We start from the raw sequence: 72,089 nt of genomic DNA, 5'->3' as shown, positions 1-72,089 counted from the left end.
CAAAGAAGACCAGCACGTTTCGTTACAGGTCCATTTAGAAAGCGCGAAAGCGTCACCAAGATGCTGAGCTAACTCCAATGGCAAACGCTGCAAGAAAGCCTTTCTCCATCACGATATGGTATACTATCAAAGTTCCGAAAGCGTACATTCCTAGGTCAGCCAACCAATATATTGCTTCCTGCTGTGTTTATTTCGGTAAAAGGTCATGAAGATAAAATTAGAGAGATTCGAGCCGTCATGGAGGCTTTTCAGCAATTGTTCTTCCCGCGAACCATACGCGACTGGAATCGGAAAAGAAGGAAGAGACAATGGCACACTAACTACCCTCCGCCACACACCGTGAGGTGGCTCTCTGAGTATAGATATAGATGTTGATGCTGAGAGGTGAGCGAACGTAATGAAACTTCAAACCCATCGTCACACAGACACAGCACCTGGGGTGTTCGTGTGAGGCGACATTTGGTATACAATACGATCACCTGTCGTTCGCATAGCCGGTAATTTGGAATGCTGTTGGTACATTCTGACGGTTAAACCTGATGGCTACATCTAATCTTCGAAATATTCAAACAGATAATGCAAGACAACATCCTGCCAATGCTGTCCTGATCTAGCTCGATACGAAGAGTGTTCGTTAGTCCTGGCCAACACATTCTCCAGATCGCTATTACACTGAACACGTGTGGGCTTGGACTGCCGAGGGAATAGATACCGCCCCCCCCCCCCTCCCCCAGCCACTATGACTGATAAATTCCGGCGCAGGGTCGCAGGGTTGAAGGAGCAAGGAAGGACGCACCCATGTGCCACCAACGCTCAATTCGATTCGATGCGCAGCACAGTTAGAGCCATTGTTGCCGCCAGCTGTGTCAGAACTGTGTACTAAATTTAGCACCCTGTACACCGCAAAGTTTCTCGTAGCGTCTCGTACTTGAATTGGATGAGCACCTCCATGTCGAATTTGCCATTACTAAACCAACCCGTGAAGAGGCGCACTGTTCTTCACTGCATCATCTGTGTTTGTGCTATCAGTCATCCCAGATATGACCCAACTTGTTTAGTAGAAGATGGAAAGAGATTTGAGATCTTTAACGGAAAATATGTGTTAAGTCTGCACATGCGTTTTGTCAGTTCAGGCAACCCTAGAAAAAGATGCAGGTGGTAGAACGCAGCATGTTACCTCACTCTTCGTGTTTGGAGTGAATAATGCGGTGGAGAGGAGCTTCTAAACGAGAATTTATTGGCTAACGGAAGAAATCTTACCTCAGAGCATATTCACAAGCTGTGATGAGCTCTAGATCGGTGAAGAAGACAAGGAAAAGCTGTGTGTTACCAGTGGTGCACAGAAATATTATGCATAATTAATATAGTCGACATTAACCGCACCAGTAAAGAGCTTTGCAAGAAGATGTTGTATTAATTTACAAAGAATTATAGCATATTTATTTTGAAATCAAGAATAATTACAGGCAATGAAAGAACAGTGCACTGAACATTCTAAGGGTAAAATTTAATTACACAATGTTCAAGTAACTTACGGGTTTGCTGCCGGATGACGTCGTCGACCACCGCTGATATTTCGACAGGAACACAGCCTGCCATTCTCAAGGCACAACTGCAAGGAGGAAGCAATGTGCAAGGGAATTTAATACCTCGGTTCACAGAGGAGAAACAACTAAGATACCATACACAGAACAACTAACCGCAGAGTCAACACACAACCAAAGATAACTAACATCAGAAATATCAATAGTGACTATTAATCAACATATGAGGTAGCACTAATTCTGTCCCTCTGTTTTTTGATGAGAGCCGGAGCCGGATTCCAAGCAGCATTTGAACAAAATCCATCATCTGTGTTTATAAGGTTACTTGATAGTTTGATTTCAACAGCTTCCTTAATAACACTATCCCAATAGCTGGACGTGCAAACCAGAATCTCCATGTTGTTGTATTCCATAGGATGACCGGTGTCGAGGCAATGTTCTGCAATAGCGGATTTGCTTGGCTGTTTTAAGCATGTGTGACGCTTATGTTCAATACACCGGTCTTCCGCAGTCCTGGTGGTCTGACCAATATATGACATGCCACAACTGCTCAAATGGCTCTGAGCACTATGGGACTTAACATCTGTGGTCATCAGTCCCCTAGAACTTAGAACTACTTAAACCTAACTAACCTAATGACATCACACACACCCATGCCCGAGGCAGGATTCGAACCTGCGACCGTAGCAGTCCGGACTGAGCGCCTAGAACCGCTAGACCACCGTGGCCGGCGCCACAACTGCAAGGAATACGATAGACACCAGCCTTACGCAAACCGAGATTATCTTTTACGGACGCCAACAGGGCCTTAATCTTAGAAGGTGGTCGAAAAACACGTTTCACATCTAATTTCCACAAAATACGGCCAGTCCTGTTGGAAATGGTTCCTGTGTAAGGCAAAAAGGCCGTAGACTTAGGTGCCACTTCGTTACTATCGTCACTTACCCGTTGCACAGAAGGCTCATAGCACAACGCACTTTTGATCTGCCTCTCACTGTAACCATTCTGACGAATGTTGACTTCGAGATGTGATAGCTCAGTTGCCAAACTTTCAGGGTCTCAGATAACGTGGGCCCTGTGAACCAAGGTACGAAGTACTCCTTCACGCTGAGCTGGATGGTGACAACTATCAGCTCGCAGATATAAGTCAGTGTGAGTAGGCTTCCTATAAACAGAATGTCCCAACGTACCATCAGTCTTCCTTCTGACCAACACATCAAGGAAGGGAAGGCATCCATTCTTTTCCACCTCCATAGTGAACTGAATATAACAGAGGGACGGAATTAGTGCTACCTCACCTGTTCATTAATAGTCACTATCGATATTTCTGATGTTAGTTATCTTTGGTTGTGTGTTGACTCTGCAGTTACGTGTTCTGTGTGTGGTATCTTACTTGTTTCTCGTCTGTGAACCGAGGTATTAAATTCCCTTGCACATTGCCTTCTCCTTGCAGTTGTGCCTTGAGAATGGCAGGGTGTGCTCCTGTCGAAATATCGGCGGCAGGAAACCCGTAAGTTATTTAAACATTCAATTCGCCGGAAAAAGTTAAGGTCTCACATAATTAAACAATAATTGCGTTCTTAGATGTTAACGTTACGCTACATATATATCTTTTAATGCATTTATGATGAACCACTTACCTTGGTATTTGGCTGAAAGGAAGCAAGTCTCAATAACAGCTCGTACTACCCATTGAGCAAAGATTTGGTACGCCACAGAATGGAAAACGGGAAAAATTTAAAATGTTTCGTAATTTCACACTAGCAAAGCCACAGGCGACATTACACAGAGGTGATGATATAGCTATGTGGCAGAAAGAAGCAATCAACACTGCAAACAATCAACACAGTAAGTCGTCACGAATGTGAGGACGTGTTGCTACATCAGCACCAATCACCAGGCACAAGTTACACATTCAGCAAAATGTCCACTGAGAAAGAGAGAGACAGAGACACATTTGTTAAATCTTGTCACACGAGGCAATAATCTTTAACTAGGCCACAAAAGCATCGTTCAGAGACTTGACAATGCAGTTACGAGCCTATAACAACTTGTTAATCAAAAAAGCAGCACAAGGACCGCTGCACACAAATAAGTGGGTCACATTCGGTCATAATGAACAGCGCCTCATGTCATTAACTCTGGCCCATCACTATAAACGCCACCGTTCTCCAGCTGTGAATCGGTTGGTCATTCAGGTAGACGGCGTTTGTGCATCCAAGTATTAGATATGCCAGCACTTCTCATGAATCACTCCATGCTGTTCCCCAAACGGAAACATCCTAGTAACCGTGACTTGTGCGACTCTACATTGGCTGCTGCCTACAACACTGCTGCTCGGTCGCTTACAGTCATCCAATCCCAGTGCATCTCGTGATGCTTATTGCATTAACGTCATAGTCATTGCTGTGAGAGAGGGCCATCTGGCTGCAGGCACTTCTGGGTCCCAAGACGTGCCTCTTCAATGAGGCCAGGCTCAGCCAGCTACATGACTTCTGGCAGCACGGTACATCCTGAGGGCTCACTGCGGGTCATCGCCATGTTCCAGATCAGGACGAAGGGTATTGTCACACAGTGTCGCCCACATACTCAAGCTGCAGCTTCGCTTGCAGATTGACAACAGAACTTCAGCCAAATTGCTGGTGTAGGGGCCTCTATCACCAGCCAACCAAGCTAACAGGAGTCAATGGAATTCCACTATGTCATGAGGAGTCAGCCAAACCTGAACAGACTACGCAGACTGCAAATCTAAATGAATGAATGTTATCATGCTAATAAGGTCTTATTAGCGCCAAAGGACGCAGTACAGTTTCATAACACCTTCCTGACAGTGTAGAGGTGTCTGCAGCACCCGTACAGAATAATAAACACAGGAAAAGTATATCTGCTATGAGACTATGTTATAAATGGCCAAAAGTTTCATTGCAGGTAATACTGCCGTTTTAGTTCTGTTTAATTTGGTGAGACACACTATGTTAAGAACATCTTTACTAACTGAAACTTCCTGGAAGATTAAAACTGTGTGCCATACCGAGACTCGAATTCGGGACCTTTGCCTTTCGTGGGCAAGTGCTCTACCACCTGATCTACCCAAGCACTACTCACGCCCCGTCCTTACAGCTAGAGCACTTGCCCACGAAAGGCAAAGGTCCCGAGTTCGAGTCTCGGTTGGGCACACAGCTCTAATCTGCCAGGTAGTTTCATATCAGCGCACACTCCGCTGCAGAGTAAAAATCTCATTCTGGATCTTTACTAAATGTTTAAGAATTTTTGGGTGTGAGTAGCTGTCACAACTAACTGATGTAGTGTGAGTTTGCGAACAATAGGAAAGGGAGTTTCCTCTGCTGCAGTGTATACTTAGCTCCTGGTACTTTCAAAGCTTCTCTATATACTAATTACAGGATGGAGGAGTGCAACCCAGTAACAAGGTCACTGAATGACTGTTGGTTTTGGCTGCAGGAGATCTGCATTTCTTGCCTGTGGTTACCTGCACAATTTTGCTCGCTTCGACGTCTGGTATCCTTCTCTGTTCTTATTATTAGTTTTTTTTATTCTCCAGCCTCTATTCGTAGTAGTCACTTATTGAAGAAGCTGGAAGCCAAAGATAGCTAAAAACTACATTTCTGACGATTCTGATGCATGAACCAGTCACATTAATGTAACCACCTATCAAAAACCGCATTAACTACCTGTTGCATCGCAGATGTGCATGAAGAGCGACAATACGGTTCTGGAACGTGCCGGCAGGGACGTGGAGCAGTGCATCTAAAGTGCTGTGGCCAGATACACTAGGTTCCATGGTTGAGTATCCATGTCATGATCAGTGACTGAAGTGGTCCCATAGGACTGGGATTAAAGCCAGAGAGTTTGGTGGCTACAGGAATATGGGAAACTGATCCTGGTGTTTCTTAACCACAAACGTTCAATGATAACTGTGTGACATGTTGCATTGTCCTGCTGGTAGAGTCCATTGTGTTAAGGAAGGAACAAACTGTATGTAGGAGTGGATATGGTCCCCTGTGATGATCAGTTTTGCCTTCCAGAATAACGAGATCATTCAGGGAATGGCATGAAAACATTCCCTAGACCAAAACGCTCCTTTCTTTGGCCTGTCCTCATCTGGCGATTGTTACAGGGGCCTGCACACCAACGGCCATGTGTCTGATGGACCATGAAACCTGATTCATCTGAAAAGACCACCTGTCGCCACTCAGTGGCAGAACTAGCACTCCTGAAAGAAAGGGTATTGCGGAGACATGTCTTAGCCACAGCCTAGGGGTTGTTTCTAGAATGAAATTTTCACTCTACAGCGGAGTGAGCGCTGATATGAAACTTCCTGTTAGATTAAAACTTTGTGCCGGACCGAGACTCGAACTCGGGACCTTCGCCTTTCGCGGGAAAGTGCTCTACCAACTGAGCTATCCAAGCACGACTCACGCCCCGTCCTCATAGCCATGTCTCCGCAATATCCTTTCTTCAAGGAGAGCTAGTGCTGCTAGGTTCGCAGGAGAGCTTCTGTGAAGTTTGGAAGGTAGGAGACGAGGTACTGCCGGAATTAAAGCTGTGAGGACGGGGCGTTATTCGTGCTTGCGTAGCTCAGTTGGTAGAGCACTTGCCCGCGAAAGGCAAAGGTCCGGAGCTCGAGTCTCGGTCCTGCACACAGTTTTAATCTGCCAGGGAGTTTCATGTCAGCGCACCCTCCGCTGTAGAGTGAAAATTTCATTCTAGCAACGACTGTACTATTTCCGTATCCCTTCCAACCCCCCCCCCCCCTCCCCCACTCCTCCCCTGAGACATCTTATACAAGGTGAGTCACTGACTATTGCCAGGGGAATGTATGACAGTACCCGAAAAGTATGACAGCACCTGAAAAGTATGACAGTACCTGAAAAGTATGACAGTACCTGGAAAGTATGACAGTATATGAAAAGTTTATGGGGCAAATGTTACATGGGACAATGGGGGCCATAATATGACGTTGGTTTTTTGTTGCTAGGTGGGGTCGCATCATAGATATGGTCAACTTAGTTCTTTTAAATGGGATGCTATGGTTTGGAACCTATTTTCTGATAGTGGCTATCGAGACGAATCCAATGACGTGTAACAGTAAGGTCTTTGAATGTCAACGAAGGTCAAAAAGGTGGCATGAACGTCCATTTACAGAAGGTGTTCGAAGTGATGACTGAACCATGGCGTTTTACTGGCGGACCAGCATATTTGCAAGTATCTCGCCTTTGCGCACTTATCTTTGCTTGTGACGCTTACTGAGTCTCGGCTGCCTTATCTTTGCCAGAGGAGTTAACTGGAGGCTCTCCCGAAGAACGTGGACAGTTGGCGTTCGATGTTACCTGATGCTGGAGTGCGCTTGTAGTAGAGCGGGAACTGACCACATGTATGATGCAGCTTGATGGAGAGCCTTTCCTGTCGCCTGTGAGGAGGCTTGTGGCTGCCTTGGGTTGCGTGCTGCTGGTTCCGGATACGGCTCTCTACGGTCGTCCGCTGCCTTTTTGCCACTTGCTGTACCCGACGCCAGCTATATCGGACGTTCAGCGAAAAGTTAAGTGAATTTGTCCGTGATATGTGACTGCAGATTTGTCAGCATTGCTGTGGTGCAATGTATCCATTATTGGCTGTATTGCTGAAACCTTGGGTATATAGGTTCTGAAGATGTTCAGAGTGATATGCTATGTGATAAGCCTTGTACATAGAAATCATTTATTTAGTGAACTGTGTAATTCTTCATTTAACATCAAATGTGTATGCTTCATTGTATTGTCACAATTAATCCCAGATTCAGCATTTTTCATTGAAAATAGATGCACATATTTGTTAAAACTGATTTTGTGCCTTCATCTGTCAGTTAAGTGACAAGACCTTTGTACAGTGTAATTATATTTGCAAGTTGATTAGCTCTGTCCGCATGGTCGTCATTCCGGAGGTGAAATGTTTATAAATGTTAATCGAAACATACGGTACTTGATCTTGAAGACAGTGTGCCATTTTGTTAGTGAATAATTTAACCTGTTATTTAATATCTTTTGGTGGTTGTTTCATTTGCCCTTGCAGGCCTGTTCTGTGCGCTTGTTAAATGTTACAGCTGGCTGGCTGGTGGTTTGGAGTGAGCGCTACCTTTCCACCTATGGTTACCGGGGCTGTGAAATCCTGAGTAATGGGAGGTGACTCCGTTTCGAAGCTCGAGAAGTGGGTCTTGTACGAACTGCCGGCTTCCGCCTTGTCTTCTCCAAGTTAAGTCTTCGTTCCGCCTTCGAGCGACCTGGTGTCACTCCTTGCTAATTAATTCTGGTGCTCTTTATGTTTACTCGGGTATTTATGATATTTATTAAATTTCTTAAGCTTTGTCTGAAGAGCAACATAAAGTTGTGAATTAATTTCAAGCCATCAAGCGCATTATTGTTAGTGGTTTTAAAATTTTCTCATATATGAGTTAGACCTCGTTTCATAAAAGACATTGGTAGCAGATTAAGATATTGTTGTTTTAAAGGAATTTGTTTATGTGATTGTTAAATAAAAAGAGTGATTACAAAAGGAGTCCAGTCCTTCCTATTTGTTTCCCTACTCCCAATTAGACCAATGTACCAATGTACCAATGTACTGCCGGCCGAAGTGGCCGTGCGGTTCTAGGCGCTGCAGTCTGGAGCCGCGAGACCGCTGCGGTCGCAGGTCCGAATCCTGCCTCGGGCATGGATGTGTGTGATGTCCTTAGGTTAGTTAGGTTTAACTAGTTCTAAGTTCTAGGGGACTAATGACCGCAGAAGTTGAATCCCTTGGTGCTCAGAGCCATTTGAACCATTTGAACCAATGTACCAATGTACTAATGTTAGCAGAGCGCGGTTTCGTTCAGTTGGCAGGGGGGACAGAATTGTCTTCCATTCCGTTTTTTTTATCACTCATTCAATTTTGGATTTGAGATTGAAATATTGTTATTGTTAGTTCTCACTTAACATTTGGTTTCTTATCAGGTGCTTGTCGTCAGACATGGCTTTAAGGGAGTGTTCAGGCACCGATTATTTGAAGAAAGAATCGTTACAGTTGGACCTTCGTATCAGAGAGCAAGCGGCAGCCGGAAGTGTTCCGGAACTCGCCGCTAGTTTGCGTGCGGGGTTAGACCGCCCGATTTCCATCTCCCCCGACGCCATTGGCAAGGTAGGTGACGTCTTACAATTTCTTGACGGTTCCGTAGAGGAGATGGATTAGAAAATTGCCTTTTTGAGTGATAGTCATCCCACGTATAGACAAGTATGTCGGGTTCAAGCACAGTTAAAATTATTTTGTGAATCGTTTAAAAGACTTGGACAGTATAGAGCTTAAAGACATGGAATGATAAGAATGTTATGGATCGTGTACGTGCGTTAAAATTAGATCCGTATCGTTAAATTTCGAAGTTGAGGGAACGAATTCAGAACAAGGCGTCAGCCGAGATCAGCAGACCAGTAATATTGCAGTTTCACAAGTAGGACATTCTAAAGATATGACTGTGGATTGTTTCGGTAAATTACCTAACCCTATTATTATGAACCTGTTCTCCGGATAATCAGAAGTATCAATGAATGACATAATTGTTGTTGTTGTGGTCTTCAGTCCTGAGACTGGTTTGATGCAGCTCTCCATGCTACTCTATCCTGTGCAAGCTTTTTCATCTCCCAGTACCTACAGCAACCTACATCCTTCTGAATCTGTTTAGTGTATTCAGCTCTTGGTCTCCCTCTACTATTTTTACCCTCCACGCTGCCCTCCAATACTAAAGTGGTGATCCCTTGATGCCTCAGACCATGTCCTACCAACCGATCCCTTCTTCTAGTCAAGTTGTGCCACAAACTTCTCTTCTCGCCAATCCTATTCAATACCTCCTCATTAGTTATGTGATCAACCCATGTAATCTTCAGCATTTTTCTGTAGCACCACATTTCGAAAGCTTCTATTCTCTTCTTGTCTAAACTATTTATCGTCCATGTTTCACTTCCATACATGGCTACACTCCATACAAATGCTTTTAGAAAAGACTTCCTGACACTTAAATCAATACTCGATGTTAACAAATTTCTCTTCTTGAGAAACGCTGTTTGCCATTGCCAGTCTACATTTGATATCCTCTCTACTTCGACCATCATCAGTTTTACTTTAAGTGTCTCATTTCCTAATCTAATTCCCTCAGCATCACCCGACTTAACTCGACTGCATTCCATTATCCTCGTTTTGCTTTTGTTGATGTTCATCTTATACCCTCCTTTCAATACACTGTCCATTCCATTCAGCTGCTCTTCCAAGTCCTTTGCTGTCTCTGACAGAATTACAATGTCATCGGCGAACCTCAAAGTTTTTATTTCTTCTCCATGGATTTTAATACCTACTCCGAATTTTTCTTTCGTCTCCTTCACTGCTTGCTCAATATACAGATTCAATAACATCGGGGATAGGCTACAACCCTGTCTAACTCCCATCCGAACCGCTGCTTCCCTTTCATGCCCCTCGACTCTTATAACTGACATCTGGTTTCTGTACAAATCGTGAATAGCCTTTCGCTCCCTGTATTTTACCCCTGCCACCTTCAGAATTCGAAAGAGAGTATTCTAGTCAACATTGTCAAAAGCTTTCTCTGAGTCCACAAATGCTAGAAACGTAGGTTTGCTTTTCCTTAATCTAGCTTCTAAGATAAGTCGTAGGGTCAGTATTGCCTCACGTGTTCCAATATTTCTACGGAATCCAAACTGATCTTCCCCAAGGTCGGCTTCTACCAATTTTTTCCATTCGTCTTTAAAGTATTCGCGTTAGTATTTTGCATCCGTGACTTATTAAACTGATTGTTCGGTAATTTTCACATCTGTCAACACCTGCTTTCTTTGGGATTGGAATTATTATATTCTGCTTGAAGTCTGAGGGTATTTCGCCTGTCTCATACATCTTGCTCACCAGATGGTAAGGCTTTGTAATGCGTTCACTATGCTATTTGTAGTAGCTTACCCGCACTCCTATTTTTTTTATTCATTATTAAACCGACTCCTGCATTACCCTTATCTGATTTTGTATTTATAACGCTGTATTCGCCTGACGAAAAGTCTTGTTCCTCCTGCCACCGAACTTCACTAATTCCCACTATATCTAACTTTAACCTATCCATTTCCCTTTTTAAATTTTCTAACCTACCTGCCCGATTAAGGGATCTGACATTCCACGCTCCGATCCGTAGAACGCTACTTTTCTTTCTCCTGATAACGACGTCCTTTCGAGTAGTCCCCGCCCGGAGATCCGAATGGGGGACTATTTTACCTCCGGCATATTTTACCCAAGCGGACGCCATCATCATTTAACCATACAGTAAAGCTGCATGCCCTCGGGAAAAATTTCGGCTGTATTTTCCCCTTGCTTTCAGCCGTTCGCAGTACCAGCACAGCAAGGCCGTTTTGGTCAGTGTTACAGGGCCAGATCAGTCAATCATCCAGACTGTTGCCCCTGCAACTACTGAAAAGGCTGCTGCTCCTCTTCAGTAACCACAAGTTTGTCTGGCCTCTCAACAGATACCCCTCCGTTGTGGTTGAACCTACGGTACGGCTATCTGTATCGCTGAGGCATGCAAGCCTCCCCACCAACGGTAAGGTCCATGTTTCTTTGGGGTGGTTGGCGGATGACTTAATTAAGAAACAGAAATTATGATGGCTGTTAGTTAAATCTGAGATTCATAATGAGACGTTAGGTGTTCCCCACAGAGCTATTCTCTCATTGCTTTACCCATTAACCCAGGGGTCGTTGAACCAATTAGTGTAAGGTATTTTGAGGTGAGGAGGCTCAATCAAAGATCTGAGATTGCAAGTTATTTTTCGGAGGTTATCGGCACGTATGAGAAATGATCTAGAATTTTCATTTTATTGGCGAGTGCAAGAGTCGGTAGAAATATTAGAACAATATGTATAAAGAATCCGAACTGATGTGTTGGCTTTGAACACGTTGGTTTCTTAAGCAGATAGAATGACGAATATTTTGGAGGGCATGCGCCCCGAAATTCGGTCTCTGCTCATATTTTCTAATCGACCAACTAGTTTCTCGGATTTAGACACCTTGATTCAGTCTGTCCAAGCTCTTGTGTTCGTCGATTCCCTGCGGGGATTGATCTGATTTCAGTTACGGTGCCTGTGGTTGCGCAGAATGGTAAGCAACGTGTTGAATCTGTATTTGCATCCAGAAGGCATTGCTTTAGGTGTGCTGATGCAGGAAATGTAGTGCGTGACTGTTCTGTTACGAAACCATCTAAATCAGGTGGCTGACGCGTAGCCAGTGGCAGAAACAGGAAGCGTAAGCCCTGGCTTCGGTGTTCTCACATTTGCGCTGTCACCAGGCCCCAGCTACCCTATATTTGCGCCCCTATAGGAAGGGCAACTTTGTGCCGTCTAATTGATTCAGGGGTCATTAACTGAATTTGATTGGTACCTCGAGTTCCGGCGTTTAAGTAACTTGTCTGTTGTTAAACCGAGCGTTCTGAGTTGTTATGCCGTCAATGGCCAGGCTTTATCTGTGCTGGGTCAGGTCCAGGGAAGTATTTAAGTTTGTAATTTCACTTGGCTTATTACTGTTTTGGTCGTTACTGATTTGACTATGCTTCTATTCAGCTGTGACATTAGTCAAGGTACCGGACTGCTACCTGACTATGCGAGAAAAACTTTGAGCTTTAGCTTTAGACCTCAGCAAAAGATTGCGCTTTGTGCGTGTCATCAGTTTGCTTCGGTGAATGTGGTTTAAAGGGGGATAGCAAATTTGAGATTAGCCGCCTCTCACGTGATCAGGGTACTCATCTCCTTGGGTTGTTAGACGATTTTCCCGACGTTCTTTCGGATAAACTTGGAGTCAAAAAACTCATTGAGTATCAAATTAAATTATCCGATAATATCTCGGTTCGGCAGTCTCCGTATCGTTTTTCACCCCCCAAGATAAAAATATAAAGGCATAAGTTAGAGAGCATGTTAAAAGACGACATTATTAGTCCGTCATCCTCTGCTTGTACTTCCCCCATGTTCCTTGTCCCTAAGGCTAATGCCAAGGATTTTCGACCAGTGGTAGACTACCGTGTGTTAACTAAAAAGGTTGTTCTGGAATCTGTACCTCTACTAGATATTCACAATTGTTTTACCTGGTTCTCGGGTGCTAGGTGGTTAACTGCTCTACATCTGAACCAGGCTTATTTTCAAATTCCTCTGAGTGAAGAGTCTAAGCGGGTCACTGATTTCTGTACTGATTGGACTCTCTATGAGTGCAAAAGAGTTCCTTTTGGTTTGGCCACTTGTGCCGCGGTGTTGTCGCGCTTGTTAGACCACGTTTTCGGAGACCTGAAGTTTAAATTCATGTACAATTATTTGGACGGCGTGGTCGTGTATAGTCGAGCCTTTGAGGACTACCTTCTTCATCTTAGGCAGGTGCTCGATAGGTTTCGTGCTGCTGGATTAACTGTCAAACCAACAAAGATTACTCTGGCTAAGCAGTAAGCCTCATTCTTGGGTCATCTTATTTCTGGGGACGGAGTTCGAATCGACCAAGAGCGCACAAGTGCCCTCCAGAAGTACTCTCCACCGAAAACCAAAGAGGAGGTGGCACGTTTTATCGGCATGGCCAATTATTTTCGAAGACATGTGCCCAATTTCGCGCAGTTGGCCGGTCCTTTGAATGATCTACATAAGAAGGGACAGGGCTTTAAATGGGGAGATAGTCAGCAGGCTGCATTTGAAGCGATTAAGACTGCTACCTCGAATCCCCCGGTATTGGGAGTTCCGGATTTGGAGGAACGCCTTATTGTCCAGATGGATGCGCCTAATGCAGGAATTGCAGATGTACTACTTCAGGAGGATCAGGGCGTCAAACGGCCCTTGGCGTATGCTTGAAGGAAGCTAAATTATGCTGTCTGTAAAAGTGAAGTATTACCCGTACTCTTTGCGTTAGAAAAATTTAGTTTCTACTTAGAGCATAGAGAATTTGATCTGGAGACCGATAATCAGGCCTTAAGTTGGATTCTGGCTTGTCCTCGCAAAACAGGGAAGATCGCTAGGTGGGCAGTCCGCATTTCTGCCTTTCCATTCGAGGTGCGCCACATCAAAGGAACGGGTAATCAGGTGGCGGACGCACTTAGTCAAATGTTTGGTGAAGGTCGCGACTCTAAATTGAGTGCACAATCTGAGTCGCAGTGTCCTTTGGTGTTCTCACGGATATTCCTGAGCTCTTCACCAACCTCCGCATGATCACGATCCGCATTGGAGTCCCCTAAGGAAAGACTTAAGACCGAGAAGAGGTGTCTTGTGTAAGGAGGTTGTGAAGCCCAGCGGGTTTAGGATTTGCTTACCTCCAGATATGATTGATCCGCTTTTCAGACATTTCCATCATTCTGTGGTAGGAGGGCACCTCGGACTTTACAAGACTTTGGCCAAGGTGCGGTCACATGTTGTCTGCTGGCCGTCGGTATACCGCGATGTGCGTCGCCTGTCTGGTGAATGACAGCAATGCAAGAAGGGTAAGGTGGTTTGAACACCTCCTTGGGATTATTGAAGTCTCGTCGGGAGCAGCGACCCATGGACAAGACGTTTGTAGATTTTGTGGGTCCCTTGCCCCGAACGAAAGGAGGGCACCGTTACGTGTTTGTGGCGGTCGATGACTTTACACGTTTCGTCTGGTTTCTTCCGAGTGGCGGGATTACGGCGGGGATAACCATCCCTCACCTCACGGGTATATTCTCATGATTTGGCCCACCTAAACAGTTAGTTGAATTGGTTTATATGATTGTTAAATAAAACGAGTGATAACAAAAGGAGTCCAGTACTTCCCTGTTCCCTAGTAGACCAATGTACCAATGACCACTGGTATCAATGCAGTGCTGCAATCTTCGTATCATGATTGAGTGGTATTCCTTATCACGTCGGCACTTATCTAAGCACATGCTCTGACAATTCTCTCTCATATATCGTGCAAATAATAAATATTCGTCAAATACGGCGTATCCATCTTTCGTGCCATTGACATGTAAACACCATTCTATGGTGTCGCAATACAACACTAATAGAAACGATAAGACAAGTATCGTCGAATCAAGCGAATGTGAATGATGTATTCCTTCCAAGAACAAGTCGATATGCTTCTCATTTACGGAGAAGGTCTTCGAAATTGAGTGAGAGCTTGAGACTTACACACTGAAACATATCCTCAATGTACTCACCCTACACGTTGTATATTTAAATATGTGTATGATAAACTGAGAACAACTGGATCTGTAATGCGTCGGAAACATATCCGGCAAAGTAAAGGTACTAACAGGGAAACGGAAATTGGTACTCTTGCCACTGTGGTTCGAGATCCTTGTCAGTTCGCGTCAAATCGCAAGGGAATCTGGCATGAGCCAAAGTAGTGTCAGAGTAGTGTTGTTCGTCTTCTGCATCACCATAAATATGATCCTTACCATATCATTCTCCTCCACGAAGTAACTGGCACGGTTTGTATGCGTCGCCTTGAATTCTGCCGATGGGCTCAACTTCAGATTCAGGGGGATGATACATTTATTAATTTTATTTTATTTTGTGACGAGGCTACATACATGAACCACGGAAATGTAAATTTGTGTAACATGAATTATTGGGCAACTGAAAATCTGTGTTCGCTGCGGCAAGTTGCAGACCAAAATCCCGTGGTCGGTGAATGTATGGTGTGGGATTCTGCAGGACAGAATTATAGGCCCCTGTTCCATCGAAGGAAATCTTAATGGGAGGACGTTTCCTGCACGAAACATTAGGTCTGTTATTGGAAGAAATACCTTTAGGAACAAGGGACAGAATGTGGTATCAACACAATGGATGTCCGGCACATTTTTCGCTGATGGCTAGAAATGAGCTGCAGAGACAATTCCCAAATCTTTGGATTGGACGCGGAGATGTTTCGTGGCCGGCTCGTTCGCCAGACTTGACGCCTCTGGATTTTTCTTGTGGGGATTCACAAAAGACATTGTTTATAAAGATGTTCCATCTACACCTGAAGATATGCGAGAGAGAGTTGTCAGAGCATGTGCTTCGATAAGTACATGCCAAATTTAAAAGAACGCAAAATCCCCAAGATTGGCAGTTTTACAGAAGTTCGAAATGTGGGCGTACTCCAATGCGAGATGCTTTTAATAGTTTCCACAACGAAATTCTGTCTCGAAATCTGGCAGAAAACCCAAAGAGATTCTGGTCATATATAAAGCACACCACTGGCAAGACACAATCAATACCTTCACTGCGCGATAACAACGGTGAAGTCACTGATGACAGTGCCACTAAAGCAGAGTTTTTAAACACGGTTTTCCGAAACTCCTTCACCAAAGAAGACGAAGTAAATATTCCCGAATTCCAATCAAGAACAACTCCCAATATGAGGAACATAGTAGTAGATATCCTTGGAGTAACGAAGCAGCTTGAATCACTTAATAAAGATAGGGCCTCTGGTCCAGATTGTATACCAGTCAGGTTCCTCTGAGTATGCTGATAAAATAGCTCCATATTTAGCAATTATATACAACCACTCGCTCACAGAAAGATACGTACCTAAAGACTGGAAAATTGCTCAAGTCACACGAATACCCAAAAAGGGAAGTAGGAGTAATCCGCTGAATTACAGGCCTGTATCACTAGCGTCGATTTGCAGTAGGGTTGTAGAACATATACTGTATTCGAACATTATGAAGTACCTCGAAGAAAACGTTTTATTGACATATAGTCAGCATGGATTCAGGAAATATTGTTCTTGTGAAACACAACTAGCTCTTTATACTCATGAAGTAATAAGTGCTATCGACAGGGGATGTCAAATTGATTCCATATTTTTATATTTCCAGAGGGCTTTCGACGCCGTTTCTCACAAGCGTCTTCTAATCAAACTGCGTGCCTACAGAGTATCGCCTCAGTTGTGCGATTGGATTCGTGATTTCCTGTCAGAAAGGTCACAGTTCGTAGTAATAGACGGAAAGTCATCGAGTAAAACAGAAGTAATATCCGAGGTTCCCAAGGAAGTGCTATAGGCCCTCTATTGTTCCTCATCGATACTAATGATATAGGAGACAATCTAAGTAGCCGTCTCAGATTATTTGCAGATGACGCTGTCATTTACTGTCTTGTAAAGTCATCAGATGATCAAAACGACTTGCAAAATGATTTAGATAAGATATCTGTATGGTGCGAAAAGTGGCAATTGACTCTGAATAAAGAAAAGTGTGAAGTTATTGACATGAGTACTAAAAGAAATCAGCTAAATTTCGATTACGCGATAGGTCCCACAAATCTGAGGACCGTAAATTCAACTAAATACTTTGGGATTACAATTACAAATAAACTAAATTGGAACGATCACATAAATAATATTGTGGGTACAGCAAATCAAAGACTGAGATTTATTGGCAGAACACTTAGAAGGTGCAACAGGTCTACCAAAGAGACTGCTTACACTACGCTTGTCCGCCCTATTCTGGAGTACTGCTGTGCGGTGTGGGATCCGCATCAGATGGGACTGACGGATGACATCGAAAAAGTACAAACAAGGGCAGCTCGTTTTGTATTATCGCGAAATAGGGGAGATAGTGTCACAGACCTGATTCGTGAATTGTAGTGGCAATCATTAAAACAAAGGAGTTTTTCGTTGCTACGGGATCTTCTCGTAAAATTTCACTCACCAGTTTTCTCCTCCGATTGCGAAAACATTCTGTCGGCACCCACCTACATAAGGAGAAATGATCATCACGATAAAATAAGAGAAATCAGGGCTCGCACGGAAAAATTTAAGTGCTCGTTTTTCCCGCGTGCATTTCGAGAGTGGAACGATAGAGAGACAGCATGAAGGTGGTTCATTGAACCCTCTGCCAGCCACTTTACTGTGAATAGCAGAGTAATGACGTAGATGTAGATGTAGATATACAATCCATGATAAGATTGCAGCACTGCATTGATACCAATGGCCATCACTTCGAACACCTGAAAAAGGACGTTCATGCCACCTCTGTTACCCTCGTTGACCTTCGAAGACCTTACTGTTACACATCATTGGACTCGTCTCGGTAACTACTATCAGAAAATGAGTACCAGACTGTAGCATCCCACTTAAAGAAACAAAGGTGATCTTCGTATCTCTGAAGCGACCCGACCTAGTAACACAAAACAAACGTCATATTATGTCCACCGTTATCCTATGCAACATTTGTCCCACAAACGTTTCAACTACTATCATACTTTCAGAGTTATTCTTGGTGGCAATAGTTAGTGACTCACCCTGTATACCACCCCCCCCCCCCCCATTGTTAGTGCTGCCATCTGCCGCTTGTGTGTGCCTATAGCACGTTGACGTCTGTCACAGGCGGTGGTCACATTAATGTGACTCGACGGTGTATAAAAGTTGATTACCCACAAGCTGGAGACAGAACACTGAACTGAGTGTTGCTGGACAGTTATATTTGGAGGAGACGTTTACTCAAGTTATTCGTCAGTACCAAGAGTTATGCGAAACAAAATGTAATCGCTATGTGTATGAGCTCCTTGCATCTGGATGAATTCTGTCTTGCTGTTGGCAGTTGACGGCTTAATTCTGATAAATGTTGAACAGTTTACAGAATTAATTAACGGCACTGGCAAGAGGCAGTCTGCACTGAGATAATTACACAGCAATTTACTTTTAGTTTCTCGCGTGCGTCACTTGCTAATAACGTGGTTGCAAAAACGTAACTCAGATAATCTTGATGCTGCGGACACTAGTTCTGGTCTCCGTTGCATGTTGCCTTCATTTCTGTTCCCGCCAATCCAGTAGCTGCGTTTGCAAAGAGAGTTTCGCTAGAGCTTTTGCTAGCAATGCACATTTTAAAAACAGGTTTGAAGAAAGAGATTCATTTCGCCGGTGTGCGAACGAGAGCAAACGCTTTTGTTTGTTTGAATCGTTGTGGTTGCCTGCGGACATGTTACTAGGTATCTCCTGAACGTGATATTCTCCGGAGGTTACTGTGCAGAATTGATCATTGCCATTACGGTCTATTGTTTGAAGACTGGTTTGATGCAGCTCACCATGCCAATCTATCCTGTACAGACCTCTTCATTTCTGCGTAGCTACTGCAACCAACATCCATTTGAAACTGCTTACTAAATAAAGCCTTGGTCTCCCTCTAAAATCTCCCCCCTTCCCCCCCCCCCCCAGCTCTTCATTATTCATTAGCATTATTGATGCGATGTACCCATCCAGTCTTCAGACCTCTTCAGGTAACACCACTCTTTATAGTAAGATGATATCAGATTGATGTTTTTTGTTCCGAATGAATACTCTCTCTTTGCTCTGCTTATGCCTCATATGCCTTTTCTGTACGGCTGATAAATTAGAGTAAAGTGCCCTTATTTCTGGTGGGTGGATAATTCCGGGTAGCTGAATATCTCCCTTGCTTGGTGCTGCATTCTATGACTGACTCCGATAACCAGTAGTGAAGATCATTCTGATACACCATTGTGGGTTTGGTGCTAGTGCTGTTAAACGTTTCGTTCTCCACAACTATTTTAGCATTGTAGTTAAGACAAACATTTACTACAGTAGTTTGATGTCATTCCTTAAGCCAGGGAAGACAGTAGTTTGAAGCGTGCTCTTTCTTAACTAATTGATAAAAGTGTCGTTCACTATTCAATTAAGGGTTAGGCAGGACCCAAATAGAAGTAAGGGACGATTCCTAACAGCGGGTAGTAATGGGATATTCTGTTTCGGGTAGCCAAAATTTGGCGGCAGTTTATACACACAGATGTTCTGAATGAATTCCAGATATCTCCTTTCCAGTATCTGAGGAACAAAGACGTTGGGAAGTTCTTTGATAAGGCACATTGCCGAGTTGCAACAATAGAAGTGGCTGAAAATGGTTTAAAAAGTGTAGGATCTATCCTTGTGACCACCTGGTTTCTTCATCTACGGGTTTTTTCTTCGGCAATCTGCAGCAAATGCTGATAAAGTCTCAGAAGCTACAGCAGGGACACTGTCTACTGCAGTCCATGGAATGAAGGAAACAGTCCTTTCTACTCTTGGAATTAGCTCACCTCCTGTATTCCACCACCAGGCGCAAGATTGGCCAAAGGGAATAAGAAAGCAAATACCAAGACTATAGGAAAAACACTACCTTGAACAAAATCTACTCCAATTACTTGATGCATCTCATAGACGTTCAACATCTGGAGTTACCAAAAGAAATCTGTACGTTTGAAAGAACCAGAGAGTCACGAAGCAGCAGGATCATGGTGAGGAAGACTCCGATTCAAGGATTGATGGAACCATGTTGAAAGACATTATCACCTGAATATAAAGAGGACGAGGAGTGCATTTACTGCGACCAGCTGTAGTCAGCCGACAGCTCTAAAGAGACCTGGCTTAAGAAAATAGTTCGCCTTTGCTGGTGTCAGGAGCATTGAAAGAAAGATTTTAAACGTGACTTCCTTAACAAAAAGCACAGAGGCTGAACATTTTTCTTCTTACGCCTGGAACATCTGCAGGGTAACCGACAAACATACACCATTCTTCAGTTCTGAAACAAATATTTGGACCGAATAAAGATTATGTAACTAATTAATTAAAAAAACCCGCATTTAGGAAACATATTTTCAGGAGGTAAAAATTTTATGTTTTAATTCTCTGTGGTGCTATTTGCAGATTGAGCTATTATCAAGAAGATTTTTTGCAAGGGTAGTATTTAAGTATTCCCCAGTAACAGTATAGCATATTTTCAATAATTTAAAGACTGCTTGTTTTCTGCCAACCTTAAATTGAGAAACGGTACCCCAGATAATAGGGCATTTTCCTCTAGTATTGAAGATCCAGTCTTATGACCTGGACGGTCCTGAGAAGGATCTGCTCGGGTATTTTCCTCTGTAGACAAACACACCATCACATTTAGAGATCAGAACATTTAGTACCCCCCCCCCCCCCCCCCCCGTCCCACCCATGAACCATGGACCTTGCGGTTGGTGGGGAGGCTTGCGTGCCTCAACGATTCAGATAGCTGTACCGTAGGTGCAACCACAACAGAGGGGTACCTGTTGAGAGGCCAGACAAACGTGTGGTTACTGAAGAGGGGCAGCAGCCTTTTCAGTAATTGCAGGGGCAACAGTCTGGATGATTGACTGACCTGGCCTTGTAACACTAACCAAAACGGCGTTACTGTGCTGGTACTGTGAACGGCTGAAAGCAAGGGGAAAATACAGCCGAAATTTTTCCCTAGGACATGCAGCTTTACTGTATGATTAAATGATGATGGCATCCTCTTGGGTAAAATATTCCGGAGGTAAAATAGTCCCCCATTCGGATCTCCGGGCGGCGACTACGCAAGAGGACGTCGTTATCAGGAGAAAGAAAACTGGCGTTCTACGGATCGGAGCGTGGAATGTCAGATCCCTTAATCAGGCAGGTAGGTTAGAAAATTTAAAAAGGGAAATGGATAGGTTAAAGTTAGATATAGTGGGAATTAGTGAAGCTCGGTGGCAGGAGGAACAAGACTTTTGATCACGTGAATACAGGGTTATAAATTCAAAATCAAATAGGGGTAATGCAGGAGTAGTTTTAATAACGAATAAAAAAATAGGAGTGCGGGTAAGCTACTACAAACAGCATAGTGAACGCATTATTGTGGCCAAGATAGACACGATGCCCACGCCTACTGCAGTAGTACAGGTTTATATGCCAACTAGGTCTGCAGATGAAGAAATTGATGAAATGTATGATGAGACAAAAGAAATTATTCAGATAGTGAAGGGACACGAAAATTTAATAGTCATGGGGGACTGGAATTCAATAATAGGAAAAGGGAGAGAAGAAAACGTAGTTAGTGAATATGTATTGGGGAGAAGAAATGAAAGAGGAAGCCGCCTGGTAGAATTTTGCACAGAGCATAGCTTAATCATAGCTAACACTTGGTTCAAGAATGATGAAAGAAGACTGTATACATGAAAGATCCCTGGAGATACTGGAAGGGATCAGATAGATTATATAATGGTAAGAGAGAGATTGAGGAACCAGGTTTTAAATTGTAAGACATTTATAACATCTAAATCCACATCTACATTTATACTCCGCAAGCCACCCAACGGTGTGTGGCGGAGGGCACTTTACGTGCCACTGTCATTACCTCCATTTTCTGTTCCAGTCGCGTATGGTTCGCGGGAAGAACGACTGTCTGAAAGCCTCCCTGCGCGCTCGAATCTCTCTAATTTTACATTCGTGATCTCCTCGGGAGGTATAAGTAGGGGGAAGCAATATATTCGATACCTCATCCAGAAACGCACCCTCTCGAAACCTGGACAGCAAGCTACACCGTGATGCAGAGCTCCTCTCTTGCAGAGTCTGCCACTTGAGTTTGCTAAACATCTCCGTAACGCTATCACGGTTACCAAATAACCCTGTGACGAAACGCGCCGCTCTTCTTTGGATCTTCTCTATCACCTCCGTCAACCCGATCTGGTACGGATCCCACACTGATGAGCAATACTCAAGTATAGGTCGAACGAGTGTTTTGTAAGCCACCTCCTTTGTTGATGGACTATATTTTCTAAGGACTCTCCCAATGAATCTCAACCTGGTACCCACCTTACCAACAATTAATTTTATATGACCATTCCACTTCAAATCGTTCCGCACGCATACTCCCAGATATTTTACAGAAGTAACTGCTACCAGAGTTTGTTCCGCTATCATTTAATCATACAATAAAGGATCCTTCTTTCTATGTATTCGCAATACATTACATTTGTCTATGTTACGGGTCAGTTGCCAATCCCTGCACCAAGTGCCTATCCGCTGCAGATCTTCCTGCATTTCGCTACAATTTTCTAATGCTGCAACTTCTCTGTATACTACAGCATCATCCGCGAAAAGCCGCATGGAACTTCCGAAACTATCTACTAGGTCATTTATATATATATTGTGAAAAGCAATGGTCCCGTAACACTCCCCTGTGGCACGCCAGAGGTTACTTTAACGCCTGTAGACGTCTCTCCATTGATAACAACATGCTGTGTCCTGTTTGCACAAAGACTCTTCAATGCAGCCACACAGCTGGTCTGATATTCCGTAGGCTCTTACTTTGTTTATCAGGCGACAGTGCGGAACTGTATCGAACGCCTTCTGAAAGTCAAGGAAAATAGCATCTACCTGGGAGCCTGTATCTAATATTTTCTGGGTCTCATGAACAAATAAAGCGAGTCGGGTCTCACACGATCGCTGTTTCCGGAACCCATGTTGATTCCTACTGAGTAGATTCTGGGTTTCCAAAAACGACATGATACGCGAGCAAAAAACATGTTCTAAAATTCTACAACAGATCGACGTCAGAGATATAGGTCTACAGTTTTGCGCATCTGCTCGACGACCCTTCTTGAAGACTGGGACTACCTGTGCTCTTTTCCAATCATTTGGAACCTTCCGTTCCTCTAGAGACTTGCGGCACACGGGTGTTAGAAGGGGGGCGAGTTCTTTCGCGTACTCTGTGTAGAATCGAATTGGTATCCCTTCAGGTCCAGTGGACTTTCCTCTGTTGAGTGATTCCAGTTGCTTTTCTATTCCTTGGACACTTATTTCGATGTCGGCCATTTTTTCGTTTGTGCGAGGATTTAGTGAAGGAACTGCAGTGCGGTCTTCCTCTGTGAAACAGCTTTGGAAAAAGGTGTTTAGTATTTCAGCTTTACGCGTGTCATCCTCTGTTTCAATGCCATCCTCATCCCGGAGTGTCTGGATATGCTGTTTCGAGCCACTTACTGATTTAACGTAAGACCAGAACTTCCTAGGATTTTCTGTCAAGTCGGTACATAGAATTTTACTTTCGAATTCACTGAACGCTTCACGCATAGCCCTCCTTACGCTAACTTCGACATCGTTTAGCTTCTGTTTGTTTGAGAGGTTTTGGCTGCGTTTACACTTCGAGTGAAGCTCTCTTTGCTTTCGCGGTAGTTTCCCAACTTTGTTGTTGAACCACGGTGGGTTTTTCCCGACCCTCACAGTTTTACTCGGCACGTACCTGTCTAAAAAGCATTTTACGATTGCCTTGAACTTTTTCCATAAACACTCAACATTGTCAGTGTCGGAACAGAAATTTTCATTTTGATCTGTTAGGCAGTCTGAAATCTGCCTTCTATTACTCGTGCTAAATAGATAAACCTTCCAAGATTTTAAACATGGCTGCAGCAGCAACTGTTAAAATTCTTCACAATAAAGGATGGCAGCCAAAAACAGTTGCAGGATAGAATTTTTTTATTAAAATTCTTGACCAAGGTTTCGGTACATATAAACATACCTTCATCAGAAGTACATTTCCTGAATAGAAAGACACATTCATTAGAAAAGCCATATCAACGAAAGTGAGAAACAGAAGCTTCAATAACGGTGAAATTGCTAAAGTAATACAGGCACACAATCTTTAGTACTTACTAAAATTACATCATGCACTGAAGAATAATGAAACAATTATGCCAAAAGGCGTCGTCAGTAATTAAAATATCATCTCCATTTGTACGACATGTGTAATGGGTACAGGATCAAAGCGAACAGTTTAACAATGTTACTTCGCCTATGAACTGTTGAGACACGAGTGTGAAGGCACTAAGGTAGATTGTTTCGCCGAGAGAGGGCACTTGCATGTGCCAGACTCGTGCATATTACATTCCATAAATACATACATAAGCGCATTAAATTATTAAAGGTTGTGTTAATTCAAACTTTGTCTTAATAAATAAAGCGTATCACGCCAATTAAAGACATTTATGTAAACTAGAAATATAGAACCAAATTTACCTGTGTCCTAGTGTCAAACGGATAAAGCTTGCGCTTGGAACATCTAACGAGAGAGGGCACTACTGTAATGCGCGAGAGTCTCGCGTAACGTAGGCAGTGAAATCATACTAGCGAAACAACCAAAATGTTATAATAAAACGAAACCATCTGTCTGTACGAATAAAACATATGACTACTATGTTTTATTCATACAGACAGATGGTTTCGTTTTATTATAACAGTTTGGTTGTTTCGCTAGTATGATTTCACTGCCTACGTTACGCGAGACTCTCGCGCATTACAGTAGTGCCCTCTCTCGTTAGATGTTCCAAGCGCAAGCTTTATCCGTTTGACACTAGGACACAGGTAAATTTGGTTCTATATTTCTAGTTTACATAAATGTCTTTAATTGGCGTGATACGCTTTATTTATTAAGACAAAGTTTGAATTAACACAACCTTTAATAATTTAATGCGCTTATGTATGTATTTATGGAATGTAATATGCGCGAGTGTGGCACACGCAAGTGCCCTCTCTCGGCGAAACAATCTACCTTAGTGCCTTCACACTCGTGTCTCAACAGTTCATAGGCGAAGTAACATTGTTAAACTGTTCGCTTTGATCCTGTACCCATTACACATGTCGTACAAATGGAGATGATATTTTAATTACTGACGACGCCTTTTGGCATAATTGTTTCATTATTCTTCAGTGCATGATGTAATTTTAGTAAGTACTAAAGATTGTGTGCCTGTATTACTTTAGCAATTTCACCGTTATTGAAGCTTCTGTTTCTCACTTTCGTTGATATGGCTTTTCTAATGAATGTGTCTTTCTATTCAGGAAATGTACTTCTGATGAAGGTATGTTTATATGTACCGAAACCTTGGTCAAGAATTTTAATAAAAAAATTCTATCCTGCAACTGTTTTTGGCTGCCATCCTTTATTGTAAAGATAAACCTTCCTTCCTTTTTTTATATTCCTATTAAATTCCATATTCAGGGATGCTGCAACGGCCTTATGGTCACTGATTCCCTGTTCTGCGCTTACAGAGTCGAAAAGTTCGGGTCTGTTTGTTATCAGTAGGTCAAAGATGTTATCTCCACGAGTCGGTTCTCTGTTTAATTGCTCGAGGTAATTTTCGGATAGTGCACTCAGTATAATGTCACTCGATGCTCTGTCCCTACCACCCGTCCTAAACATCTGAATGTGCCAGTCTATATCTGGTAAATAGAAATCTCCACCTAAGACTATAACATGCTGAGAAAATTTATGTGAAACGTATTCCAAATTTTCTCTCAGTTGTTCTGCCACTAATGCTGCTGAGTCGGGAGGTCGGTAAAAGGAGCCAACTATTAGCCTAGCTCGGTTGTTGAGTTTAACCTCCACCCATAATATTTCACAGGAACCATGAACTTCTATTTCACTACAGGATAAACTACTACTAACAGCGACAACACCGCCACCGCCGGTTGCATGCAATCTATCCTTTCTAAACACCGACAGTGCCTTTGTAAAAATTTCGTCAGAATTTATCTCTGGCTTCAGCCAGCTTTCTGTACCTATAACGATTTCAGCTTCGGTGCTTTCTGTCAGCGCTTGAAGTTCCGGTACTTTACCAATGCAGCTTCGACAGTTTACAATTACGATACCGATTGATGTTTGGCCCCCGCATGTCCTGACTTTGCCTCGCACCCTTTGAGGCTGCTGCCCTTTCTGTACTTGCCCGAGGCCATCTAACCTAAAAAACCGCCCAGTCCACGCCACACAACCCCTGCTACCCGTGTAGCCGCTTGCTGCGTGTAGTGCACTCCTGACCTATCCAGCGGAACCCGAAACCCCACCACCCTACGGCGCAAGTCGAGGAATCTGCAGCCCACACGGTCGCAGAACCGTCTCAGCCTCTGATTCAGACCCTCCACTCGGCTCTGTACCAAAGGTCCGCAGTCAGTCCTGTCGACGATGCTGCAGATGGTGAGCTCTGCCTTCATCCTGCAAGCAAGACCGGCAGTCTTCACCAAATCAGATAGCCGCCGGAAGCCAGAGAGGATTTCCTCCGATCCATAGCGACACACATCATTGGTGCCGACATGAGCGACCACCTGCAGATGGGTGCACCCAGTACCCTTCATGGCATCCGGAAGGACCCTTTCCACATCTGGAAGGACTCCCCCCCCCCCCCCCTGTATGCACACGGAGTGCACCATGGTTTTCTTCCCCTCTCTTGCCATATCCCTAAGGGGCCCCATTACGCGCCTGACGTTGGAGCTCCCAACTACCAGTAAGCCCACCCTCTGCGACCGCCCGGATCTTGCAGACTGAGGGGCAACCTCTGGAACAGGACAAGCAGCCATGTCTGGCCGAAGATCAGTATCAGCCTGAGACAGAGCCTGAAACCAGTTTGTCAGACAAACTGGAGAGGCCTTCCGTTCAGCCCTCCGGAATGTCTTTCGCCCCCTGCCACACCTCGAGACGACCTCCCACTCTTCCACAGGTGAGGAATCAGCCTCAATGTGGGCAGTATCCCGGGCAGCCACAGTCGTAGTCCGAATGGGGGATGCGTGGGACGAGCCGGCCGTGCCCGACAAACCCCCATCCGGACCCCCACAGTGATGCCCATTGGCAACAGTCTCAAGTTGTGTGACCGAAGCCAACACTGCCTGAAGCTGGGAGCGAAGGGATGCCAACTCAACCCGCATCCGAACACAGCAGTTGCAGTCCCTATCCATGCTAGAAACTGTTGTGGAAAGAACATCTGAACTAATCTACAGAGAGCACAAACAATTCGACACAAAATTTAAACTGTTATTAAAATACAAGTTTGCCTAGTAAATGCAGTAATGCTGCTACTTGCGCACTGCTGACACACTGCTCGGCGGCGGAAGGAGACTACGCGATTTTACACTATTCAAGTACTGAAAAGCGATGCTACAGCTCTCAAATACTATAATACGCCCGAAATTTATGAATTAAACAATGAAAATACCAAAAACACGCAAAGAAATTAAGAATTAAAAGATGTAACAAATAAGTGAGCTAAGAGTATAAGACTTGCTGCTGCAGCTGCTTATCCAACAGCGGCAGAGTCGAGGGACATGAAAGGGAAGCAGCGGTTGGGAAGGAGGTGAGACAGTGTTGTAGCCTCTCCCCGATGTTACTCAATCTGTATATTGAGCAAGCAGTGAAGGTAACAAAAGAACAATTCAGAGTAGGTATAAACATCCATGGAGAAGAAATAAAATCTTTTAGGTTCGCCGATGACATTGTAATTCTGTCAGAGGGAGGAAAGGACTTGGAAGAGCAGTTGAACAGAATGGATAGCGTCTTGAAAGGAGGATATAAGATGAACATCAACAAAAGCAAAACGAGGATAATGGAATGTAGTCGAATTAAGAAGGGTGATGCTGAGGGAAGTAGATTAGTAAATGAGACACTTAAAGTAGTAAAGTTTTGCTATTTGGGGAGCAAAATAACTCATAATGGTCGAAGTAGAGAGGATATAAAATGTGGACTGTCAATGGCAAGGAAACCGTTTTGAAGAAGAGAAATTTGTTAACATCGAGTATAGATTTAAGTGTCAGGAAGTCATTTTTGAAAGTATTTGAATGGAGTGTAGCCATGGACGATAAATAGTTTGGACAAGAAGAGAATAGAAGCTTTCGAAATGTGGTGCTACTGAAGAATGCTCGTGATTAGATGAGTAGATCACATAACTAATGAGGAGGTATTGAATAGAATTGGGGAGAGGAGGAGCTTGTGGCACAACTTGTCTAGAAGAAGGGATCGGTTGGTAGGGCATATTCTGAGGCATCAAGGGATCACCAATTTAGTACTGGAGGGCAGCGTGGAGGGTAAAAATCGTAGAGGGAGACCAAGAGATGACTACACTAAGCAGATTCAGAAGGACGTAGGCTGCAGTAGGTACTTGGGAGATGAAGAAGCTTGCACAGGATAGAGTAGCATGGAGAGCTGCATCAACCAGTCTCAGGACTGAAGACCACAAAAACAACGACAACATTTAGTATTTCAAGACCTCAAAATACTTATGTGTGAGCCTAGAAAGTTCTTTGACGTAGAAAATACATCTCGAGTATGTGGCAACTAAAGTCAGAACTCCGAACAGCATACTCCAGAAGTTAACAGGTGCCACTGCAACAATGTTCAGATCACCAGCTTTAGCTCTTTCACACTCATTGGCAGAATACTGCTGGTCCACTCGACTAAACAGTGCTAACAGTAAAACATTTGACACTTAGCACAATCAAGCATTGCGATTCATCACAGGACACATTCGTCTCACAAACATGCACTGGCTACCGGTCAGGAATATTCCACCACAATCCATAAAAAAATCTGTCGTTGCTCAGCGTATGGTTTAGAATAATTATCTAATAAATTATATAGAATAATAGCCCCGAGGAACGAAAGAATTTTCAAGTAATCTCTGAACGAACGAGGATGCAACACCGCGAACAAAATTTGTCAGGGTATTCAAAGTCCTAAGTCGAAACAAGGCGCTTGAAATGAGCCGCATTCCCTCAGAATTAGTGGGATCCTTGGGAGAATCATTCAGATGAAACTGTCTGCCCTCAGATTGCATAAAGAATCTGGTAATCCCATGCGAAAGACTACGAAAACTTGGACATTAATGAGTCACGGTTGCACAATACTACCTCGAATTATCTGTAGAAGACTGTACCTACTGGTAGAAACCTGACTGCCGGAAGATTAGTTTGGATTCCGGAGGCAGTACTGACCCTACTAATTATCGACTTACTTTAGAAAATAGGCTGAAGAACGACATACACACATTATAGCATTTGCCAGGGTTAAATACGGTAAGTGGAAGGCTACATCTTAGATTCTATAATTTTTGAGAATGATGACAGCAGAGAGACCGGGCTGCCATTTTTCTTTGTTGTCTTTGAGTAGTCGGCGTATGACTTCTGATTGTTCTGCATACTCAGCAAAGTTACCACAGCTGAAACATTCATGTATTACGCTGCTTAAGTGGGATGTAGCCGTGGTCTAGGGGTAGCGTCTTTGATTCATAATCAAACCGTCTCCGGTCCCGGGTTCGATCCCCGCCACTGCCTAAATTTTGATAAATAATCAGCATTGGCTGCCGAAGACTTCCGGCATAAGAAGTCAGCCTCATTCTGCCAACGGCCTTGTCAAAGAGGGCGGAGGAGCGGATAGAGGTTAAGGGCACTCTCTTGTCCTAGGGGTGGGAAATTGCCCCTAAAGGCGGAAGAATCAGCAATGATCAACGACATGAGGATGCAGAAGGCAATGGAAACCACTGCATTAAAGACACGTAACGTGTATCCACAGGACATGTGGCCTGTAATTGAAGAAGTGTCATGATGATCTCTCCACTGGCAAAAGATTCCGGAATAGTCCCCCATTCGGATCTCCAGGAGGGGACTGCCAATGGGGAGGTTACCATGAGAAAAAGATTGAATAATCAACGAAAGGATAACGTTCTACGAGTCGGGGCGTGGAATGTCAGAAGCTTGAACGTGGTAGGGAAACTAGAAAATCTGAAAAGGGAAATGCAAAGGCTCAATCTAGATATAGTAGGGGTCAGTGAAGTGAAGTGGAAGGAAGACAATGATTTCTGGTCAGACGAGTATCGGGTAATATCAACAGCAGCAGAAAATGGTATAACAGGTGTAGGATTCGTTATGAATAGGAAGGCAGGGCAGAGGGTGTGTTACTGTGAACAGTTCAGTGACCAGGTTGTTCTAATCAGAATCGACAGCAGACCAACACCTACAACGATAGTTCAGGTATACATGCCGACGTCGCAAGCTGAAGATGAACAGATAGAGAAAGTGTATGAGGATACTGAAAGGGTAATGCAGTATGTAAAGGGGGACGAATATCTAATAGGCATGGGCGACTGGAATGCAGTTGTAGGGGAAGAAGTAGAAGAAAAGGTTACAGGAGAATATGGGCTTGGGACGAGGAATGAAAGAGGAGAAAGACTAATTGAATTCTGTAACAAGTTTCAGCTAGTAATAGCGAATACCCTGTTCAAGAATCACAAGAGGAGGAGGTATACTTGGAAAAGGCCGGGAGATACGGGAAGATTTCAATTAGAATATATCATGGTCAGACAGAGATTCCGAAATCAGATACTGGATTGTAAGGCGTACCCAGGAGCAGATATAGACTCAGATCACAATATAGTAGTGATGAAGAGTAGGCTGAAGTTCAAGACATTAGCCAGAAACAATCAATACGCAAAGAAGTGGGATACGGAAGTACTAAGGAATGACGAGATACGTTAGAAGTTCTCTAACGCTATAGATACAGCAATAAGGAATAGCGCAGTAGGCAGTACAGTTGAAGAGGAATGGACATCTCTAAAAAGGGCCATCACAGAAGTTGGGAAGGAAAACATAGGTACAAAGAAGGTAGCTGCGAAGAAACCATGGGTAACAGAAGAAATACACTCCTGGAAATTGAAATAAGAACACCGTGAATTCATTGTCCCAGGAACGGGAAACTTTATTGACACATTCCTGGGGTCAGATACATCACATGATCACACTGACAGAACCACAGGCACATAGACACAGGCAACAGAGCATGCACAATGTCGGCACTAGTACAGTGTATATCCACCTTTCGCAGCAATGCAGGCTGCTATTCTCCCATGGAGACGATCGTAGAGATGCTGGATGTAGTCCTGTGGAACGGCTTGCCATGCCATTTCCACCTGGCGCCTCAGTTGGACCAGCGTTCGTGCTGGACGTGCAGACCGCGTGAGACGACGCTTCATCCAGTCCCAAACATGCTCAATGGGGGACAGATCCGAAGATCTTGCTGGCCAGGGTAGTTGACTTACACCTTCTAGAGCACGTTGGGTGGCACGGGATACATGCGGACGTGCATTGTCCTGTTGGAACAGCAAGTTCTCTTGCCGGTCTAGGAATGGTAGAACGATGGGTTCGATGACGGTTTGGATGTACCGTGCACTATTCAGTGTCCACTCGACGATCACCAGTGGTGTACGGCCAGTGTAGGAGATCGCTCCCCACACCATGATGCCGGGTGTTGGCCCTGTGTGCCCCAGTCGTATGCAGTCCTGATTGTGGCGCTCACCTGCACGGCGCCAAACACACATACGACCATCATTGGCACCAAGGCAGAAGCGACTCTCATCGCTGAAGACGACACGTCTCCATTCGTCCCTCCATTCACGCCTGTCGCGACACCACTGGAGGCGGGCTGCACGATGTTGGGGCGTGAGCGGAAGACGGCCTAACGGTGTGCGGGACCGTAGCCCAGCTTCATGGAGACGGTTGCGAATGGTCCTCGCCGATACCCCAGGAGCAACAGTGTCCCTAATTTGCTGGGAAGTGGCGGTGCGGTCCCCTACGGCACTGCGTAGGATCCTACGGTCTTGGCGTGCATCCGTGCGTCGCTGCGGTCCGGTCCCAGGTCGACGGGCACGTGCACCTTCCGCCGACCACTGGCGACAACATCGATGTAGTGTGGAGACCTCACGCCCCACGTGTTGAGCAATTCGGCGGTACGTCCACCCGGCCTCCCGCATGCCCACTATACGCCCTCGCTCAAAGTCCGTCAACTGCACATACGGTTCACGTCCACGCTGTCGCGGCATGCTACCAGTGTTAAAGACTGCGATGGAGCTCCGTATGCCACGGCAAACTGGCTGACACTGACGGCGGCGGTGCACAAATGCTGCGCAGCTAGCGCCATTCGACGGCCAACACCGCGGTTCCTGGTGTGTCCGCTGTGCCGTGCGTGTGATCATTGCTTGTACAGCCCTCTCGCAGTGTCCGGAGCAAGTATGGTGGGTCTGACACACCGGTGTCAATGTGTTCTTTTTTCCATTTCCAGGAGTGTATATACGATTACAAACATCTGATTGACATGTGGTCCTTTTGTTGCGGCTATGAACCCATTACGATCTTGAGACTGTCTGAATCTATGTAGAAATGTATAAATGTGTTGTCAACAGTTGTCTAGCGTTTCTCCTGTCATCATACGATAAATAAATAAATAAATAAATACGTAACAGCACATTTTAAAAGCTTCTATTCTCTTCTTGTATGAACCGTTCATCATCCACGTTTCACTTCCATACAATAGACAAAATCGTGTCAACTGGTGTTAACATGTGCTCAAAAAATTATACGAAGGAAATGCTAAATCCTCACGCATCATTGTAACGGAAGACAAATGTTGGATGTCTTTGTATGAGCTGAAGAACAAGCAGCAATCAACTGTTTTGATGGTCCAAGGTGAACCGGAATGAACAAAAGTGGTTCGTTGGCGAACCACTCTCATAAAAGTGATACAAAGGAAAGGAAGATTACTTGCCTTTTTAGTTACACTAGGCATGTCAAGACCGTTGTTTTAGTGGATCAACGAAGAGCTAATGTTGAACGGTATACAGAGATTTATTTGCTATTAGTGATCGATGTAATGACAAGGCAATGTGTCGCAAAGCACATGAGAAAATTGCTTATTTGACGGAGAAAAACATGGAATTGATGTCTCCTTCTACATCGATATCCATACTCCGCAACTGACGTTATGATGCGTGGCTGATGGTGTCTTCGGCAAGATATCTCTGGCGAGACTAACATTTAGCACAACGCTACCCATAATAGAACACCTGTCCTATAGTATCTGCCACTGGCGTTTGTTAAACATCTCTGTAATTATCTCGCGCTTAGCAAACGATCCAAAGACGAAACGTGCCACCTTTCGTTGGATCTTCCCTGCTTCTTCTGTTACTCCTAGTTGGTAAGAGTCCCAGAATGATGAGTAATAATCACGACTCGTTCGAACAAGTGTTTTATAAGCCACCTCCTTCGCGGATGACTTCCTCAGGATTCTTCAAATATATCTCACACCTCAGCCTGGAGCTCGTTCACCTACAGCTGGTTGTACGTGGCTCATTCCAACTTACGTCGCCCCTGATTGTTACTTATAGATAATTTGTTGATGTTGTTGTTTCCGGTGATTTTTCGGCAATAATATAATCCACAGAGACGGATCTCTTCGTCTATGTATGCGTAATACTTTATATTTATTTCCGTTTAGTGTCAACAGCCAGCCCCTGGACCAATCATAGATTCTCCACAGGCCTTCCTGCATTTTTCTTCAGTATTCTGATGTCGCAACCTTCCTATAGAATATAGCATCGTCTGTAAAAAGCCTCACGGAACTTCCGACGTTGTCCACTAGCCTTTCGTATAAGAGAGTAGTAATGGCCGTACTCTTCGAATTATCTTCACACCGGACGATTTCGTCCCTTGAAGTACAATGTGTGGAGGTCAGTCTCCTAGGAAGGTCAGAATCCTGTTCCGACATTCGGAAATCTCGTAATCTGGTCAATAAACGGCAGCCTGGAACTGTATCGAATGCCCTTCTAGAAATTACCATGATAAAAAAGGGAAATCAGAGCTCGTACGGGAAGATACAAGTGTTCGTTCTTGCCGCCCGCTATACGAGATTCGAATAATAGAGAATAGTGAAGGTGGTTCGATGAACCCCATTGCTAGGCACTTACATGTGATTTGCAGAACATCCATGTAGGTGTAGAAGGAACACAGTATCAATCTGATAGCTCAGGATTTCGTAGATGAACGGAGCGAGTGGGTGTAATAAAAGGTAACAACTACAGGCTATTTACTATACGACTACCAGTTTCGGTGATTTAGTGCACTATCTTCAGACATTAAGTGACGCTGAGGGGGTTAACTCCAATTGTATACCTCAGCGTCGGTTAAGGTCTGAAGATAGGGTACTGAAGCACCGAAATTGATAGTCGTATGATAAATAACATCGTGAGGACTGTCGTAGGTGTTCTATTTTATTACATAAGTGAATGGCCGAAGTCCCTCGAACCTTCAGTCAGAAGAATGGACAAAAAAGAGCGAGCAGAGTTTTGCATGATTTCTGTTTACACAATCTATGTTGATCTTACAGAGGATATGTAGAAGTGTCATTATGAACTCAGAACGTGTTCCATTATTTTACAACAGATTGAAGTCAGCGATGTAGGTCTAAAATTACGTGTGTGAGTTTGACGACCCTTTTGAAAACGGGAATGACCTGCGGTTTTATTTCGTCGTCTGGAACCTTTCCTTGTTGCAGCGACCTACAATAAACTACTGTTAGAAGGCGAGCAAGCTCTTTCGCTTAATCTCACTGCCAATTGTCACTTGATTTATTAAATAACGGTTTATTTTTATTCTCTTACGCCAAACAAAACAAGAAAAAATTCGTGGACAGCAATTTTCAACACCACAAGAAGCAGTTGAATGTTTGAGGTCCCCACATCAAAAGGGGGAAAAAAATTCCATACTTGGTTCAAACGCATAACGTACTGCATAAACATGGCAGATGAGAAACAATAACACGATCTCTACCAAAAATTTCTCTTTTTTTGCCTTGATTTACTAAGTACTTAAGAGGCGGATCTTGTACGAAAATCCGATTGCGCCATCAAGAACTCCAGCGCCAAAGACGCACGTTTTTCTCTCTACAAGTCAATTCGAAAACAGACACCAGAACATCTGAGCTTCCGACTGCCTTGTGAGAAAGCGGTAAAATCATGTAAGTAAGTCCGTAACCAACTCCAATTTTCCAAGCGTCGAAAAGGGACTTACAGTTTAACGTGGAATCCGAACCACGTGCTGCCTTGGCGAGTCATAACACTGCCGAAGGCTAGGCTAAAGACATGTTGAAGATTTCCGTGGTCCCACCGGGAGTCATCCCGCGACCTGTCGGTTTCCAGTTACGCTCCTTACAACCAGTCCAGGGCTTCCTCCGCCGGAACACTTTGAGAATCCTGATACTTTTATGGAACGTCTTGTTTATTTTGGAGGCTAATAAAATTTAAAAGAAATGAGGCACACTTGTGTTTTCAGTGATACCTTCAGTTTTAAGTCATAAGCAATAACACAGAAATCATAATAAAATATAGAACAATAATCAGTAGTGTTAAAATGTGGTACACGTTGTTAATAGCTTTTCGCAGGTCACACAGTTAGGGGAAACCTGCGTTATACCAAACGGTCCCAACGCTCTCTGATGCTAAGTTACAGTCTTTTTAAATTGTCCGTTGTTATAACCACATGCTTTAGAGCGTAGTAAAAAGCCAGGCTCGAACAGTAGATGTCAGAGTTACTGCCTTTCTCTGTACAGATATCTCTTACAAGAGAGAAAATGTGATCCGTATACGACTCCGTGCAGAGATTAAAAAAGCGGCTTGGAACGCTACGAGAGAAATGCGAGGCACGTGGGGCAAAACGAGGCTGGCCTTCAGCAGCACGCAGAGATATACTATATCATACAGAGTCAGCCTCAAGTCTGTCAAACGCTGTCACTCCGGCATTACGTTTCTTGTGGTCGTTAACCGCCCACTCACAAACGGAAACCGCAAGTCCCATCAGTCAGTAACATTTCGTAGAAGACACTGAAAACGACGTAAATAACTGCCAGAAGAAGCAGAGATATTATACCGACACACGCAAAGAATGAAACGCTATCGTTTCGTCATTTGTGCCTGGGCTCAAGTTTGGAAAGGAATTGTTGCTACGATATTCAAGCGTTTCTGGTCGACTTCATACGGGCGAATGTGGATTGAGAAGGATTCGTTTCTTATGATTGAGGCCCGGGGTAACAATTACTGTCAAATAACTGAGTAATGCCGGCCCGAGTGTCCGTGCGGTTCTAGGCGCTACAGTCTGGAACCGCGAGACCGCTGCGGTCACAGGTTCGAATCCTGCCTCGGGCATGGATGTGTGTGGTGTCCTCAGGTTAGTTAGGTTTAAGTAGTTCTAAGTTCTAGGGGACTGATGACCTTAGAAGTTAAGTCCCGTAGTGCTCAGAGCCATTTGAACCACTTTTGAACTGATTAATATTTTTTTTTTGAGTACGATATTTGCTTCTCCAGTAAGCCGTGTACGGATTATAGAAAAGATATGATGCATAGGGTGAGCAGCATTTGGCGTCTATTTGCTGATGACGCTATAGTTCACCGGAAGTGTCGTCAATGGTTGACTGTATAGGGAGGTACGGGATGACTTCGACAGAATTTTATCTACGTTGAGATGTAACTTAATGAGGATAAATAGAAAAACTAAACTGCAATGTTAGATTGCAGCAGTTTGGTGTGCTGCTTGACATAGTTAAATCGATTAAATATCTATCGCTTCTGACACACACACACACACACACACACACACACACACACACACACACACACACACACAGTGGTTATGGTTACTACAAGCCACATCACAAGTTGGGAAACGGGGCCAAATTTCTAGTAGTTGTCGAGTTGAGATTTTCACAAATGTTTTATTCGTATCTTACAGAAACTAGCAGTACTGCAATAAACAGCCTTTTAAACACGCCGCTAACTGCAATCAAGTAATGTATAGCAATACAACAGTTAAAAAAAATTAAAAAACGCAGAAGCTAGCAGTACGGCAATAAACTACCTGTTAAAACACACCGCTAACGCCAGTCAAAGTAATTTATAGCAATACAACAATTTAAAAAAATTTAAAGAACATTAGTAAACAGGCTACTAAAGTAAATACGGAACTTTGTTAATAAAGTATGGTGAGGTAGTGAAGCTGCCAACACAGTCATTAAAAAAAATTAGACAGGTGTCAGCAAACACACGATTAATGGCAATAAAAGAATTTACAAACATGGAAGAATTAAAAAAAATTTTAAACAAAAGTGTCCTGGAATATCATTAGAACGTAACAGATATGACGGATCCATGTAAGGTGGCCACAAATCACCCACTCAGGGATACTCAGGCTAGACAGAATACTGACCAATTTAAATACGCCCGTAAACACAATTGACACTCTCAGGCTGGTCACTGCACCGACTTTTAGCCAGCGAAAACTTGTTATAAGATGGCTTAATTTGCTGACAGTATTAGAGCTAACCTCGTGCAAGGAAACATTACACCACACAGTCCTGAATGAGCGACCACATGATCAACCAACAAGAAGCATGAATTTACTCATAACCCACGACAGAATAGCGGAACAATTAAACTGGCAGAACTACACCTCCCATCGGACAGTAACGAGAGGAGGAGGAAAGATCACTGTGTTTAATTACACCGGTGCCAAGGACAGGAAACCCGGTCGCCGGATGCCACAAGGCAGAAGAGACGCTAGTTACACAAAATTATTACTTAATGATTAAACCTTCCACGAACATAAGTTGCAATTATGCTCGAACAGGCAGTACACGACCTCCGATGGCAAGGATCCACACATCCGACCGCGCACGCGTCGCCCGCGTACCCAACACGCCACGGTCACGCGACAACACGCTCTGACACCGGAGTTCACGTCTTCTCTGCAACGTTGACGGGTAGTAACCGCTCCTTCATGTTAGGTGTCTCCTTTTAAACTCCAGCGTTGAAACGGGGGATTTAAAGAAGTTTGTTTACGTCCCACCAAGGCGAAATGAACAGCAACTACTCGTGGGGCGATTCCGTATACAACCAACACGCATGGAGCTCTTCCGTCAACTCGACCCGCTCGTTACACACAACCGACATACATCACGTGGCGACTCGGTACAACCGACCACGCCTGCTTCTCGCTGGAGAGCCACGCTGCCCTCCCGTCTCCACCATACTCTCTGCGCGCAACCCCCTACTTCCGCACCACCACACGAGGTTACAACCGGTAAAAGATCTCACTTCCTCCATAGCAGTTTCACGGTAGCAAAAACGCAGATATCGATAGCAGAGGGAAAAGACAACCAAGCAGCCACTTAATGACAGCTAACATATCAAACAAACATGTCAGGGCGAGAAAAGGAAAACCAATGCAATCTAAACACAAGGTGTAGCACGAGTCGATACACGGCCCAGCTTCGTTTCAAAGAAATATGAAATGGAACGAGTACAAAAGGTCGTAAGAAGGGGGAGGGTGGAGGGGGCAGGGGGCCGGGGAACGGATGTCCAGTTCAGTTTAAGACTTCTAGTTAATTTTTGGTATTCAAGAAAAAGATGTAAGATCTATTTTCATTCAATGTGTCACATTCAACATGTGTGTACTGGCTATTTTTGAAACAGAGGTGTTCTATATTCGATGTGTTTCACCACAGAGGTTTCGAGTACAACCACTGGTATCTTTCGTTTTGGATTTGTTCCGTCGCAGAGGTTTCAAGTACAAGCGCTGTCATCTTTGGTTGTCGATATGTTCCGCCAAAGAGGTTTTGAGTACAAGCACTGTGATCTTTGATTGTCAGCAATATTGTTGCAGTAAGTGTTACAAGAGAAGCTAGTGAGAGCCGGATGTTGGCTATGCTGCTGAGCAGATGGGAGAAACTTACAGAGCACAGAAATAAAATTACAAAAAAATGAGTAACTGTGTAATATCATTTCGTAAAGATTAATTTCGGAAGTGAAGATGTGCAGGTACAGTTGTTGCTGTATTGCTTGCTAGGGCCTTTTGTGATGTGTGTGAACAATGTAATGTTTTAATGAAATGTTTTTATCACTTAACACTTCCGGGCTGAGATGCCATGGTCCATACATAAGACTCTCCCCTGACGTTTTGCTTTCCGCAGTCGAAGGCGAAACGTCAGGGGAGAATCTTATGTATGGACCACGGCATCTCAGTCCGGAAGTGTTAAGTGATGACAACACCTGCCGTGAAAGCCTTCATTCTATGATGAAATGTTTTTGTTTGTTTGGTTTAGCTAGTTCATTTTTCAAACGAGAACAAGTAAAGCTAACAGTTCATATAGCTTGTTCTCAGAAGTTAGTGTTGACACTCTTTTACCGTATTCAGTAGTTAATTTCATTTCAGTGAAATGTTTGTGAGAAAGAATAATTTTTATAAAGTTCATTGTGAATGTTGAGGAATGCCTACCAGTTTTTATAACACGGTTTTTAAAGGATAAATTACTTTCAGTCATTTAGCAAGTTCAAATTCCATTACCATCCTCTCACACAATAATTTTATATTTTCTAACGCTCTGCACTTTGCAGAACACAGTAAGACTGGAGCATGAGATCTTTTTAGAATAGCTGCGCACCCTTGCACTGCACTGCCCAAGGTTTTCTTTCATATTTAGGTTGCTTGCTGCTTCACTGCATATCTTATGTTCATCACTTAGAGCAGTACCAAAACAAGCTATACAATGGCACTGCCAAAGCTAAAACTTTATATTTCTTCACACTGAACTTTACTTCCCTTTACAAATTTATCTTTGGTTTCTTTCACAGCTGGTTTGATCTACATACTGAATAACATCGGGAGTGGGCTACAACTCTGTCTCAATCCCTCTCATCTACTACTTCTCTTCATCTCTTTCAACTCATAACAGCAGTGTGGTTTCTGTATAACTTGTTGAAAACTTTTCGCCTCCAGTACTTGAATCGTGCTGCCTTCAGAATTCCAAAGTGTGTGTTCCAGTCAAAATTTTAAAAAGCTTTCTCTAAATCTATAAGTGCCATTCTTCAACCTGTCTTGTAAGATAAGTCGTACGGCCAGGAGATCAGTATGGCCTGGCTTGTAATACTGGAAAACAGTTTGGACAGAAAAAAAAAGCTGAGGACGTATGTGGTGACCTAGAAAAGATAGTCTTACTTGTGGCACCAACATGCATACTGCGTAGCTGTTTCACTGTCGCGATAGCCCAGGCCTCTTGCTGCTGGTAAGTGGATAGATAAATGCGGTACCACGCCTGGCAATGATGATGGCTGACTTGGGGCACGTTGCAGTGGTACAATTTTGTATTGTCGATAAATGTTGTTCCACGGGCTAGGGCTTACATCTGAACAGGAGTGAGAAGGGCATTCGGTGTGGGACTTGTGCCATAACATATGGCAATCTTCGTCAAAACATTCGGGCAATAGATAAGTACAGCAACGTGAGGCTGACCTGCAAACTGTACTGTGTAGCGGCAGCCAAAAAATGGCTCTGAGCACTATGGGACTTAACATCTATGGTCATCAGTCCCCTAGAACTTAGAACTACTTAAACCTAACTAACCTAAGGACACCACACAACACCCAGTCATCACGAGGCAGAGAAAATCCCTGACCCCGCCGGGAATCGAACCCGAGAACCCGGGCTAGCGGCAGCCGCCGAGCCGAGAGAACGCGCAGCAGAGCAGCAACAGCACTTGTCTGAGAAACTGTAAATTAATTTAGTCTTTGTTTTTTGTTCACGTGCTTCTGTAAAGAAGTGTAATTTACACTTGTGTAGGGAGGCTTCCTAGCGTAAATTTTCCCGTCTCCAGAAACTCCGTCACGCACCTAAGTTTTAATTTTGTGCTAGTAGACAGCATGCAGTTTAGATCAGTGCATTATAGTTTGATTGTTTATCTCGTGCAGTAACTTTTCGACAAAATGGATTTCTAATAACAGGTATCTGTAAATACATCAACTTCAGTAGAGAAATTATTTTCCGTTTAATTGCTTGCGGTCTCAGTGTACAGTGAGAAATCTGCACACCAACTTTTAGTGGTACTTTATTCTCCTTTGGTATATTTTCAAACTCAGTAGCGTCAGACCTTACATATATTTTATACACAGTACGATATGGCTAGGGACTGTGATCAAAATGGTCTATGGGACTAACATCTGAGGTCATCTGTCCCCTAGAACTTAGACCTACCTAAATCTAACTAACCTAAGGACATCACACACATCCATGCCCGGGGCAGGATTCGAACCTGCGACCGTAGCGGTCGCGCGGTTCCAGACTGAAGCGCCTAGACCCGCTCGGCCAACCGGCCGCGGTGGCCGTGCGGTACTGGCGCTGCAGTCCGGAACCGCGGGACTGCTACGGTCGCAGGTTCGAATGCTGCCTCGGGCATGGGTGTGTGTGATGTCCTTAGGTTAGTTAGGTTTAAGTAGTTCTAAGTTCTAGGGGACTTATGAGCTAAGATGTTGAGTCCCATAGTGCTCAGAGCCATTTCTGAACCGCTCGGCCACACCGGCCGGCCGGGACTGTGCTTGTTGTGAGCGGATACAAGGAGAGTTGTCTGCTGTCCATAAACAGCTGGAAGCTGTGTTGGCTACCGTCGACAAGCTTCTAGTTAATGCTCAAAGTTGCGGAGACGTCGGGGCGCCAGTGATGAGACTTGCGACAGATTTGGTGTCACTGGAATCCCCTGGTGACCCGCACGTCGCTGCGACTTCTGATACTCATCTAGCCAGTTCGTCCTCTCTCGGCTGGCTTCCTCCGTCTTAGCAACAGGTACGAGGTGCTACCCTGTGTTGATGATAACTCTGAGCCAACACGGGTTGCCTCTCCTGTTGGGCCAGCGGCCGAGTTTCCTGCCCAGTCCTGACAAGTACAGAGGGTGAGTGTGCTAGTCATTGGGAGCTCCAATGTTAGCGGGTGACGGGGCCCCTCAGGGAGATACCAGGCAAGGCGGGAAATAATTCCAATGCGCATTCCGTATGTTTGTCGGGAGGTCTCATTCGTAGTGTGAATGAGGCCCTGCCGGCGGCTGTTGTAATGGTATTTGATTTACGTAACCATTACGGCACCTCACTTCAACCTCTCGATACCAGTAATATTCTACTGTGTTTCTGTAGAAGTAGTTAACATATTTCTGAGACAACATTCAGATTTGATTTCATTAATGTAGAGGTATTTTGATACATCGATATGTTTATATTGCAATGATATTATTCGTATGTGTATTCTTTCTTTCGTCACTATGATCTTTGACGTACTTGTAACTTTTTGGGCGCGTAAGCGATTATTAGTTTGTTTGTTAGAGAGTCGGACCTTGAAAAAGTCAAGTCTTGGACGTCATGTTGGAAAGTCGCATATTGTAGTCAGCTTATAAAATGTGAACTTTAACAGTGACTGTGAGGAAGATGTTTTCAAGTATGTTTCGTATTGTGAAGTGTCCGCCCCCGGTAGCTGAGTGCACGTTTTCAGTCTGCTTTCCGCAGCGCTGCGGCGAGGACGGCTTGTTTACCTCTCGTCCCGTCCGCGCGGTCGCGAGTGCCCGTAGTTGTTTACTACTGCGTTGTCGCTAGTTTAGAGTCCATCACTACCGACACAACATGGCACATTCATACAGACAAACCACCATCAAGATCAGTTTTTAACCCGATGATGCACGACCGCGAGCTTTTGAACTGGAACGTTTTCTACGTGATGACGTTAAAATTGACCCGCGAGACATAATTGGTATCCATCTCTCTATCACGAGCAGTGTTGTCTACGTCAAGCTAGTAAGTGACGAGGTGTGCAACAGAATCGTGAGCGCACATGCGAACGATCTTAAATTCAAACATTTTGATGGCCATATTGGGGCGGTCTCTATCGATCACGCGGGGCTTGGCCTCCGTACGATACGCATCTTCGAACTCCCTTTCGAAGTACCACCGAACGTAGTCACCGCGGCTTTCCAGCCCTACGGCAGAGTGATCAGCCATATGGCCGAAAATGGACCACCTTTACAACGTACCCCGTTCTTAACGGGGTGCGACAGATTAAAATTGAACTGACCAAACATGATCCGTCATATCTTGTCATCGGCGGATGTAGGGCGACCATTATGTATGACGGTCAGCCACGCACTTGCTCTGGTTGTGGCCAAGTAGGGCACGTCCGGTCGGATTGTCTCCGGCGACGGCTTACTCAAATCCCGACAGGTGAATCTATGACTCTTTCTACGGTGACGAACCTTCCTCTCAATTACGCCGAAGTTACACGGGCAGCAACCTTTTCCGATGCTAACAACATTAGTCCGATAACCGACCCGATGGCGAGACCATAATGTCTTCTGCAGTACAGGATCCGGCCTCTACAACCGCGCCCCCACCTGAAGATAATCACCGACCGACCTTGCCAGAAGGCGTGGATGCCAGGATGGACATTGACCCAGTGGTTGTGCTGACAGCGGCTTTTCTTCCAGACATCGGAGCAGCTGAAGAAATTCACCCACATTCAGATACTGAAACACACGTCCGTAAGCAGCGTTCCCCGCGAAAACACAAGAGACGGCGGCGTGCTCATCGAACGAGTGTTTGCAGCGATCGTCTGACATGAACTGTGGAAATTCCGAGGACGGTACCGGCGGTGCAGAGGTCGCTGTAACTCAACAGATCGCCGTGGTGACGGCTTCAGCCCCTCCGACCCCACAGAACAGCAGGATCACAAGCAGACAGCCGCTGCCGATTCCCAGCCAGCAGAAACGAGGGAGTCAGCGCCGAGTGCCGCAACAGCCACTAGCAGCCACTAACAGCCACCAACAGCCGATGGTATTTCATGGCGACAGGGCGGACGACTGTGAGGAACACTCCTTGTCCATCGTGTCGGACGACACGGGGGGAAATTTACTCCACCAGTGTTGATCCTTTCCCGCCATCAGTTACAGTGACGCGACAGCCTTACAAGGGTATTGATGGCCAACACGGAAGCTGTGGATAGACCTCAAACTTATCGCGTTGTAACTATAAACATCAACACTATACTGACGCGTGCTAAGTTATCCTTGCTTCAGAATATGTTGAACTCTGCTTCCATCGACATAGCCCTTCTCCAGGAAGTGTACGTCGACGACTTCCCAGGCATGTACGGTTACGATGCTTGCGTCTCTCCAGCTTCCCCAACAGGCAGCGGTGTCGCTGTACTTCTTCGGGAAGGGATAGTGGCGGACGATATCCTGTTTCTACCTGGGGCAAGAGGAATGGCACTCACAGTACTGGGTGTCCGCCTTATCAATATCTACGCACCTTCCGGTACAGACAAACGTCGCGAATGTTCACGATTCTTTGCGGAAGACGTCGCCCCGCTCTTCCAAGGCCGCCACGACCATCTGGTGTTTGGAGGTGACTGCAAATGCGTACTGGCGCCCAGAGACCAACTCCCACGACATAATCCGTGGCCGGAACTCGAGAAGCTAATTCGAGACCTGCAGATGGTGGACACTTGGGAACATCTTCACGGCCACCGACCGGGATTCACGCACTTCACGAGTCACTCTTCTAGTCGTATCGATCGCATTTATGTCTCACGCTCTCTCGCCGCTGGAACACAGGATGCGGAACTGTGGCCTGCAGCATTCTCGGACCACTCAGCTTACATTTGTGCCGTCACCCTGCGGCGGCAAGTGTGGAGAAGCCGTAGCCCGTGGAAATTAAACATCGCTCACCTGTCGTACCCGGATTGCCGCCAAGCCGTTGAGGATACGTGGCATTCGTGTGAAAATCGCCTCCGTGCATATCCCACAACGATCCGCTGGTGGTTGGACTGCGCCACACCGGCACTGAGGCAAACGTTGATACCCTACGGTCGCGACCACGCTACTTGGTGAAGACATACACTCGACTTTTACTTCCGGGTCCTACGCGACTGCGATGCTATGGCGCCGTCTCCGGAACGACAAACGGTGGTCCACCGTGCTAAGGCTCAGATCCTCGCTCATATGCGACGCCACCTAGAGGGGGTAGTCATCCGTTCGAAGACGCAGGATCGGATATCTAGCGAATGCCCGTCAATGTTCCACGTCCTTCGTGAACGTAAACGACGCCAACGAGCGCTGATACACTTCATCGACACGGAGGACGGTCATCGCCTCACCACGCAACAAGACATAAACACAGCGTTCTACAATCATTATTCCCAACTCTATTCCGCTCAGACCCCTGATCCGACAGCACTGGAGGACGTCTCTCAGGCGATTTACGGCACCGTCACCCCGGCAATGGAAGCGGCCTTGATGGAAGAAATTACAGAAGAAGTGACTGACGCCATTAGAAAAGGAGCTGTCAACAAGTCTCCGGGTCCTGATGGCCTCCCCTTGGAATTTTACCGGACTTTTCAATATTTATTAGCCTCCCGATGGACGGACAACTGTCGCGAACTGCTATCCCCGGACGTGCCGCTCCCTGCGGCCCTTGTGGAAGGGATGATTATTCCTATTCACAAACCGTCCGGTGGCTCACGACTGCAGGACTACCGCCCGTTGACGCTATTGAACTGCGACTTTAAGATCTTTTCTCGACTGTTGGCGGCGCGGATACGCCAGGCCCTACGAAATGTTATCTTACCCGATCAAACGTCATTAGGAGGTGACAATAATATTCAAACAGCACTCAGTGAATATCGTGACTTGATCTCACTGGCAAGGGCATGTCGTCTGAAGGGTGCACTGGCGGCAATCGATTTTAGTCAAGCTTTCGGCCGAGTGGACCACCACTATTTGGAAGCGGTCCTCCAACATATGCGGTACCCACAGCCATTCGTCACTGTCGTCATGCGACTACTCCGTGGCGCGACGTCCAAGGCGATCATCAACGGCCGACCTTCGCAGCCCCTCACCATTTCTCGATCGATACGCCAAGGCTGCCCTCTGTCCACTTTACGCTGTGGCCATGGAACCTCTCCTCTGCGGCCTGCGTCAACGACTAACGGGTATGACGTTACGAGGCTACACTTTCCGATGTAAAGCGTACGCTGACGACCTGGTGATTGTCATCCGCAACGTTGACGACACCGCTAGCGCACTAAATTGGATAGCGAAATATGGCATGGCCACTGGTAGTCGTATCAACGTCACAAAATCGGTGGCGATGAACATCGGGGTCGGATTGTCTGAGAACAGTGTCACCCCCTTACAGCTCAGAGATAGTTTGAAATGTCTCGGCATTGATTTTACAGACGATATACGACGGACCGCTGCTCACAACATTCGACGGCTTTTACGAAATGTTCGGACTGGTATTGCCAACAACCGCCTACGAGCCCTGGACATCGTCCAACGGACCCGGTATGTTAACACACATTTAGCGTCACGCATTCCGCACGTTGCCCAGATATTACCTATACCGGTGATGTCAGCTCGCCGTATACTTGCGGTTTTTGGGCCCTTCGTGAGTTCTGGAATGCTTTTCAAGATCAAATATGAGACTCTCACCCTTCCCCCGGATCGGGGAGGGCTTGGCCTTTATCACGTTTATGACAGAGCGGTCGCCCTATTTGTGAGCACATTAGTCAAACTATGGCACCGCCGTCCGGACAGTCTGACCAGTTTGTTAATAGAAGAACTAGCACCGCCCTCCCTGTTGCCGCCTGTGCCGATACACCACGTCCCCTCCTCGCTCTTCTATATCGGTGTCTTTTACCTCTAACTCAGTTACGTTCGACTTGCCTTACCAGCGACTCAACTGGCGACGGCAAAGACGGCTTATAGGGTCCTGCAACATGGACGACCCGATAACGTCGTGGAGAGGAAGCACCCGAACGCCAGCTGGCGAGTAGTGTGGAGGACAATTCACCACGTAACACTGGACACTGACGTCACGGCGATGTGGTATATCACTGTCAACGGTAAGCAGGTGACCAGATCAAGGCTACATGCGATCCACATGGTAGACTCACCCACGTGCACGAGCTGTGGCGTTCAAGTCAACGACGAACACCGTCTTAGCTGTGGCGAGTCTACGGCAGTGTGGCACTTAGTGAGGCAAATGTCAGCATACTTCCTTCGGATAAAGCCGAATCATATCGACCCCAAAACTATCTTATTCCCGGATGAAACGTATTACCCACACACTAAAACTAATGCAATAACGTGGCTTCGTGGACATGCAGTGCATTATTTGTTTCAAGACGGCACTAAGGACACTTTCGACTTTTGGAACTATTTGCAGGAACGACAGTGCAAGATCCTCCGTAACCCAAAGTATCGACAGTATTTTTCCAATTTTTTGTGGAGTGCGTTCCACGACCCTTCTCGTAGCTGGAACATCACGGGTAAGAGAAGCTAAAATTATAATACGATGATAGAACACTACACGGTACAACGTGGGATCTACTTTCATCATTACGAGAAGTCATACCTGGATGATACAGCAGATGGAGAGTTTCGTTGTGAACCCTCACACTCTGTAGCAGTATTTGCCCCATTTCTTCTTTTTGTCCCCGGTGCGAAAAGGTCTTCGCAGTTTTAGTTTTCCCATCCGGTGCAAGATGTAGCACTGGTTAATGGTGGTATGGATTCCACCCTTCAGTTTTGTTTTATGGTTTCCTTCGCCCCGCACTTTGCTCTCTTTCTTTATGCTTTTTTCTACAACTATTAGCATGGTTTTAGTTATGTGCGTCCCCAACTCGCCGCAAGGAGTGCACTTACTAGTTTTCAGTTCCTTACTGTTAAAAAAAATAAAAAGAAAAAAATAAATAAAAAAATAAAAAAATTTAAAAACTAAATTAAAAATAAATAAATGAATAAATAAAAAAAATCACAATAATACACCAACTGCATCCTTTGTACCACATCACATCCCCAGGATGGGAGGGGGGGGACATCGTGGACAGGCCTCGGGTCGCGACCCCTGCCCACCTTGCCTCCGCCAGCCCACTACCTGATCCATCTCCCAATTAAAAAACAAAAGAAAAAAAAAGTGGTCAGCGCGACAGAGTGTCAGTCCTAAGGGCCCGGGTTCGATCCCCGGCTGGCTCGGAGATTTTCTCCGCTCAGTGACTGGGTGTTCTGTTGTCCTAATCATCATCATTTCATCGCCATCGACGTGCAAGACGCCGAAGTGGCGTCAAATCGAAGAAAGACTTGCACCAGACGAGCGGTCTACCCGACGGGAGGCCCTCGTCACGCGCCGTTATTATTATTGTGAAGTGATGTTTTGTGTGTTGCGTGATATTGCAATAAAGGCAATTAAAAGGAGGTGTAACTTAAATTCGGAGTGCTGATTATTTTTTTACATCCCCATTGTGCTAACTTTGAAAGGTTCAATCTTCAAGAATGGTTTGTGAAGCACATCTACAAAACTTTTGAATATAGCTGAATAAAACCTAGGCCTCTTTGCATCAGAGCTTGGAATCACCACCTAGATTTTCGACGATTGAGTCATGATTTTACAACGAGACCAGCGTGGGAAACACGAAAAGATGAGTGCCTAGTTTATTCATTATTACTTTATTAACCGTGCTCTAATGACACCTGCCACATAATAACTTTGTTGTTGCCCGCAAATGCAGTATTTAGCAGCGTGAGCAACACCACAATCATTATTAAATTTTGACCTTTGTTGTGGAAGGGTTGTTAGACTATCGAGCGCTCTGGGTGCAACCGGCAGCATGTAGTGGCACATGTCGGCACGAATGACGCCTGCCGTTCGGGTTCTGAGGCCATCTCTGCTCCTTTCGGCGGCTGGCTGATTTGGTGAAGGCAACTAGCAACGCACGCGGGGTGCAGGCTAAGCTATTTGTAGCACCGTACCCAGGGTAATTGCGGTCCTCTGGTTTGGAGCAGAGTGGAAGGTCCAAACCAGAGGCTCAGACGATTCTGCGACGATATAGGATGCGAATTTCTCGACCTCCACTGTCGGGTGCAGAACTGTAGGGTTCCCCTTAATAGGTCAGGCGTGCACTACACGCAGGAAGTGGCTACTGTGGTAGCGGAGTAGGTGGGGGGTGAAAATGGCTCTTTTTTAGGTTAGAGAACGCCTCCCTTGGGATCAAAGACGATTTGCCTGTTAAATCAGCCACAGCGACCTCAGAGATTCTTGGTCCTCGCAGATCAGAGATAGAAAAGCTTAATATGATTTTAGTAAACTACAGGAGCATCCGAGGAAAGGTCCCAGAATTAGTGTCACTTGCTGAAGGTTATAATGCACAGACAGTATTGCGAACACAAAGCTGGTTGAAACCAAACGTCAATGATAACGAAATCCTAAGTTCAGATTGGAATGTTTATCGTAAGGATAGGGCAGTAACCAATGGTGGCGGCGTGTTTATTGCAGTAAAAAATTCGATAAAATCTAGCGAGGTTATCATGGATTCCTAAAGTGAATTAATCTGGGTGAAGCTGAGTATCAAGGAACGGTCAAAAATGGTGATCGGATGCGTTTATAGACCACCTGGGTCAGGATCTGTAGTTGTAGAGCGCTTCGGACAGAACTTGCAGAATATCGTTAGTAATTTCCCTGATCTTGCCATTGTAACAGGGAGTGACTTCAACTTTCCAGGTATAGATTGGGAGTGTTATGCCATCAGGACTGGTGCCGGAGACAGGGAGTCGTGTGCCATTGTTCTGGCTGTCTTGTCCGAAAATTACCTTACGCAGGTAGTTAGAGAACCAACTCGTGAGGGTAACGTCTTAGACTCCTGACAACAAACAGACCTGAACTTACCGAATTAAGTAACGTAGAGGAAGGTATCAGTGATCATATGGCTGTGATAGCATCCATGACGACGGGTCCTACAAGGAATGTTAAGAAAGGTAGGAAGATATATTTGCTCAGCAAGGGTGACGATACAAATTTCAGAATATCTCAGCAGTCCGCATCAAATATACGGTGATGAGGACGAAGATGTGGAGAACAAATCGAAAAAATTCAAAGGCATCATTCAATATGCCCTAGACAAGTATCTTCCGAGTAAGGTTTTAAGGGATGGATTTAATAGCCGTGTCAGAAAAGCGCTACGTAAACAAAGTGCACTCATGTCAGATTCAAGAGAAGTAGAAACCTAGCTGACAAACAAAAGCTGAACGAAGCGAAAATGAGCATAAGGAGAGCAACGAGAGAAACGTTCTCGAAAGCAAGACGTTGACAATAGACCTGAGTAAAAACCCTAAGAGATTTTAGTCGTATGTAAAATCAGTAAGAGGGTCAAAACCATCTATCCATTCTCTCAGCGACCACAGCGGCACCGAAACGGTGAGAAGGCCGGAATACTGAATTCGGTCTTCCGAAGTTCTTTCACCACGGAACGTCGCAATAGTGTCCCTCCTTTCAATCGTTATACGAACATTATAATGGCAGATATTGAGATAACCGTTCGCGGAACTGAAAAGCAGCTACGATCGCTTAGTAGCGGAAAGACTTCAGGACCAGATGAGATACCTATAAGATTCTATAAAGGTTATGTGAAAGAACTTACTCCCCTTCTAGCAGTACTTTATGGTATATCGCTTGACGAAACGAAAGGTACCTAACGACTGTAAAAAAGCGCAGTTCATTCCCTTTTTAAGAAAGACCATAAGACAGATCCACACAATTATAGACCTATATCGTTGACGTCAAGCTGTTGTAGAATTAGGGAACATGTTTTATGCTCAAGAATTATCACGTTTTTGGAAAATAAATACCTCCTCTATAAAAATCAACATGGATTCCTGCGAAACTCCGCTCGCTCTGTTTCTCCATGAGATCAACAGCGCAGTGGACAACGGCGCTTAGTTTGATGCTGTGTTCCTTGATTTCAGTAAAGCGTTTGACGCAGTCCGGCATTGCTGTTTAATGAAAAAGTACGAGCTTACGGAGTATCGGAGCAGACCTGCAATGGGATTCAAGACTTTCTTACAGAAAGAACTCAACACGTCGGTCGTAACGTTATTAAATCGTCAGATGTAAAAGTAATATCCGGAGTACCACAGGGAAGTGTGATAGGACCGTTGCTGTTTACAATAAATATAAATGATCTGGTAGAAAGGGTCGGAAGCTCTTTAAGGCTATTCGCAGATGATGCAGTTGTCTATAGCAAAGTAGCAACGCCGAAAGATAGTAAGAATATGCAAAACGACCTGCAGAGAATTGATGAATGGTTTAGGCCCTTGCAGTTGACCTTGAACGTAAATAAATGTAACATATTGCGCATACATAGGAAAAATCCATTACTGTACATCTACACTACTGATGACAAACATCTGCAGACAGAGTCTACGCGTAAAATATCTTGGTGTAACTATCCAAAGCGACCTTAAGTGAAATTACCATATAGAACAGATAGTGGGAAAAGCAGACAGCAGACTCAGATTCATCGGAAGAATCTTAGGGAAATGTAACTCATCCACGAAAGAAGTGACTTATAAGGCTCTCTTTCGCCCGTTTCTTGAGTATTGTGCATCTATCTGGGATCCCTCTCAGAGGAGATAGAGAAGATCCAGCGAAGAGCGGCGCGTTTCGTCACGAGGTCGCTTAGCAGCCGAGAGAGCGATACGGAGATACTAGTCAAACTCCAATGGCAGACGTTACAAGAGAGGCGTCGTGCATCACGGAGAGATTTGCTACTGAAATTTCGGGGCAGCACTTTTCAGGAGTTGGAAAACGTATTACTCCTCCCCACATACATCTCGCGTATTGACCACGAGGAGAAAATTTGGAGAAATTAGAGCCAATACAGAGGCTTGGAAAATTCGAGAAATTAGAGCCAATACAGAGGTTTACCGGCAATCATTCTTCCCACTGACTATTCGCGAGTGGAAGAGCGTTGAAGTTATGAGATACTGGTACCGAAAGTTCCCTCTGCCACACGCCATTAGATGGCTTCCGGAGTATGATGTAGATACCCGACATAATTATAGTGGAGAGACACAGAAACTCAACACATAGGGCCGTACGGTTCTAGGCGCTACAGTCTGGAGCCGCGTGACCGCTACGGTCGCAAGTTCGAATCCTGCCTCGGGCATGGATGTGTGTGATGTCCTTAGGTTAGTTAGATTTAAGTAGTTCTAAGTTCTAGGGGACTAATGACCACAGAAGTTAAGTCCCATAGTGCTCAGAGGCATTTGAACCAATCAACACATAGTGGTAACCTCATATGAAAAAGCAAGTTGTTATTTTAGGGCTTCCCTGAAGTCTGGGAGGTCATGCATTATACAAAAACATTAATGTAATTTAAATGAGACGGTACCTTTCAGCAGTCAGTTATGACAATATCTTAGACACTGAAATGATGGATATTGCCGTTTATTTAAAGATTAGTCATTCTTTCTGTATACCGATCACCTATGAGTAGTGTCGATAATTTTTATAATAAGTTGTCTGATAAAATTAACAACTACAAAAGTTAGATGATATGTGGAGACATCAATGTAACAAAAATCTTAGATGAAATCAGTAACACCCTCAAAAAACTCCCTTACAGATTTAGCACGTCACAGTTGATAAACACATGCAACAATTGTAACTAAAAATTCAGCATTAATAATACATCATACCTTGACTTGTCACCATCACAAAACGTCAGCAGAAAAGTCTTGTAATGGCAAAATGACATTTTAAGCTTCAAAGACGAACAGTGTGAGAGGCTGTAAAAGATGAACCTAGAGAAAATAAGCGAACACATAATAACTGACAGATAAATTAGGGAATCGATCAATAAATGATAAACATTAAAAATATTGTGAATTTTTATTTTTTAAATATTGCAGAGAAGTGAGAAAAAAACTCACAGAAATAGGTACAGGTTCTGTGAAATGTTGTCCGGGATGTACTGTGATGTGGACCACTACAGAACTCGAGGTCAGGAAAACTGTACAAAAAATAAAAAATAAAATGTCAGCAGACACAGATGAAGTGCCAGACTGAGGACTGAAAGACGCTACATTTTTTTTTTTTTTTTTTTCTGGTCACCAGTCTACTGACTGGTTTTATGCGGCCCGCCACGAATTCCTTTCCTGTGGTAACCTCTTCATCTCAGAGTAGCACTTGCAACCTACGTCCTCAATTATTTGCTTGACGTATTCCAATCTCTGTCTTCCTCTACAGTTTTTGCCCTCTACAGCTCCCTCTAGTACCATGGAAGTCATTCCCTCATGTCTTAGCAGATGTCCTATCTTCCTGTCCCTTCTCCTTGTCAGTGTTTTCCACATATTACTTTCCTCTCCGATTCTGCGTGGAACCTCCTCATTCCTTACCTCATCAGTCCACCTAATTTTCAATATTCGTCTATAGCACCACATCTCAAATGCTTCGATTCTCTTCTGTTCCGGTTTTCCCACAGTCCATGTTTCACTACCGTACAATGCTGTACTCCAGACGTACATCCTCAGAAATTTGTTCCTCAAATTAAGGCCGGTATTTGATATTAGTAGACTTCTCTTGGCCAGAAATGCCTTTTTTGCCATAGCGAGTCTGTTTTTGATGTCCTCCTTGCTCCGTCCGTCATTGGTTATTTTACTGCCTAGGTAGCAGAATTCCTTAACTTCATTGACATCGTGACCATCAATCCTGATGTTAAGTTTCTCGCTGTTCTCATTTCTACTACTTCTCATTACCTTCGTCTTTCTCCGATTTACTCTCAAACCATACTGTGTACTCATTAGACTGTTCATTCCGTTCAGGAGATCATTTAATTCTTCTTCACTTTCACTCAGGATAGCAATGTCATCAGCGAATCGTATCACTGATATCCTTTCACCTTGTATTTTAATTCCACTCCTGAACCTTTCTTTTATTTCCATCATTGCTTCCTCGATGTACAGATTGAAGAGTAGGAGCGAAAGGCTGCAGCCTTGCCTTACACCCTTTTTAATACGAGCACTTCGTTCTTGATCGACCACTCTTATTATTCCCTCTTGGTTGTTGTACATATTGTATATGACCCGTCTCTCCCTATAGCTTACCTCTACTTTTTTCAGAATGTCGAACAGCTTGCACTATTTTATATTGTCGAACGCTTTTTCCAGGTCGACAAATCCTATGAAAGTGTCTTGATTTTTCTTTAGCCTTGCTTCCATTATTAGCCGTAACGTCAGAATTGCCTCTCTCGTCCCTTTACTTTTCCTAAAGCCAAACTGATCTTCAACTAGCGCATTCTCAATTTACTTTTCCATTCTTCTGTATATTATTCTTGTAAGCAGCTTAGATGCATCAGCTGTTAAGCTGATTGTGCGATAATTCTCGCACTTGTCAGCTCTTGCCGTCTTCGGAATTGTGTGGATGATGCTTTTCCGAAAGTCAGATGGTATATCGCCAGACTCATATATTCTACACACCAACGTGAATAGTCGTTTTGTTGCCACTTCCCCCAAAGACTTTAGAAGTTCTGATGGAATGTTATCAATCCCTTCTGCCTTATTTGACCGTAAGTTCTCCAAAGCTCTTTTAAATTCCGATTCTAATACTGGATCCCCTATCTCTTCTAAATCGACTCCTGTTTCTTCTTCTATCACATCGGACAAATATTCACCCTCATAGAGGCTTTCAATGTATTCATTCCACCTATCTGCTCTCTCCTCTGCATTTAACAGTGGAATTCCCGTTGCACTCTTAATGTTACCACCGCTGCTTTTAATGTCACCAAAGGTTGTTTTGACTTTCCTGTATGCTGAGTCCGTCCTTCCGACAATCATATCTTTTTCGATGTCTTCACATTTTTCCTGCAGCCATTTCGTCTTAACTTCCCTGCACTTCTTATTTATTTCATTCCTCAGCGACTTGTATTTCTGTATTCCTGATTTTCCCGGAACATGTTTGTACTTCCTCCTTTCATCAATCAACTGAAGTACTGTATTTCTTCTGTTACCCATGGTTTCTTCGCAGCTACCTTCTTTGTACCTATGTTTTCCTTCCCAACTTCTGTGATGGCCCTTTTTAGAGATGTCCATTCCTCTTCAACTGTACTGCCTACTGCGCTATTCCTTATAGCTGTATCTATAGCGTTAGAGAACTTCTAACGTATCTCGTCATTCCTTAGTACTTCCGTATCCCACTTCTTTGTGTATTGATTGTTTCTGGCTAATGTCTTGAACTTCAGCCTACTCTTCATCACTACTATATTGTGATCTGAGTCTATATCTGCTCCTGGGTACGCCTTACAATCTAGTATCTGATTTCGGAATCTCTGTCTGACCATGATGTAATCTAATTGAAATCTTCCCGTATCTCCCGGCCTTTTCCAAGTATACCTCCTCTTCTTGTGATTCTTGAACAGGGTATTCGCTATTACTAGCTGAAACTTGTTACAGAATTCAATTGGTCTTTCTCCTCTTTCATTCCTCGTCCCAAGCCCATATTCTCCTGTAACCTTTTCTTCTACTCCTTCCCCTACAACTGCATTCCAGTCGCCCATGCCTATTAGATTTTCGTCCCCCTTTACATACTGCATTACCCTTTCAATATCCTCATACACTTTCTCTATCTGTTCATCTTCAGCTTGCGACGTCGGCATGTATACCTGAACTATCGTTGTAGGTGTTGGTCTGCTGTCGATTCTGATTAGAACAACCCGGTCACTGAACTGTTCACAGTAACACACCCTCTGCCCTACCTTCCTATTCATAACGAATCCTACACCTGTTATACCATTTTCTGCTGCTGTTGATATTACCCGATACTCATCTGACCAGAAGGCCTTGTCTTCCTTCCACTTCACTTCACTGACCCCTACTATATCTAGATTGAGCCTTTGCATTTCCCTTTTCAGATTTTCTAGTTTCCCTACCACGTTCAAGCTTCTGACATTCCACGCCCCGACTCGTAAAACGTTATCCTTTCGTTGGTTATTCAATCTTTTTCTCATGGTAACCTCCCCATTGGCAGTCCCCTCCTGGAGATCCGAATGGGGGACTATTCCGGAATCTTTTGCCAATGGAGAGATCATCATGACACTTCCTCAATTACAGGCCACATGTCCTGTGGATACACGTTACGTGTCTTTAATGCAGTGGTTTCCATTGCCTTCTGCATCCTCATGTCGTTGATCATTGCTGATTCTTCCGCCTTTAGGGGCAATTTCCCACCCTTAGGACAAGAGAGTGCCCTTAACCTCTATCCGCTCCTCCGCCCTCTTTGACAAGGCCGTTGGCAGAATGAGGCTGACTTCTTATGCCGGAAGTCTTCGGCAGCCAATGCTGATTATTTATCAAAATTTAGGCAGTGGCGGGGATCGAACCCGGGACCGGAGACGTTTTGATTATGAATCAAAGACGCTACCCCTAGACCACGGTTACATCCCACTTAAGCAGCGTAATACATGAGTGTTTCAGCTGTGGTAACTTTGCTGAGTATGCAGAACAATCAAAAGTCATACGCCGACTACTCAAAGACAACAAAGAAAAATGGCAGCCCGGTCTCTCTGCTGTCATCATTCTCAAAAATTATAGAATCTAAGATGTAGCCTTCCACTTACCGTATTTAACCCTGGCAAATGCTATAATGTGTGTATGTCGTTCTTCAGCCTATTTTCTAAAGTAAGTCGATAATTAGTAGGGTCAGTACTGCCTCCGGAATCCAAACTAATCTTCCGGCAGTCAAGTTTCTACCAGCAGGTACAGTCTTCTACAGATAATTCGAGGTAGTATTGTGCAACCGTGACTCATTAATGTCCAAGTTTTCGTAGTCTTTCGCATGGGATTACCAGATTCTTTATGCAATCTGAGGGCAGACAGTTTCATCTGAATGATTCTCCCAAGGATCCCACTAATTCTGAGGGAATGCGGCTCATTTCAAGCGCCTTGTTTCGACTTAGGACTTTGAATACCCTGACAAATTTTGTTCGCGGCGTTGCATCCTCTAGAGAGGTTCGAGGCGCGGGGGAGGCACGGGTGGGGAGTTTCGACGTATTTAGTTATTCTGTGACCGATTTTAGCTAAACAAAATAATATTACCAACTAGAACAACGACCCCCTCTCCTTGTGTGTCTAAGGCACGCCTTCGATAGCGGACGTGGTTTGCACACTAATCAGGGGCCGCATCGAACATCAAAGTTCGTTCACTGTTGCGTGCATCTCATGGAATTTTGAATACATATATAAATAGGACGAATACCGGCCTCAAGTGAATTCAGTACCACATACTGTCGATGTTCGATGACTAAGTCGTACAATGGTAACGCGTAAGTGAATTTACATCAATGACGATTACGCGAAGTGAGCCATTAAGTGCATTATTTGAATGTTGACGTTCCTCTTATTCCACGCTCAGGTCGTAGATCGGCCCCGCCATTTTGATAAAGACGATCATGATGGTACAAAATGATGGGAGCGGGTGCGTGGTACTGTTTGCAAGTTAAAATGGACGCCCCTCCATGTTCTTTGCACACTTTCAAGATTTATTCACTCAGAGAACCCACTCCTCGTTGGCAACAGATAATACTCTCATTTTTCATCTACTGCATCTATTGACCTCCTCCGAATACTGTAAAACATTGAGAATTATTTTGCCACATCCCACTCTTTGCTGGAAACAACTGGTTCACTTACTTTTTCTACAAAAGAACTGAGGTCTTACACAACGTTTTTCTGCACAGGGAAAGGGGTAAGGACGTGCCCTCAATTACACATTCGCACGTATTCAAATAATAGCTCCTAATGTCTTCTAAAACCCCGAGAGTTTGAAGCCGAAAGGAATAGAACGGGAATGTGGCTACATGGAATATTCAAGCTCGCTAATCCCATTACCCAATCCGTTAAAAAGTCATTACTCCGACACAGTGCTTAACTGGCAATCTATTTCACAAGCACATTCTTAGATCTAGTACAGTAAAATATTTTCCCCCAAAAGAAAAAAGAAAATCATGAACAAGTTAATCAAGTCGCGCTCTACGTATTACAGATGAACTTGACGCTCGCCAGGCTCGACTGAATTCGTATCACTCACATTGTCTCTGCAGCCAGAGGCCACGAGGTCCCCCGAAGACGATGGAATTTCAAAGTATTCACCATATTCGTGCTTGTACGTTCAAAAGAAATCACATGTAAGTAATCTCAACTTAATACTAAACTTCACTAGCATGTAACATCAACTTAAATTAGCACACGCAGAAATGACTAGCAATCCGGTTCCAAGGCATGCCCTTTGTATCAGGCAAGAGGCATGGTTGATTAAATCGTTCCAACTCAATTTTCCTAATCAAGTGAAATAAAAAGACCCATCCATATTTACTATCAATACTTCCTGAAGAGGAATGGATTAGTGTGTAATTCAGCCTAAACGTTTCACATACAATACCCTCGTTAACATGAAAGTTAGCTTATCACATACAAATGTTAACCACCCATCTGAAGAGTCAGCGTCCGAATGCTGAACAAAGCGGTTAGGAACACCAATCCTGCTTTCGGTTGGTGGTGGGAGGAAGCACTTTCTACAATGCCCAACAATGGCCTACCACACCTGCAGATCCCTTTTCATATTTTTCCCTCATGCGTGCTTTGCTATCCACGGAAGAAAATTCAACTTGTCAGTAGCTTGAGACTGCTCGGTTAACATCTATGAAAGTTTCCTCTAACATCTGAGGAGATGATACACTCCATGCCATTCAACACCCAAATGAGTAACCATAAGAAAACAAAAATGAATCACAAAAATGCATCACGTAATCACCGAGACACTGAGGACACTGGAGTTTTGTGATATGGATTGAAAAGTAAAATGACACATTTTGTCCATCCCTTATCCAGTGCTCACTGGTACCACTGTTCCGAAAAACAACGAAATTATGTGCTCAGATCAAGAACTGCTGGTTTGTCTAAACTAGAGGACAATGAAAGGGAATAAGTGGTAAGCTTTCACCCGTCAGAGGACTGGGTGTTGTGTGTCCATCATCATTTTTATCATCATTGACCCGCAAGTCGCCGTAGTGGCGTCAACTAAAAAGACTTGCAATACGGCGGCCGAACCCCGAACGGGATATTCCGACCAATAAATGCCATACGATCATTTCATTTCACCTTATCTCATCTTTGTCGACTTCCTCTTTCGTTTCGGTAATACTGTCTTCAAGTTTCTTTACTTTAAACAGAACTTCTACATATTATTGCACCTATCAGCTTTCACTTCTTTGCTTACGCTGGCTCACCATTTGAGCTTCAATTGGTTGTACAGGTTCTTCTCTTTTCTAACATAGTTTCCATAATTTTTATTATAAGTGGCATTTATCTTTACTGTGTGTGTGTGTGTGTGTGTGTGTGTGTGTGTGTGTGTGTGTGTGTATAGAAGCGGGGACCTGGAAACGACGGAGAGGCTTCGTCCCGCCTTAGCCCTCAGTGGTTCACAACCCCACAACAGGCCACAGCAGCCCACCCGACTTACCGCCTCCCCATATCGAACCCATGGTTATTGTGCGGTTCGGCCCTCAGTCGACGCCCCCCCCCCCCGGCAACACGTCGCATACCAGACGGTGTAACCCAAATGTTTGATTTATGGTGTACGTGTACGTGGAGACAGTATTTGCGCAGCAGTCGCCGACATAGTGTAACTGAGGCAGAATGAAGGGAACCAGCCCGCATTCGCCGAGGCAGATGGAAAACCGCCTTAAAAAACATTCACAGGTTGGCCCACACACCGGACCTCGACTCTAATCCGCCGGGCGCATTCGTGCCGGGGACTGGCACGCCTTCCCGCTCGGGAACCAGTGCGGGCTATCTTCCCTTCTGTAATTGTCCAATCCCTTCTCTAGATATTACTGATTTTTCATTTTTCTGTTTCAGTCAACCACAGTTTTAGAGGTCTTTATTACCTTTTTCCTACTTTATTTAATACGTTTTATATGTTTGCTTTTTATATTTTCTCCTTTTAACAGATAATTTTAATATCTCGTGTTTTCTACATGTACATCCACGTAGTGAAACCTTCCCGTCTCCCCTATACCTCTTGTTACGCAATAACCGTCTCCTCTATAACTCTTTTGTTAATGATAACTTTCCCTTTTACAATAAACTATGAAACCTTTCCTTAGGATTTCTATTTCTTACTTAATAATAACAAATGAAATCTTCCATTTGCAATTTATTCTCTTTCTCAATCTTCGCATACAAATTTAATTGCTGCTTTTTAAAAGTGATTTTCGGATTATTTCGACGAAACATAGAATGTGGCGTCGCCGTGTGGCCCTCAGTCGTTATCTGCAATAACCCAAAACTGTTCCTTACCTTTTTTGCTGTTACTGGATCGCCATGTGACTGCTACATCGAACTGCGACATGAATATACTTACTCTGGTTAACTATAGTCTATTAACTGCTGGTGGGCTGTCATAAGTGGCTGTAGTTATTACCAAAGCTGACGTTATTCTTTAATGGCAAAGCTGACGTTATTCTTTAATGGCAAAGCTGACGTTATTCTTTAATTAATTTGACTGAAGTTACGTAATTCATAGTTAAACTTTTTCTTGATAACAATAAAATTTTGAAAAGTTTTACGTTCATGGTTTTTGGGATGGATTATAACTATAAATGCAATATTGCTGACAAAAGTTAATTATATTCTGAATAAAATGATTATACAAACGTTCATTTGGGACTTACTTTTTACAATAATCTTACAACTAGCAATGCGCAAACATACCTTCAGTAGTCTTGAGTTTCGCGAAGAAAATAATTCAATAATATTAGTTCCTTTTATGATAATAGTTAGCTGATGTCTGTGTACATCCGTTTATAATCTCTTGTAAATCATAGCTAGTGGCTAGCAGGCACACTGCTCCTCTCAACCTCTCGCTTCATACCTGCTACCAACTCGCTCCCATCTCGCTTACTACTGACTTCCTACGAACGTTACAGTGCAGTCTCTCCCGCCAACAATGCTTTCTGGTGCAGACATTGCAAAATGTATCAATGCGTGGTCTTTCCCGCTCTTTTCTTAAAATGTATCCATACGCGGTCCCTCCCGCCCTTTTTAAAATTACATCAATTTGCGGTCTCTCTTGTCAACAATACTTCGGTGCAGACATTCCCTGCTACCACAATTATTTCCAACATGACAGATATTAATTATTCCTACTTAATCCTACTAATAAAATATTAACATCTTTCATAAATTGTGATTTGACAATAGACAATAGAAATAAACACGTCTTACAATGATTACTCTGCTATTCACAATAAAGTGCCTGGCAAAGAGTTAAGTGAACCACCTTCAAGCTGTATCTCTACCGTTCCACTCTAGCGGCGCGGGGGAAAAACGAGCCCTTAAATTTTTCTGTGCGAACCCAGATTTCTCTTATTTTATCGTGATGACCATTTCTCCCTATGTACTTGGGTGCCAACGGAATGTTTTCGCAATCGGTGAAAATTACTGATTGAAATTTCATGAGAAGATCCTGTCGTAACGAAAAACGCATTTGTTTGAATGATTGCCACTCCAATTCACGTATCATGTCTGTGGCACTATCTCCTCTGTTTCGCAATAATACAAAACGAGCTGCCCTTCGTTGAACTTTATCGATGTAATCCATCAGTCCCACCTGATGCGGATCCCACACCACACAGCAATACTCCAGAATAAGCCGGACAAGTGTGGTGTAAGCAGTCTCTTTAGTAGACCTGTTGCACCTTCTAAGTGTTCTGCCAATGAATCGCTGTTTTTGGATTGCTCTACCCACCACATTATCTACACTACTGGCCATTAAAATTGCTACACCAAGAAGAAATGCAGATTACAACGGGTATTCATTGCACAATATGTTTTACTAGAACTGACATGTGATTACATTTTCACGCAATTTGGGTGCATAGATCCTGAGAAATCAGTACCCAGAACAACCACCTCTGGCCGTAATAACGACCTCGATACGCCTAGGCATTGAGTCAAACAGAGCTTGGATGGCATGTACAGGTACAGCTGCCCATGCAGCTTCGACACGATACCACAATTCATCAAGAGTAGTGACTGGCGTATTGTGACGAGCCAGTTGCTCGGCCACCATTGACCAGACGTTTTCGGTTCGTGAGAGATCTGGAGAACGTGCTGGCCAGGGCAGCAGTCGAACATTTTCTGTATCCAGAAAAGGCCCGTATGGACCTCCAACATGCGGTCGTGTATTATCCTGCTGAAATGTAGGGTTTCGCAGGGGTCGAATGAAGGGTAGAGCCACGGGTCGTAACACATCTGGAATGTAACGTCCACTGTTCAGAGTGCTGTCAACGCGAACAAGAGGTGACCGAGACTTGTAACCAATGGCACCCCATACCATCACGCCGGGTGATACGCCAATATGGCGATGACGAATACACGCTTCCAATGTGCGTTCATCGCGATGTCGCCAAACACGGATGCGAGCATCGTGATGCTGTAATTAGAACCTAGATTCTTCCGAAAAAATGACGTTTTGCCATTCGTGCACCCAGGTTCGTCGTTGAGTACACCATCGCTGGCGCTCCTGTCTGTGATGCAGCGTCAAGGGTAGCCGCAGCCATGGTCTCCGAGCTGATAGTCCATGCTGCTGCAAACGTCGTCGAACTGTTCGTGCAGATGGTTGTTGTGTTGCAAACATCCCCATCTGTTCACTCAGGGATCGACACGTGGCTGCACGATCCGTTACAGCCATGCAGATAAGACGCCTGTCATCTCGACTGCTAGTGATATGAGGCCGTTGGGATCCAGCACGGCGTTCCGTATTACCCTCCTGAACCCACCGATTCCAGTCATTGGATGTCGACCAACGCGAGCAGCAATGTCGCGATACTATAAACCGCAATCGCGATAGGCCACAATCCGACCTTTATCAAAGTCGGAAACGTGATGTTACACATTTCTCCACCTTACACGAGGCATCACAACAACGTTTCACCAGGCAACGCCTGTCAACTGCTGTTTGTGTATGAGAAATCGGTTGGAAACTTTCCTCATGTCAGCACGTTATAGGTGTCGCCACCGGCGCCAACCTTGTGTGAATGCTCTGAAAAGCTAACCATTTGCATATCATTGCATCTTCTTCCTGTCAGTTAAATTTCGCGTCTGTAGCACGTCATATTCGTGGTGTAGCAATTTTAATGGCCAGTAGTTTATGTGATGATACCAATTTAGGTTTTCTGTAATTGTAAACCCTAAGTATTTAGTTGGATTTACAGCCTTCAGATTTGTGTGACTTATCGCGTAATCGAAATTTAGCGGATTTCTTTGAGTACTCCTGTGAATAACTTCTCACTTTCCTTTATTCAGGGTCAATCGCCACTTTTCGCACCCTACAGATACCTTATCTAAATCATTTTGCAATTCGTTTTCGTCATCTGATGACTTTACAAGATGGAAACTGACAGCATCATCTACAACCAATCTAACACGGCTATTCAGATTGTCTCCTACGTCGTTAATATAGATCAGGAACAATGGAGGGCCTATAACACTTCCTGGGGGAACGCTGTATATGACTTCTGTTTTAGTCGATGGCTTTCCGTCTATTACTACGAACTGTGGCCTTTCCGACGGGAAATCTCGAATCTAGTCGCACAACTTAGGCGTTATTCCATAGGCACGCAGTTTTTTCAGAAGAAGCTTATGAGGAACCGTATCGAAAGCCTTCTGGAAATCTAAAAATATGAAATCAATTTTACATCCCCTGTCGATAGCACTCATTACTTCATGGGTATAAAGAGCTAGTTCTGCTTCACAAGAACGATATTTTCTGAATCCGTGCTATCTGTCAAAAAATGGTTTTCTGCGAGTTACTTGATAATGTTTGAACGCAGTATGTGTGCCAAAACCCTACTGCAAATCGACGTTAGTGATATGCCCTGTAATTCAGTGGATTACTTCTACTTCCGGTTTTGGGTATTTCTTTGACATGAGCAATTTTCCAGTCTTTAGGTACGGATCTTTTTGTGAGCGAGCGGTTGTGTATAATTGCTAAATATGGAGCTATTCATTATTTTCTGCTTGTCCCTATAATTTTACCAAGAATTTTCATTACTGCCGCCCATTCATATTCTCAAGCATTTATTTCACCGACCTTGATAAATCTTTATCTAATGATCCATTTGAAATTTTCAAGAACCACAGGTTTTTTCATTTTATTCAAGTCTCATTTGCTTAGTTTCCTAACTTGGTATTATTTGCAGTTAATAAATTATGGACGGAATCTACATCGGCTCCTGTAAGTACTTTGCAGTTTAAAAAATAGGTTTTTAAATATGTTTCTTAGCGTTACATAATTCATCTAAAATTTTCCATGTCTCCTGGTTTCAATCTGCAGTATTGTTTCTTAAACCAAGTGTTTCCAATGATCCCCGTGTCGTGTTCTAGACATAGGTTTTTGCACGTATTGCTGATCGGTGATGACAATATGTTTTGATCCAGAGGAAATTATACCTAATATCGATTAGATGTATTTATGAAGGTCTATCTGAAGATGAGGCTGATGATCCCGAAATCGAAATACAATAATGAAGACCATCTTTGCAGTCAGAGTCCATTTTATCTATAATTTCAAAGATATTATTCATTGTCGGGAGACCTTCCACCAAATTTCTATCACTGTCTTTCTCCTCCATATGTGAAAATATTTCGTCGACTGTTGCATGCATGTGGAGGAATGATCATCATAATATACTAAGAGAAAATAGAGCTCTCACGGAAAAATATAGGTGCTTATTTTTCGTACATGCTATTAGAAAGTGGAGCGGTCGGGAAATGGTCTGAGAGTGGACGTTTGAACAAGTGGTTCTGTGAACAGTGTGTCAAACGCTTGTGATGCTACTAGACAGTAAGATAAAAGACTGAGACCCGAGGAGTTGAGCCACAAATTGCAAAAATTGATACATTTATTTAGATGAGTTCTGCAGTGCATAACAAATGATAGTTTCCGTCTTATAAATTTAACTGTAGCTCAAGTACCCGATAGCTCAAGTACATAGAGTTATTTTATCCATATTCAGCAATACAGTCGTATATAACGAAATAACTATCATGGAATTTTGCTGTATGCGTCTTACTGTTGACACTCGCAAATGATGCGATACGTGTAGCCTCAGGAAGAAGGGCACTACGTGCCCGAAGTCGGTAAAGAAATTAAACATCTTTCATGTAACTCATTGCTTATTATTTCGTTACTTACAGTTATGCTACGGAAATAATATCAACGCATCAACTACTGTAAAAGTTAATCACATCAGTAACTTAACTCCAGATATTAAGAACCACTGTTAAAATTCCATGCCTAAAAACAAGAGCATTTTTAAAATACAGTTTACCAGTATTTAGATCAGAACTTCAAAATGATTACGGGAACTGACAATTACGTAAGACAGTCTCAAAACATCAAATATGCAAGAAAGCTAGCTTTCCTTTTAAAAAAAGAATTTCGATGGTTCTGAGTTTGGACCCCAGGCAATCTTGCTCACACTAGCCGGCTTTTAAACGTCCATCTGTTCCAAGTGGGCAGGTTACATTATAATTTTGGCTAAACACTGTCATCTGTGTATACACTGTACATAAAAATTAACGACTAGAGAAAGGTTTACCTGAAATAGTTCAGTATTAGACGCAAGACAACATGTTAACAGCGTCGAACAATAAATCACTCGGGAATCTAACGTGACGGCTAACGGCTAGTTCATCTGACAAGCAAGTTGTCACACTTTCCAGCTAACAAAAACAGCTCAGTCACTGTGGCTGAGTGATGGCAGAATTAACAAAACATCAGCTTAACGTCTCTTACCTAAGCATAATCTTTGTAGACTTATGCTGGTCACAGGTTCTTGCTGCTCACGCAATAACGTAGCGTGTGTAAAAGTCAGATATCACAGCCCCAACTTCATATTCAACACCAGCGAGCTACACGTTCCAAAATGCCAAGTGTGCGTCAGTTAACAGCCCAGAACTCGGCTCACGGCTCGGAGCAGCGAGAAATAGCTGATTCCCCAGGGGGAGTATACGCCATTTCCTCCCATCGACTTACAGAACCTATGGTATCAATAGTAAAAGAAATACCAAAATTAGCACCACTCTTGTCATAGACTCGACTGTGATTTGCAGAGCAGCGATGCTGACATATATGCAGATTTAAGAAAATAATGTTCTTAGATGAATATTTTCATAACAACTTAGACCCTAGAGCTTATTTCAGTTCATAGACCTTGTTCAACGTGACGACTGCCATTGTCATAACGTGGATTACAAATTAAACACAGAAATTAATTCACAAATCGAAACCCCTAATTTCAAAGCCATTTGTTTGTGATTCGGGTTAGTTACAGCTCCACTGTTAACGTTGAGAATGTGCTATTTGAAGTGTGCATCTGACCAGTTTATTAATCTTCTTCCACACGACCCTACACTACTTCCCTGAATGCAAGCGATTTGATCTTCTAACAACTACGTGTTCTTCTGAAACTGAGAAGTTCATGAACGTTTACGTTTACATGTATCAGTTGAGTTGGACAAAGATGACAAAGGATATCGGCAGATTGAGAAAAATACTAAATCTTTTGCAGCGATATACGAAAACGACGGGAAACCTGTACTTGGTCTACCTGACAGCGAACTAAACTGTTGCACAGTAAATTCGATTCCCGGGTGCGAATATAAATTTTTAACGTTACTATTTTACACGGAGAGCAGCGAACTGGGTGCGACTAATGCCGTGTGTCTGGGGCACACAGTGAGTGCTATGTTGGAGAAGGCAGAGCGAGCCACTCTTAAAACTCTGCCACATCGAACCGAGCTGTAATCGAGGAGCTCAAACGCTGCGGTATGACAGCACCTAATGTCTCATTTTGCAAGCCTCCCTCTACGGAGCCTTAACGTGTAAACTCCGTGCTCAGCTCCTCTACAGCGTCCTGCACGGACAGAAAGTGCGAAAGCAAGGGGAAAGGGCAGTAACAGACACCACAGTGGGTACAAGTCCACTGTCACCTCCGGATATTGACCGCATCGTCGGCCACTATGAAACGTCCCCTTAGAAAAATTATACATGACTGTCCTTAAACTGATACACAATATTTTCTTTAGCGCAACGCAATCTGACTTTCAAAAATCCCTACAAAAAAAGTGGCCCTGACTAACATTAACCTATGCGTTTCACAAATCGCTTACCTCACAAAAATCTTGGTTACTCGAACTACTGCAATACAGCAAGCGCCACTACTGCCAGCTAAATAAACGATTCAAACTATGGAAGGCAAAACTCCGCCATCTCTCTCCCCACATCCACCACTGCTGGCGGCTCACCTCCAACTGCGCAACGCTACGCGCTGTTCACATCCAGCTGCCGCTGCCCAACACTACAATGGCAGACAACAATGCAAACTAGCCACAGACTGCACACAGCACAGCCAGTGATTCTCACACAGAGCGCTACGAGGCGTTTCCAATAAGAAAACCTAAACAGCCTACTTACATAGACCCCATGATCCCCACAAACAATTTTACAAATTGTTTTGGGCAGTGGCCAATAATGATTTGATAAAATTTTTCATAATTACAATAACAAAGATATCAAATGCACACACTTATTGATACAATGTTGGTCAAAAGCTAAAATTTCTCACACTCCATAAAGACAGTCCTGATCATTCATCACAGTAACATTCTCAAAGTCTGAGCAGTAAAAGAAAATGCACACAGAAGTAGTGGATTTCCATGCTGTCTTGAAGAAGTAGTGTTGTCCTTCCAATGGAAAGACAGTGCTGACTCTTGACATGCAAACAGGTAATGGGCCACAACAGAGCAAACCCACCGCAGAGTCAGTCGAAGTTTTGAGGAATATTGGTAGGTAGGTCATCACAGACCAGACCCACTGTAGTCCTGGTACAGATTACGGTATTGGTAGATCACCAAAGGTGTAAACCCACTGTAGTCCTTGTAGAGATGGCCAGCAGCCATCTGCTGCGACTGTGCAGGTGCACAATCACCATTGAAGAGTCTTGCAGATAATATAGCAAGTCCATAACCACCACTTGTGCACTCACAAAGTGTTTGGAATTGTCCTTAGAACCAGCAATGCTGTTATCCAGTCCCTTGCTGAATTATTAACACACGTGCAAACACTAACAGTCCCTACTTCTCACATATTGTCCATATACTATGACCAACAGAAACGTGTGCAGTGAAATGTAACTCAATTTGAAGAACTGGTGTCTATACAATTATAAATTTACAACATGAAAATACAATTACAAAGGTACAAAATACATCATTAAAGAACATAATAGTACAGATAACATTAGTAGTAATATGGGCTTTACAAAAGAATCGAAATAACATATACATCAGTGTTACAGGAATTATGACATATGTACATACATAAAAGATCAGAATAACTTTCGAAACATCAACTTCTCACATGAGCATTAAAACAAAACAGAATAAATAATGTCTAAGCATATTTACAAGGTAAATAACATATTATTAATGCAAATTATATTTGAGGATAACAGTATTCCTCATCATAGTGAATGTAGCTTAGTATTAGAATAAGAAAAAATTCTATGAAACTACACAGAGACAGGAAGAAAAGAAGTACACAAGGGTACACAAACACATAGCATAATAATACAAAAGGAAAGGACAGGGTTTGTTTTACTGCAGTATTTTGCAAACAAAACTTTCTTTACTTCTTGGAGAACTCCCTTCATTCCTCATTATTTCCAAAAGGTTCTATCTATGCCTGCTTTCTGTACTTTTTTCGTATAACTTCTCAATGCATTTTTCCCTATTGTCCATAGTCAGTTTCTTGTATAGTCTACGCCCTCTTAAGCTAACTTAAATCTACTGAGCTCAGATGCTAAACTAAGGGTCGAGGCAATGCAGCAGCACAAAACAATTAACACAAACAGCAATGACAAAAAAATACAAAAGGCAAAGCAAGCAGCATAAATTACAACTAATATAAAGCAATGAGCAGCAAACAAGAAAAATAAATCAGTAGTAAGACTGGCTTAAAAGAATAATACAAAGTCAAATTCAGTAACACTGTGCCTGGCAAGCAACAGCAGCAATGCAAAAACTTATACCTAAACATGACAAAGCTCAAGCAGAAAAAATAGCACACTAAAGACAACAATGCAGATAAGGGAAATGTATAATCATATCTTAATGTCTATGTAATCAAAATGGTGCACCACAAAAACTAATTCTACAAAAAATTACCAAGTACTTGAAAAGAAAATTATGAATGCAGTTCCTGTGAAGGTAAATGTCTTCTTGTGCTCCCTCATTTTTTTGAAAAAAATTATTTACTCTATCTGTAGACAGAAAATATTTATATTAGTACATCAATAAAATTTTATAATAACCAATGCAGCAGTGCAGCTAGAAACTAGATATTAAAGAAAATGAACAAATATGTACAAAGGAAGGCATGAAACATCATTCATTAGCCATATGGCATTTCATAAGGTAGTACAGAAAATCTCTCAACTAGAAAGACAGTAGTCATAATCAGGTGTATAGACATAAAATATTTCTCGTCATTTCATTAGACATTTCAGTAAATATAATAAATTAAGAGCACCACAGTGTTATCATATGTTTTCAAGTTTGACCGTGTTGTATTTGCGATGTTTTCGACAAAGAAATGTCAATAGCGAGGATAATGGCCTCGTTTTTTTTGCACCTAATGGCTTTCTTTTGTCAGACGTCTACCTCTCAGCTGGGCGCCCAAAACGCATTACGCCAAGGTCACTTACCTTTCATGCTGAAATATTTTCGACGGCAGTTTCTGCTACAGTGACAGTCTCATATAAAAATATTTCACAGGTCAAGAATTTGGGTTACAAATCTGTAGAAACAAAATCCTATTGATATAACAGTGTCCAAAAAATTTTTGTCGGCATTGTAATACATTCACGCATTTACATACATTTCATAACTCTTAAAGTACGATTCTCGGTTTCCAACATCCTTTTTCACAAACCAGAGTCCCTAACTTCTATTCATTATTCATATACATATAAACACGTAATCACATTCCTTATATAGCATCAGCTTATTGATCATAAACATATCTCAACAGCATAATACACATCGTCGTCGTAAAAATAACATCATAACACCTCAGTCAAATCTCGAAAACGTCGTAGCTTTCTGCAATAATGTCAAAACCTAAAAAAAGTTCTCTGCTCATGTCAGTAGTGTCATTTACCTCAAACTTACTTTAAAAATCGTGATCCCATACCAAATATATCATTCAAAGCTCTCATAGTATCACGATGGTTCCGAAAAAATATGAACAGTTCACAAAGTACAGACAAAATACAGTTTCATAAGTGTGAAGTTATCCAACTGCGTAATTGCTTAAACATCTGTCACTGACGTAGTAAAAAGAATGTTTGTTTCTCTGTCAAATAATCAGATAGCTGTGTAATTCTGTGTTAGAGAAATATGGTACCGATGTATAAAGTTGTATAAGCAAATACCATATTAGCTAGGGCTCCTTGTGCTTGCCAAACACATGGTACACAAAGTAGGCGTGTATCCCCCTGAGGATTAATGAATAATACCCTCAGGTGTTACAGATTACAGCAATGGAATGAAATGTGTCACGGAAAACCTTTGTATCATTGTACTTCAAATATCTTTAAAAATAAATGATTTAAGTGCAAAATTAATCACTCAAATACGTGTCCTGTAGCGCTAAATGTGTGTCTTGCTGTAAGATAATCTCTGTGGAAGTGTCGTAGTTATTGTCCTCCGAAAGCTAAGTTCTGCAGAAGCCAATGTATTTACCTCATGATAAACAAAAGTGAAATGCTTTGCGTATAGATATCTTAGTTATTCCGCTTATTGCCGTGATGAAGAAAGTACTTTCCAGAATAATACAGAAAAACTGTGCAGATATAAAACAGATACACTGCAAAAGCAGCATTGTAAATTGTCACTCATTAGTAGCGTCGTGATAAAATCGTGTAGCTGTCACATAAACTAACCTCTGTGTCATCTGGTATCTCACAGAAAGTACTTTAAATCCAGAATGTACTTTCAAATAAACCAAAATGTTGCATTAAAATCTCATTAGCAGTACTGGTAAATGTTCTAAGTACGTGAGCCTTATAGTCGTTATGTAATCATGCAACAAACAAGCAAGAATGCACACACACAATAACACTGTGTCGTCTGTTCACAATAACAATGCATTCGTAATTTCTGTTTAAATAAGTTCTCTTGGTTCTTGACTGGATATTTAGCTTCAAACATTGTTGCATGTTAACAGTTTCTTAAGTCTGACAAAGCATACTAGAAATGTGAAGTGAAAAGTTTTATGGCAAAGACAAAGTTAAAAAGCAAATTATCTTTCTATAAACGGTTTTACATGTGAAATGTGGTGTAAACCTTTACTCTTCCTAGTGCACAGAGTTTCAACTTCAAAGCAATTAACATGTTGTTTACATCGGTAAAGAATGCTAAAATTTTTCTCAAGGCTAGCGTCTTATGTTATTTTTCTCGGAGCCAGCGGGCGCACGCGGTTGCCTGCTGTGCGAGTCATTGTCTGTCTCTTTGTTGGCGCGTGCCGTTATTGGGATTAGGAGACCTAACTTCTACGAATTCACTCTGACGAGAAGGCCCTGCCCTGTTTGAATCCCGCCAGTTCTGATGCAATTCAGGTCTGTCGTTACGAATATATCGTCTGTCGTCATGTCGGTAGATTCCGTAGTTTCTTCCTTGTCCGTCACGTGGTGGAGAATTTCTCCCTGAATCGTAACTGTGCGCCAAACTGTTGCGTCTGAAGTTATTCTGCCTCCCTTGATAGTAATTGTTTTGGTTCCCATATTGTCTGTTTCTCTGATTGTCTCTGTGATATTCACTACCGCGGAGAGGTGATCTTTCCCTGTAATTATTACTGCTCTGACAACGGTTGTCATACGGGTGGTGTCTGTTTTGGTCATGATTTGTGTTGTGAGAATAGTCTTGTCATGTCCAGTTATTATTTCTTTCAACACGGAATTGCGATGGATGTGACCTGTAATTGTTGTGTTCCTGTTTTCGTGTTCCGCGATTGTCAGTGTCAATTTCTAATTCTTGTAAGAGTCCCTGAAAAGCTTCAATGTCGTCTTTGCAACGTCCTGCCAAAATAATATGTCGCAAATGTTCAGGTAATTTGATTAAGCAAATGCGGATGAGTTCTGAGGGGCTGTATGGGTTTGACAGGTACTGATTCTTGTGCAACATGTCTTCAAAATATTTCACAAGACTGGAAAATTCAGATTGTTCAAAGAATTTCATCATCATGATGCTATGTTTCACTCGGTCTTGTGTAGCTTGAGACCAATATGCTGAGAGGAAGGCATGATAAAAATCTCCTTCACTGTGACAATCGTGAATGACCGATCGCATTCTTACAGCTGCTTCATTTACCA

This window comes from Schistocerca piceifrons, chromosome 6 (assembly GCF_021461385.2).
Source record: "Schistocerca piceifrons isolate TAMUIC-IGC-003096 chromosome 6, iqSchPice1.1, whole genome shotgun sequence".
NCBI classification, from domain to species: domain Eukaryota; kingdom Metazoa; phylum Arthropoda; class Insecta; order Orthoptera; family Acrididae; genus Schistocerca; species Schistocerca piceifrons.
This window is presented reverse-complemented; position numbering follows the sequence as displayed.